Genomic DNA, 72,089 nt, shown 5'->3' with positions numbered 1-72,089 from the left:
ACTCGACTCTCGACTTTTGACATGCGACTCTCGACATGCGACCCTCGACACTCGACTCGCGACACGCGACCCTCGACTCTCGACTCTCGACACTCGACACTCGACTCGGGACACGCGAAGCTCGACATGCGACATGCGACACTCGACATGCGACATGCGAGCGTCGACGCTCAACACTCAACACTCGACGCTCGTCATTCGACATGTGACATTCGATACCCGACAAACGACACTCGAAATGCGACCATAGACACTCGACATGCGACACTCGACACTCGACGCTCGACACTCGACATGCGACACTCGACAGACATAGGGGACTGGAACCACAACTTGTGTTAACTGATGGAAAACTGGACTTTCGAACAGAAGGAAATTTTGTCGACAAAACATTTAATATGAGAGAATGTATGACAATGTATATTTAGATATTTGTTTTAATTTTGTTCTGAATTCAGCCAGCATCTTAAACTTAAAACCAGGCTTCATAATAGTGTCAACAGAATCTGGCCCCCCAAAATAATATTCTGCTGAATAATGTTCGCGTCTAGAAGCACTTCTTTCTCTACGCGTGTTCAGGTGTGTTATAAAAATTATTTTTGGTTTCTAGGCAATACGTGGGACAAGGATGACAAGTCTGGCCTGTTCTGCCTCGGATGTGGTCCTCAGGAAGAGTTCTACAACTGTGCTGACATTGAGATTCTCCCTAAAGGAAAGAAATCCAAGTGGACGAAGGAACAGAACATGAAGCCATCCACCACCCAGGCGCCCGAAGAAAAGAAAATCAAGATCAATGTTCAAGTGGAATCCAAACACGACATGGACAAGAAAAACCTTATCAACAAAATCGCCCACAAGACGGCTGAGGCAGCCACGGCGAAGAAACCCGCAGTCAAGAAGCAGAGCAACTCCATAGCAACCAACCCCACCAGCCGACGGAAGATGAAGCCAAAACACCCCCAGGATGTGAAGTACAACTGGAGGGCATCCACGCCTTGGCTGATGCAGCGAAGGAACATGGCGGGCAGGCGGAGGCTGGGGATGAGGAGGAAGCAGCTGTCCCAGAAGATGAAGAGTCACAACAACCTCAGCAAGGGAAGACAGCAACAGCCTCATCCACCCAAGGTTGAAAATGAACCAAATGTTAAACAGGCCAAAGCTAAGCCAACAACCAAGACTGTTGAGGTTAAGCATCCAGTGTCCAGAAAGCCTGTCAGACAGACTGCCCCTGCCACACCTAAAACCACACCCCCTCGACCCAAGTCAACACCTAAGCCTAAACCTAAAACTCAGCCCCGCAGAACTGTCACCCAGGCACCAAGGGCGAAGGTCCTTAGGGGACCGTCAAAATCATGGCTTATCAGTTCCAATAAGCGCCAACAAAGTCCATTCAGAAAACCAACACGGCCAGTCAAGCAGACAATTCGACCAATCAAACACACAATACGACCAGTCAAACAGACACCAAAACCAATCAGACAGACACCTAGACCTGTCAAACAAACGGTCAGACCATTAGTAAAGCAAACAGTTTTGGAAATCCCAAGATCCCCTGTGCAGAATGGACGATTAATTCCGAAGGGTGTAACTTCAACAAAGATGACCACACACAACTGCGTGACTGAGAAACCACAAACTAAAGCAGTGAAGAAGACGATGAGGACACCACCACCTCGCCAGGACGATACACAACCTGTCCACAACAACCCTCGTCAGTCTGACAAACAGGAGTACAGCCAGCGTAGCAGCAACTTGGGCCACCAGCGAGTCATCTCCTTCCAACCTGTGCCTCAGCAGCCTTTGGTCAACCACAGACAGACACTGCCCAGTCATCAATCCCAGGGCGCCTATGGCAACAACCAGATGTCTACCATGTGGTGGAACCAGTATCAGAGACCCGTCAACTACTTCTGGGACCGTCCCGCCGTCACTCCGCTTCTGAAGTGCCGTGCCACTATCACGCTAGGTGGTGGGATGGACGAGTGGTGCACCGCTAACTGTAACGCCAACTTCTGCCCCGGGGGAATGTGCATGTGCCAGCCGGACGAGCCCTCGTACCCTGCCTTCTCCATGTTCCCAGGCCAGACACAATCCTGGACCAACACGTACAGACCACGACTCAATGAATACACCCAGGCACGGGCATCGCAGAGTCTGAGTCCCTTCGCACCAAGACAGCAGACAGTTCCACACTCCATCCGTACCCAGTCACAGCCTCAGCAGCACAGCCAGCAACACAGCCAGCAACACAGCCAACAACACAGCCAACAACGTACCCAACAACACAGCCAACAACACAGCCAACAACGTACCCAACAACACAGCCAACAACACAACCAACAACACAGCCAACAACGTACCCAACAACGTCCTCAACAACGTCCTCAACAACGTACTCGCCAGCAGCTTCACAGACAGCAACCTCGACGACAGCCACAAATGCGAAGCCAGTCTCCCAAACAGCCCTCAAGATCCATCTTCTCCCCTCCCCGCGAGCGGACGCCCTCCCACTCCACGCCTTCGCGCCCCTCCCAGAACGTGTGGGCCCAGAAGGGCAAGTACTTCTGCAGGGCCACAGGCAGGTATGCTGGACTCAAGCGCTTTGACGACTGGTGCAGTACGAACTGCATGAATGTGATATGTCCTCTCCTTATATGCGAGTGCAACTCATTATAGTGCACGTTGGTCATTGACACGAAAGACAATACAATGAGACGTCACACTTGTAACTCTATAGACATTATAGACAATACAAGGCGGGTGTCACAATTGTCTCCTGTACGTTTAGTGCTCGTCAGTCCTTGAAGAACTGCATGTTATAGACACGACAAGGAGGGTGTCGAACTTGTCGTTTGTACTTCTAGTGGTCGTCAGTCCTTGAAGAACTGCATGTTATAGACAATACAAGGCGGGTGTCACAATTGTCTCCTGTACATTTAGTGGTCGTCAGTTCTTGAAGAACTGCATGTTATAGACAACACAAGGAGGGTGTCACACTTGTCGTTTGTACTTGTAGTGGTCGCCAGTCCTTGAAGAACTGCATGTTATAGACAACACAAGGAGGGTGTCACACGTGTCTTTATACTCTGCATCCACGAACACTGGCCTCTAAGACGTCAGTGAATGCAGCATTGCTCAGTGACCTTGATCTGCTTGAAGCATCTGGATGAGGAAGTTCTGTGTGACAATAACCGTGATATGATGAGTGGTGGGTGTATCTCCACTGACAGTGTGGGAACTGGTGTATGGGACTCTATGAGACATACACAAGATGCAGTGAAAGGACCTAGTGATATAGATACAGACGAACACTGTTTTGGTGACACTTCTGCCTTCGACGCTAGAACCATCTAGCCACGGCAGTGATGTATCTAGCCATGGTAGTGACGTATCGAGCCAATGTAGTGGCATGTGGCCAGCAGACCAATGGCGTCACAGCTCATGTATGCTTCTCGCACACTAACCAGTATTGATTGTGTGAGTGAGTGAGTGAGGGATATTTCAGACGATTTGCTTACATGAGCAAAGATGCAGATAGTCTTCATTTAAGTGGTTCGCTATTCGGGTAAACTGTTGGATGGGGAGGGTCTGATTGAAGTGAGACAATCCATCAAGTGGCGTTGCATGTAAGATGGCAAACTGTTGTTTGATGTGGATCTTTAAAGAACGCCCTTTAAGTTGATCATTCAAAGGAGACAGTCCATCAAGTGACGTGAGCATGTAAGATGGCAAACTTTTGCTTGATGTGGATCCTGAATGGCCTGCTCTTTGACTTGTGTATTTAAGGGAGATAACCCATCAAATGAGCATGTATGATGGTATACGTGTATTTTTTATATGTGGCTTACACTCTGTATATATGTAATTAGACTGGTAGTGAAGGGGTTCTTTTTTATATAAAAATAAACATCTATTACTAAATTTGCAATTTGTTGTTTTTGTTGCAAGCCATTGTCCTAGCAAATGTAGAATGACCCAGGAATGAATGAACAGGTCACACATGGAAGACTCGCTGCCTGGTTGTTCTCTGTGTGTTTGTGCTGGTAGTAAGTGCTAGTAGTATGTGCTGGTAGTATGTGCCATCAACACCATGGTTTGGTTCCCTTTGATAATTCGTTACGTGCTTGCCTTATTGGCCCCTGCAACACTTATGTGGCATTTCGTGCTGCAATAGTCAATCATAATCACGTCTTGAAGTCAAATAATAATCACATAATTTAAAATGTTCTAACCACTTTTTATAACTGGTATTTAGTCCATGTGTTTCAGCTTAACAGGTCCTTCTCTGTCTACTTGGTCATCTGTAGACCAAAACACGACGATGCAGCGAAATAGAACTATATTCATCAAATATTGTGCACAAAAACATAAACATGTGTGATTATCTATATAGCCTTGCTTCATGGTCCCGTACAAAGTCCAGCATTCCTTCAGTAATAATCAAACCATAATAACAAGACAAGAATAATCATATATAATATTTCCTAAAAAACGGTGATTCATGGACGCATGCTCATGATATTGTCGGCATTGCACAGTCGACTCTGCTGTAGGTAGAGGTAGCTTTTTATTAATAACTGGTGTTTTTCTCTTGTATCATCGTCAGCTGTTCTCCAAAATAGAAAAAATATAGTAAAAAAAACAACTTATATTCAACAAATATTTGGTACAAAAGCACAGGGGCGGTCGGGTAGCCCAGCGGTTAAAGCGTTCGCTGGTCATGCCGAAGACCCGGTTCGATTCCCGACATGGGTACAATGTGTGAAACCCATTTCAGGTGTCCCCCGCCGTGATATTCCTTGAATATTGGAAAAGCTGTGTAAAACCTCACTCGCTCGCTCACTCACTCACTCACTCACTCACTCACTCACTCACTCACTCACTCACTCACTCACTCACTCACGCACTCACTCACTCACTCACTCACTCACTCACGCACTCACGCACTCACTCACTCACTCACTCACTCACGCACGCACGCACGCACGCACGCACGCACGCACGCACGCACGCACTCACTCACTCACTCACTCACTCACTCACTCTCTCACTCTCTCTCTCTCACTCACTCACTCACTCACTCACTCACTCTCTCACTCTCTCTCTCTCACTCACTCACTCACTCACTCACTCACTCACTTGTTAGTACTCAAGCAAAAATAATCACAACATTTTCTGATCTCTGATCTTGGTGTGCCTCATGTTGAACAGCATCATACCCCTAAGGAGATATGTTTTGTAACCATTCCTTCAGTAAGGGGCGTGACTAATGCCTTCGACACTCTTAGGAGTCCCTATTCCCGAGGCAAGGGAGCTAACTGACTTAACGTCCTATTTCCACCCTTGCCGAACAAGATTGGAATTATGGAGTTTCATTTTGGCTCGACTAACGAGTCACTGCATAGTCCAATCAAAATCGCGTTAATTGCCGTGCAGGATATGCAAAACATGTGCACTTCACGAATAAAGTGTACTTACAGTGTAGATTTTGTTTATCGACTAGATCATCTTGACTGGGCCTTGCAGTTTTGTTTGAAGCAATTGCAAGTGGTACGAGAGATGGAATCTGATTGGTCAGTAGGAGGGTCATAAAAGGGACGTAACTCGTAATAGCCACTGGTGACGCTACGATCGGCACAGAAAATCCTGCCAAGTTCGGCAAAAGTGGAAACAGGACTTTTGCAGTCGGTTAACTCCCTTGTTAGTACTCAAAACTAACAGTATCATTACTATCTATTAAATAGGCATTAACTTGGTCTCTACCAACACCGCGGTCTAGTGGACACAGTGTTTGTCAGGAGAGCGGACGGTCGTTGGCTCCGTTACATCACACCACCATTACATCACACCTCCGTTACATCGCACCTCCGTTACATCGCATCTCCGTTACATCACACCTACGTTACATCACACCTACGTTACATCACACCTCCGTTACATCAGTCCCCCGTTACATCACACCTCCGTTACATCGCACCTACGTTACATCGCACCTCCGTTACATCGCACCTCCGTTACATCACACCTCCGTTACATCAGTCCCCCGTTACATCACACCTCCGTTACATCGCACCTACGTTACATCGCACCTCCGTTACATCGCACCTCCGTTACATCAGACCCCCGTTACATCACACCTCCATTACATCACACCTCCGTTACATCACACCTACGTTACATCGCACCTCCGTTACATCACACCTACGTTACATCACACCTCCGTTACATCGCACCTCCGTTACATCACACCTCCGTTACATCACACCTCCGTTACATCGCACCTCCGTTACATCACACCTCCGTTACATCACACCTCCGTTACATCACACCTCCATTACATCAGACCCCCGTTACATCACACCTCCGTTACATCACACCTCCGTTACATCACACCTACGTTACATCACCCCTCCGTTACATCAAACCCCCGTTACATCGCACCTCCGTTACATCACACCACCGTTACATCACACCTACGTTACATCCCACCTCCGTTACATCACACCTCCGTTACGTCGCACCTCCGTTACATCGCACCTCCGTTACATCGCACCTCCGTTACATCACACCTCCGTTACATCGCAGCTCCGTTACATCACACCTCCGTTACATCACACCTCCGTTACATCACACATCCGTTACATCAGACCCCCGTTACATCACACCTCCGTTACATCACACCTCCGTTACATCACACCTACGTTACATCACCCCTCCGTTACATCAAACCCCCGTTACATCGCACCTCCGTTACATCACACCCCCGTTACATCACACCTACGTTACATCACACCTCCGTTACATCGCACCTCCGTTACATCGCACCTCCGTTACATCGCACCTCCGTTACATAGCACCTCCGTTACATCGCATCTCCGTTACATCACACCTCCATTACATCACACCTCCGTTACATCACATCCCCGTTACATCGCACCTCCGTTACATCACATCCCCGTTACATCACATCCCCGTTACATCACACCTCCGTTACATCGCACCTCCGTTACATCACACCTACGTTACATCACACCTCCGTTACATCACACCTCCGTAACATCAGACCCCCGTTACATCACACCTCCGTTACATCACACCTCCGTTACATCAAACCCCCGTTACATCGCACCTCCGTTACATCGCACCTCCGTTACATCACACCTCCGTTACATCACACCTCCGTTACATCAAACCCCCGTTACATCGCACCTCCGTTACATCACACCTCCGTTACATCGCACCTCCGTTACATCGCACCTCCGTTACATCGCACCTCCGTTACATCACACCTCCGTTACATCAGACTCCCTTTACATCACACCTCCGTTACATCACACCTCCGTTACATCAGACCCCCGTTACATCACATCTCCGTTACATCACACCCCCGTTACATCACACCTCCGTTACATCAGACCCCCGTTACATCACATCTCCGTTACATCACACCTCCGTTACATCACACCTCCATTACATCACACCTACGTTACATCGCACCTCCGTTACATCGCACCTCCGTTACATCACACCTCCGTGACATCACACCTCCGTTACATCACACCTACGTTACATCACACCTACGTTACATCACACCTCCGATACATCAGACCCCCGTTACATCACATCTCCGTTACATCAGACCCCCTTTAAATCAGACCCCCGTTACATCACATCTCCGTTACATCAGACCCCCTTTAAATGACACCCCCGTTACATCATACCTCCGTTACATCATACATCCGTTACATCATACATCCGTTACATCACACCTCCGTTACATCACACCTCCGTTACATCGCACCTCCGTTACATCACACCTCCGTTACATCACACCTCCGTTACATCAGACCCCCGTTACATCACACCTCCGTTACATCACATCCCCGTTACATCGCACCTCCGTTACATCGCACCTCCGTTACATCACACCTCCGTTACATCGCACCTCCGTTACTTCACACCTCCGTTACATCACACCTCCGTTACATCGCAGCTCCGTTACATCACACCTCCGTTACATCACACCTCCGTTACATCACACATCCGTTACATCAGACCCCCGTTACATCACACCTCCGTTACATCACACCTCCGTTACATCACACCTACGTTACATCACACCTCCGTTACATCACACCTCCGTAACATCAGACCCCCGTTACATCACACCTCCGTTACATCACACCTCCGTTACATCAAACCCTCGTTACATCGCACCTCCGTTACATCGCACCTCCGTTACATCACACCTCCGTTACATCACACCTCCGTTACATCAAACCCCCGTTACATCGCACCTCCGTTACATCACACCTCCGTTACATCGCACCTCCGTTACATCGCACCTCCGTTACATCGCACCTCCGTTACATCACACCTCCGTTACATCAGACTCCCTTTACATCACACCTCCGTTACATCACACCTCCGTTACATCGCACCTCCGTTACATCACACCTCCGTTACATCAGACCCCCGTTACATCACATCTCCGTTACATCACACCCCCGTTACATCACACCTCCGTTACATCAGACCCCCGTTACATCACATCTCCGTTACATCACACCTCCGTTACATCACACCTCCATTATATCACACCTACGTTACATCGCACCTCCGTTACATCGCACCTCCGTTACATCACACCTCCGTTACATCACACCTCCGTTACATCACACCTACGTTACATCACACCTACGTTACATCACACCTCCGATACATCAGACCCCCGTTACATCACATCTCCGTTACATCAGACCCCCTTTAAATCAGACCCCCGTTACATCACATCTCCGTTACATCAGACCCCCTTTAAATGACACCCCCGTTACATCATACCTCCGTTACATCATACATCCGTTACATCATGCCCCCGTTACATCATACCTACGTTACATCACACCTACGTTACATCACACCTCCGTTACATCACACTTCCGTTACATCACACCTCCGTTACATCGCACCTCCGTTACATCACACCTCCGTTACATCGCAACTCCATTACATCACACCTCCGTTACATCACACCTCCGTTACATCGCAACTCCATTACATCACACCTCCGTTACATCAAACCTCCGTTACATCGCACCTCCGTTACATCGCACCTCCGTTACATCGCACCTCCGTTACATCACACCTCCGTTACATCACACCTCCGTTACATCAAACCCCCGTTACATCAAACCCCCGTTACATCACACCTCCGTTACATCGCACCTCCGTTACATCACACCTACGTTACATCACACCTCCGTTACATCACACCTCCGTTACATCACACCTCCGTTACATCAAACCCCCGTTACATCACACCTACGTTACATCACACCTACGTTACATCACACCTCCGTTACATCACACCTACGTTACATCACACCTCCGTTACATCACACCTCCGTTACATCGCACCTCCGTTACATCGCACCTCCGTTACATCACACCTACGTTACATCACACCCCCGTTACATCGCATCTCCGTTACATCACACCTATGTTACATCGCACCTCCGTAACATTGCACCTCCGTTACATCGCTCCTCCGTTTCATCGCACCTCCGTTACATCACACCTACGTTACATCACACCCCCGTTACATCACACCTCCGTTACATCACACCTACGTTACATCACACCTCCGTTACATCACACCTCCGTTACATCACATCTCCGTTACATCACACCTCCGTTACATCACACCTCCATTATATCACACCTACGTTACATCGCACCTCCGTTACATCACACCTCCGTTACATCACACCTCCGTTACATCGCACCTCCGTTACATCACACCTCCGTTACATCGCACCTCCGTTACATCACACCTCCGTTACATCAGACCCCCGTTACATCACATCTCCGTTACATCACACCCCCGTTACATCACACCTCCGTTACATCAGACCCCCGTTACATCACATCTCCGTTACATCACACCTCCGTTACATCACACCTCCATTATATCACACCTACGTTACATCGCACCTCCGTTACATCGCACCTCCGTTACATCACACCTCCGTTACATCACACCTCCGTTACATCACACCTACGTTACATCACACCTACGTTACATCACACCTCCGATACATCAGACCCCCGTTACATCACATCTCCGTTACATCAGACCCCCTTTAAATCAGACCCCCGTTACATCACATCTCCGTTACATCAGACCCCCTTTAAATGACACCCCCGTTACATCATACCTCCGTTACATCATACATCCGTTACATCATGCCCCCGTTACATCATACCTACGTTACATCACACCTACGTTACATCACACCTCCGTTACATCACACTTCCGTTACATCACACCTCCGTTACATCGCACCTCCGTTACATCACACCTCCGTTACATCGCAACTCCATTACATCACACCTCCGTTACATCACACCTCCGTTACATCGCAACTCCATTACATCACACCTCCGTTACATCAAACCTCCGTTACATCGCACCTCCGTTACATCGCACCTCCGTTACATCGCACCTCCGTTACATCACACCTCCGTTACATCACACCTCCGTTACATCAAACCCCCGTTACATCAAACCCCCGTTACATCACACCTCCGTTACATCGCACCTCCGTTACATCACACCTACGTTACATCACACCTCCGTTACATCACACCTCCGTTACATCACACCTCCGTTACATCAAACCCCCGTTACATCACACCTACGTTACATCACACCTACGTTACATCACACCTCCGTTACATCACACCTACGTTACATCACACCTCCGTTACATCACACCTCCGTTACATCGCACCTCCGTTACATCGCACCTCCGTTACATCACACCTACGTTACATCACACCCCCGTTACATCGCATCTCCGTTACATCACACCTATGTTACATCGCACCTCCGTAACATTGCACCTCCGTTACATCGCTCCTCCGTTTCATCGCACCTCCGTTACATCACACCTACGTTACATCACACCCCCGTTACATCACACCTCCGTTACATCACACCTACGTTACATCACACCTCCGTTACATCACACCTCCGTTACATCACACCTACGTTACATCACACCTCCGTTACATCGCACCTCCGTTACATCACACCTATGTTACATCACACCTCCGTTACATCACTACTCCGTTACATCAAGCCCCCGTTACATCACACCTCCGTTACATCACACCTCCGTTACATCGCACCTCCGTTACATCACACCTATGTTACATCACACCTCCGTTACATCACACCTCCATTACATCACACCTCCGTTACATCACACCTCCGTTACATCGCACCTCCGTTACATCACACCTATGTTACATCGCACCTCCGTTACATCACACCTCCGTTACATCACACCTCCGTTACATCACACCTCCGTTACATCAGACCCCCGTTACATCACACCTCCGTTACATCACACCTCCGTTACATCACACCTCCGTTACATCACACCTCCGTTACATCACACCTACGTTACATCACACCTCCGTTACATCGCACCTCCGTTACATCGCACCTCCGTTACATCGCACCTCCGTTACATCACACCTCCGTTACATCACACCTCCGTTACATCAAACCCCCGTTACATCAAACCCCCGTTACATCACACCTCCGTTACATCGCACCTCCGTTACATCACACCTCCGTTACATCACACCTGCGTTACATCACACCTCCGTTACATCAGACTCCCTTTACATCACACCTCCGTTACATCACACCTCCGTTACATCACACCTATGTTACATCGCACCTCCGTTACATCACACCTCCGTTACATCACACCTCCGTTACATCACACCTCCGTTACATCAGACCCCCGTTACATCACACCTCCGTTACATCACACCTCCGTTACATCACACCTCTGTTACATCACACCTCCGTTACATCACACCTCCTTTACATCACACCCCCGTTACATCACACCTCCGTTACATCGCACCTCCGTTACATCGCACCTCCGTTACATCGCACCTCCGTTACATCACACCTGCGTTACATCACACCTCCGTTACATCAGACTCCCTTTACATCACACCTCCGTTACATCACACCTCCGTTACATCACACCTCCGTTACATCACACCTCCGTTACATCACACCCCCGTTACATCACACCTACGTTACATCACACCTCCGTTACATCAAACCCCCGTTACATCGCACCTCCGTTACATCACACCCCCGTTACATCGCACCTCCGTTACATCACACCTCCGTTACATCACACCCCCGTTACATCACACCTCCGTTACATCGCACCTCCGTTACATCGCACCTCCGTTACATCACACCTCCGTAAAATCACCCCCCCGTTACATCACACCCCCGTTACATCACACCTCCGTTACATCACACCTCCGTAAAATCATACCTCCGTTACATCATCACACCTCCGTTAAATCACACCTCCGTAAAATCATCCACCCACCCCAGCTACATCACACCTCCGTTACATCACACCTCCGTAAAATCACACCTCCGTTACATCACACCCCCTTTCCATCACACCTCCGTTACATCGCACCTCCGTTACATCACACCCCCGTTACATCACACTTCCGTTACTTCGCACCCCGTTACATCACAACTTCGTTACATCACATCCCCGTTACATCAAACCCCCGTTACATCACACCTCCGTTACATCGCATCCCCGTTACATCATACCTCTGTTACATCACACCCCCGTTACATCGCACCCCCGTTACATTACACCTTCGTTACATCACATCCCCGTTACATCACACCCCCGTTACATCGCACCCCCGTTACATCACAGCGCCGTTACATCACAGCCCCGTTACATCACACCTCCGTTACATCACACCTCCGTTACATCAAACCCCCGTTACATCACACCCCCGTTACATCACACCTCCGTTCATCACGCCCCCGTTACATCACACCTCCGTTACATCACCAACCCACCCCCGTTACATCACACACCCGTTACATCACACCTCCGTAAAATCACACCCCCGTTACATCACACCCCCGTTACATCACACCTCCGTTACATCACACCTCCGTAAAATCATACCTCCGTTACATCATCACACCTCCGTTACATCACACCTCCGTAAAATCATCCACCCACCCCCGCTACATCACACCTCCGTTACATCACACCTCTGTAAAATCACCCCACCCCCCCGTTACATCACACCTCCGTTACATCACACCTCAGTTACATCACACCCCCGTTACATCACACCCCCTTTACATCACAGCTCCTTTACATCACACCCCCGTTACATCACACTCCCGTTACATCACAACACCGTAAAATCACCCCCCCCCCCCCCCCCCCCCCCACCCCCCGTTACATCACACCCCCATTACATCAGACCCCCGTTACATCAGACCCCCGTTACATGACACGGAGCAAATATCTTCACAACAACGATGAAACACGAACCAAGGCAGACACGAACCTGTTGGACAGTTTATTGAAGACAAACTACAACATGAAAAAGTATAAAATATGTTGAAACAAATGCTACATAACGAGAGTAAAATGAGAACCATAAACAAATAAACTAAAATAATACATGACATTACATTGTAGACATGGCAAAGCATGCTACTGCGGGGGCGAGAAGGATGTCATGATGAAGTTATGATGATGTCATGTTAATGTCATGATAATGTCCTGATGATGTCCTGATGATGTCCTGATGATGTGATGATGTGATGATGATGTTATGTCATGATAAGGTTATGATGATGTGATGATGATGTCATGGTGTCATGATGATGTCGTCATGTCACGGTGATGTTATGATGTCATGATGATGTGATAATATCATGATGATGTCATGACGATGTCATGTCATGATGATGTCATGATGATGTAATGATGAGGTTATGATGGTGTTATGATGATGATGTGACACAACTCTAAATATGTTTACCATATACACATCTATAAAGACCGACAGGGCCAACATGGAGTCGGTCATATCACAGGGGGGTATTCACCAGACCCGTATTCCAGCCCCTGCAGGGAATATAGGGCTTGTCAATGCATTTGGAATTGACAATGGATGTCAGCCCGGTTGGATAGAAATTAGAGTTATGTCCCTTGGTGCGTCGTCTGCTTGGCTAGCCTTCTGGTGACAAGTTCCTCCAAACAAGGTGAACCTGATTTTTCGGACACACGCTGAATGTAGAGATGTTTTATGAATGGATACATTCTACAAGTGGATGTAATGGTATATGATAAAAAGGTTTTATTATATTACCCGACACGCCCGTATCCCACCGCCACCTATATCTGGCGGGCTGACATTGGGGTGTCAGGTTGTCATGGGGTGTCGGGCTGACATTGGGGTGTCTGGATGACATTGGGGTGTCGGGCTGACATTGGGGTGTCGGGTTGTCATAGGGTGTCGGGTTGTCATGGGGTGTCGGGCTGACATTGGGGTGTCGGGTTGTCATAGGGTGTCGGGTTGTCCTAAGGTGACGGGTTGTCCTGGGGTGTCGGGTTGTCCTGGGGTGTCGGGTTGTCATGGGGTGTCGGGTTGTCCTGGGGTGTCGGGTTGTCATAGGGTGTCGGGTTGTCATAGGGTGTCGGGTTGACATGGGGTGTCGGGCTGACATTGGGGTGTTGGGTTGTCATAGGGTATCGGGTTGTCCTAAGGTGTCGGGTTGTCCCAGGGTGTCGGGTTGTCCTGGGTTGTCAAAGGGTGCCGGGTTATCATAGGGTATCGGGTTGTCCTAAGATGTCGGGTTGTCCTGGGGTGTCGGGTTGTCCTGGGGTGTCGGGTTGTCCTGGGGCTGCGGGTTTTCATAGGGTGTCGGGTTGACATGGGGTGTCTGGTTGTCATAGGGTGTCGGGTTGTCATGGGTTGTCGGGTTGTCATAGGGTGCCGGGTTGTCCTGGGGTGTCGGGTCGTCATGGGGTGTCGGGTTGACATGGGGGTGTCTGGTTGTCATAGGGTGTCGGGTTGTCATGGGTTGTCGGGTTGCCATAGGGTGTCGGGTTGACATGGGATGTTGGGTTGTCATGGGGTGTCGGGTTGACATGGGGTGTCTGGGTGTCATAGGGTGTCGGGTTGTCATGGGTTGTCGGGTTGTCCTAGGGTGTCGGGTTGACATGGGGTGTCGGGTTGTCATGGGGTGTCGGGTTGACATGGGGGTGTCTGGTTGTCATAGGATGTTGGGTTGTCATAGGTTGTCGGGTTGTCATAGGGTGTCGGGTTGTAATAGGGTGTCGGGTTGTCATAGGATGTCGGGTTGACATGGGGGTGTCGGGTTGTCATAGGGTGTCGGGTTGTCATGGGCTGTCGGGCCGACATTTGGGTGTCGGGTTGCCATGGGGTATCGGGCTGACATTGGGGTGTCGGGTTGTCATGGGGTGTCGGGCTGTCATGGGGTGTTGAGTTGTCATGGGGTATCGGGCTGACATCGAGGTGTCGGGCTGACATTTGGGTGCCGGGTTGGCCTGGGGTGTCGGGTTGTCATAGGGTACCGGGTTGTCATGGGCTTTAGGGTTGTCATGGGGTGTTGAGTTGTCATGGGGTGTCGGGTTGTCATAGGGTGTCGGGTTGTCATGAGCTGTCGGGCCGACATTGGGGTGTCGGGTTGCCATGGGGTATCGGGCTGACATTGGGGTGTCGGGTATTCATGGGGTGTCGGGCTGTCATGGGGTGTCGGGCTGTCATGAGGTGTCAGGTTGTCATGAGTAGTCGGGCTGTCGTAGGGTGTCTGGTTGTCATGAGGTGTCGGGCTGTCATGGGATGTCGGGCTGACATTGGGGTGTCGGGTTGTCATGGGGTGTCTGGTTGTCATGGGATGTGGGGCTGTCATGGGGTGTCGGGTTGTCATGGGGTGTCGGGTTGTCATGGGGTGTCTGGTTGTCATGTGGTATCGGGATGTCATGGGGTGTCGGGGTGTCATGGGGTGTTTGGTTGTCATGGGGTATGATAGAAAAGCTGCTGTACAACAACCCCTAACTATTGTGACTTTTCTTAAATTACCACACTGCAGAGTGTAGTCTTCATGTCACTCGTATAGCACAGGATGAAACGCTACAACAGACCCCACTAATAATATGTCGGTTTGCTAGCATGCGCATTGAGAGAAGGAATCTGTTGCTGTTGTAAAGTTGGAAATGTTCATTGAGCCTTACAACACTGAGCATCATGAAATTTCAATACATAAATACACTTCAAAAACCTTCCAAAACATATTCAACTGTACATATAGGCCGAACCAGAGGTACATGTCTTTGTCCCAGCCTGATGAGACCGCCTACGTGGTCTAGTGGTAGAGCGTCCGCCCGGAGAGCGGAAGGTCCGGGGTTCGGCCGCATATCAAAAGACGTCAAAAGATGGTACTTGTTGTTACCTGTCTGGCGCTCGGCATTAAGGGGCTAAAACAAGGACTGGTCGGCTCGGAGTCAGTATACTGTGTCTGAGTGGGGTATTCATGTTAAAACTGCGGCATGGTATCTCAGTGAGCTAGCACTATAAATAGGCATCAGTTAGGACTAGTACAAGCAGCCACACAAACGAACACACATACATGCACGTCGCTGTAGGGGTGCAATAATCTTGGACGCGACGTTAAACCCAACCCTCACCTCACCCATCTTGATGTCGTCTAAAGTCTGGCTGCCCTACATGAAAGTTTGTAGTTGTTCCCCCACACAAGACCTCATACAATATAACCATTAAGTGTAAGCATCACAGTTGTTGCACTACAAATATTGTTTGATAAAAGAACTTGACATAAATAACATATCAATACCGTCACATATAACGTCAGTACGTAATTTGAGGAAGAAGTCTTCCAACTTATGCACCGGTACTATACACTTTTCACTTGACTTTAAAACATGAAAGACATGTCCATTCCTCCTTTGTACATGATTCCATATCACCATTAAAATCCACACAAAGAGAGACATGTTGCTTGGGACATTTGTTACTAAACTTGGTGGGGGCACGGGTGGCCCAGTCGTCTAAGACGCCGCGAGTTGCGTCTCTTGGGCACGCCAGAAACCTAGGATTGTGGGTTCGTACCCGGTTCGCCCCGATTATGTTTCTTGGTTTGTCAGCACCGTACCCGTGCTCGTGGGTTTCACCGAAGTTGTAAACGTCTGAGATTCGCATCACTTCGGGCTTTCCTCCCACATTAAGCTGACACGCCGTGATATAACTGTAATACTGTTAAAATCGGCGTTAAACCCAACGCACTCACTCACTGCTAAACCTGGTGACCATAGTTGCATCTTAATGTTCAGAGGTTGTCAGCATCATACCCGTGTCTAAGACATTCATCTCTTCGAGCTTCCCGCCCACATTAACCTGACATGCCTAGATATAACTGGCATACTGTTGAACCCAGCTCACTGACTCACTCACTCCTCAGAGGTTCAGGACCATTTCTCAAAAATGAAAAACGAAATACTCTCCACAAGACTGTTTGACAAGGGGGATGACTTCAACTTCCCAAGTGTCACCTTTCCTTGGATATTGAACATTGACCTGATTTCCCAAGGGGCAAACATGAATACCTTGCACCTGTTCGGGTGCTCGAGCTGTTGCAGTTGAGCTTTGCATTGTGTGCACTGGTTACAAGCTTAGAAGGAGGTTGGTCAGTGTATGACACAATTGGAATGGTCATTGTCCTATCATGCAACAGATGCCCCAGCAGCTTCAGTTAAGGAAGTGTTTTATCAACATTGTCCAGCCAAGATGTGGCTGCTATGGCAGCAGATATACAACATACCTATTGCCTTATTAGCTTCAATCAAGGAAATGTTTTATCATTTATCCCGCCGAGGTGTGGTCAATATGTAGGTATATCGATCAAGAAGTAGTCTCATGGCGTGACTGATTGCACATTTGCCTCGTACCCTGTTATTATCGGCTAAACTCAGCTACTGAGATCACTAGTCTTGTCTTCTACATACAAAGTAAGTACATACAAAGTAGTACTCGCTGATTTCAAATCCTTATCTATTCGATACTTCGTATTTTGTACACTGTTTATTCCTTCACTTAAGGATGACTGATCGGTGTGCCAGCCAATCGTTTGGCATAGATCTCACCATATACCTCTGACAGCAAGATCAGGGGCTTATATTTGTCAACAGTCGTGGTGTCCCCGGACTGAACATGTACATAGTCACGAAGGAATTGGAGATGACAATGCTCCAAGGTGAAGGATGGGTTGATATCAAACAAGGCAGAAGCACAGGCATTATATACCGTTTGGTGTGAAAATCCTGTGATGTCTCCTTTGGTGAAAAACGTACCACGGAATCTTCTGACAGCCATGACAACTGATGTTCGCGTTTTTATTGGAACAACACCTTTCGCTGTCTTCAAGAGATCTTCAAGGATTGAGTTCTCAGATCTTTCTAACTCACGCAAATTCAACTTATCTGAACACAGGAACATTAGAACAAGCGCAGCCGGCTGCTCATTCATGCATTGAAGAATTGAGACAAGTTCCTCTCTTAAGTAATGGAAAGGATCCCGGAAGAAATCTTCACAATGGCGTTGAAAATTCAGGTATTCAACAAATAGTTTGCATGTTTGAGGAAATCCAAGAGAGGACTGATCAAACTTACAGATTGTATCTACATCAAATGATGTTTGATCATGTTTACAATGATTCATGAAGATGGCCTTCTTCTCCTCTACTGTGTATTGGCAGGATGACGTATATGTCAAGTCAAAACTTGAAGAGCCTTTGAAGAAAAAGGTGTCCAGTTCCCCAAGTTGTGGTATTCTGCTTTTAGCATCGTGGATGTTTGTTGTGAAAATGGCGTACACCCTTGTTTTTTTTCTGGCAGATGATCGCTTACCGCTTTTCGTTTCAGACCTGGATGAGAATTTTACAAAATATTGTTGGAGTTCCTGGAGAAGGTCTCGAAGGTGAGATACATCTTTCAAGTCTTGTGTCCTGAATATGTCGTGAAATATGAAACACACATCCTTTCCAAGACCAATGTGTTCAGACAGCTTGAATCTGCAAACGTCAGCAACATACATCAGTTGAAATCCCAGTTCTTGATAATGTGCCCCCAACATGACAGCAATGGATTTCTTTCCGCCCCCTGCCGCACCACTCATTGTCACGTGTCCGCACTTCTCCAGCATGTCCTTCACTATCCAGTAGATGGAGGTCTTCACGAAGGACTTCTTCGTTTCTGCAATCTCATTGTCCAGTAATTCTACCAGGTAAATCAGAGGATTTAAATTATGATAATGCACTTCCCAACCAATACATGTCACTAATAGCACTGCTCCCTTACTCTCATGTAGCACACGCCAAGCATTTTCTTATCCTTGCATTGGCAACACATATTTAATGTTATTACTTTGGTGCTGTTGTTTGATTACATGTGTTAGCGAATGTATGTTCTTTGCCCCTGGACTGGATTATGTGTTATAAATGCAAATATACTCGACACATTTAGAGCCAAAGGCTCTGTAGCTCACCTGATTTATAAAGGAATAATTGCATGGCACTTATTTGCAATGTATAGAAGAAAACGCAGTGCAACATATTCTAGGAAAAATGACAATGACATTTAATTTTAGAAAGATTAGTAATTGCCATTATAGTTATCTTTGTTTATTGTTCCAGTGTTGCACCATGTTTTATTCCATAGTTACCTTTGTTTATTGTTCCAGTGTTGCACCATGTTTTATTCCATAGTTACCTTTGCTTATTGTTCCAGTGTTGCACCATGTTTTATTCCATAGTCACCTTTGTTTATTGTTCCAGTGTTGCACCATGTTTTATTCCATAGTCACCTTTGTTTATTGTTCCAGTGTTGCACCATGTTTTATTCCATAGTTACCTTTGTTTATTGTTCCAGTGTTGCACCATGTTTTATTCCATAGTTACCTTTGTTTATTGTTCCAGTGTTGCACCATGTTTTATTCCATAGTTACCTTTGCTTATTGTTCCAGTGTTGCACCATGTTTTATTCCATAGTCACCTTTGTTTATTGTTCCAGTGTTGCACCATGTTTTATTCCATAGTTACCTTTGTTTATTGTTCCAGTGTTGCACCATGTTATATTCCATAGTTACCTTTGTTTATTGTTCCAGTGTTGCACCATGTTTTATTCCATAGTTACCTTTGCTTATGGTTCCAGTGCTGCACCATGTTTTATTCCATAGTTACCTTTGCTTATGGTTCCAGTGTTGCACCATGTTTTATTCCATAGTTACCTTTGTTTATTGTTCCAGTGTTGCACCATGTTTTATTCCATAGTTACCTTTGCTTATTGTTCCAGTGTTGCACCATGGTTTATTCCATAGTTACCTTTGTTTATTGTTCCAGTGTTGCACCATGTTTTATTCCATAGTTACCTTTGTTTATTGTTCCAGTGTTGCACCATGTTATATTCCATAGTTACCTTTGCTTATTGTTCCAGTGTTGCACCATGTTTTATTCCATAGTTACCTTTGCTTATGGTTCCAGTGTTGCACCCTCCCTTTGATTCCATAGTTACCTTTGCTTATGGTTCCAGTGTTGCACCCTCCCTTTGATTCTATAGTTACCTTTGCTTATGGTTCCAGTGTTGCACCATGTTTTATTCCATAGTTACCTTTGCTTATGGTTCCAGTGTTGCACCCTCCCTTTGATTCCATTTTTCCCTTGATTGATTCCTTTACTCCCAATTCTGATGAAAAAAGTAAATGAAAAAAAAAAAATTATTAGCATCGTTGGTGATACATAATTTGTAAAGTTGTAAAGTAAGACATATCATTTGAACATTTTCAATCATCTTAGTTATTTAATATAAAATATCAACTCCACAGAACAACCAGTCTTGTCTAGCCGACAAAACAGTTTCCAGTGGGCACAAAAGAAAATTAGAAAACTGTATGAATGAATCAATGAAAATTGGTTTAAAGTCATGCTGTTGTGTCCAATAGGTTAGGTGAGGTGAGGTCAAGTGAATGCGGATTGACGTCACGTTGTTGCGTCAAATAGGTATGGTGGGGTAAAGTGAGTATAACGTCAGGTTGTTGTGTCAAATAGGTGTGGTGGGGTAAAGTGAGTATAACGTCAGGTTGTTGCGTCAAATAGGTGTGGTGGGGTAAAGTGAGTATAACGTCACGTTGTTGCGTCAAATAGGTATGGTGGGGTAAAGTGAGTATAACGTCACGTTGTTGCGTCAAATAGGTATGGTGGGGTAAAGTGAGTATAACGTCAGGTTGTTGTGTCAAATAGGTGTGGTGGGGTAAAGTGAGTATAACGTCACGTTGTTGCGTCAAATAGGTGTGGTGGGGTAAAGTGAGTATAACGTCACGTTGTTGCGTCAAATAGGTATGGTGGGGTAAAGTGAGTATAACGTCACGTTGTTGCGTCAAATAGGTATGGTGGGGTAAAGTGAGTATAACGTCAGGTTGTTGTGTCAAATAGGTGTGGTGGGGTAAAGTGAGTATAACGTCACGTTGTTGCGTCAAATAGGTATGGTGGGGTAAAGTGAGTATAACGTCAGGTTGTTGTGTCAAATAGGTATGGTGGGGTAAAGTGAGTATAACGTCACGTTGTTGTGTCAAATAGGTATGGTGGGGTAAAGTGAGTATAACGTCAGGTTGTTGCGTCAAATAGGTATGGTGGGGTAAAGTGAGTATAACGTCACGTTGTTACGTCAAATAGGTATGGTGGGGTAAAGTGAGTATAACGTCAGGTTGTTGTGTCAAATAGGTGTGGTGGGGTAAAGTGAGTATAACGTCACGTTGTTGCGTCAAATAGGTGTGGTTGGGTAAAGTGAGTATAACGTCACGTTGTTACGTCAAATAGGTATGGTGGGGTAAAGTGAGTATAACGTCAGGTTGTTGTGTCAAATAGGTATGGTGGGGTAAAGTGAGTATAACGTCAGGTTGTTGCGTCAAATAGGTGTGGTGGGGTAAAGTGAGTATAACGTCAGGTTGTTGTGTCAAATAGGTGTGGTGGGGTAAAGTGAGTATAACGTCAGGTTGTTGTGTCAAATAGGTATGGTGGGGTAAAGTGAGTATAACGTCACGTTGTTGTGTCAAATAGATATGGTGGGGTAAAGTGAGTATAACGTCAGGTTGTTGTGTCAAATAGGTATGGTGGGGTAAAGTGAGTATAACGTCAGGTTGTTGCGTCAAATAGGTGTGGTGGGGTAAAGTGAGTATAACGTCACGTTGTTGCGTCAAATAGGTATGGTGGGGTAAAGTGAGTATAACGTCACGTTGTTGCGTCAAATAGGTGTGGTGGGGTAAAGTGAGTATAACGTCAGGTTGTTGCATCAAATAGGTATGGTGGGGTAAAGTGAGTATAACGTCACGTTGTTGCGTCAAATAGGTGTGGTGGGGTAAAGTGAGTATAACGTCAGGTTGTTGCATCAAATAGGTATGGTGGGGTAAAGTGAGTATAACGTCAGGTTGTTGTGTCAAATAGGTATGGTTGGGTAAAGTGAGTATAACGTCAGGTTGTTGTGTCAAATAGGTGTGGTTGGGTAAAGTGAGTATAACGTCAGGTTGTTGAATCGAATAGGTGTGGTGGGGTAAAGTGAGTATAACGTCAGGTTGTTGCATCAAATAGGTGTGGTTGGGTAAAGTGAGTATAACGTCAGGTTGTTGCATCAAATAGGTGTGGTGGGGTAAAGTGAGTATAACGTCAGGTTGTTGCATCAAATAGGTGTGGTTGGGTAAAGTGAGTATAACGTCAGGTTGTTGCATCAAATAGGTGTGGTTGGGTAACGTGAGTATAACGTCAGGTTGTTGAGTCAAATAGGTCAGGTGAGGTGAATGAGGTTTAACGTCTCGTTGTCTCAGGTGAGGTGAGGTGAATGAGGTTTAACGTCTCGTTGTCTCAGGTGAAGTGAGGTGAATGAGGTTTAACGTCTCGTTGTCTCAGGTGAGGTGAGGTGAATGAGGTTTAACGTCTCGTTGTCTCAGGTGAGGTGAGGTGAATGAGGTTTAACGTCTCGTTGTCTCAGGTGAGGTGAGGTGGATCAGATTTAAAGTCACATGGTGTCAAATAGGTGTAGGTGAGGTGAATGAGGTTTAACGTCTCGTTGTCTCAGGTGAAGTGAGGTGAATGAGGTTTAACGTCTCGTTGTCTCAGGTGAAGTGAGGTGAATGAGGTTTTACGTCTCGTTGTCTCAGGTGAGGTGAGGTGAATGAGGTTTAACGTCTCGTTGTCTCAGGTGAGGTGAGGTGAATGAGGTTTAACGTCTCGTTGTCTCAGGTGAGGTGAGGTGGATCAGATTTAAAGTCACATGGTGTCAAATGGGTGTAGGTGAGGTGAATGAGGTTTAACGTCTCGTTGTCTCAGGTGAAGTGAGGTGAATGAGGTTTAACGTCTCGTTGTCTCAGGTGAAGTGAGGTGAATGAGGTTTAACGTCTCGTTGTCTCAGGTGAGGTGAGGTGAATGAGGTTTAACGTCTCGTTGTCTCAGGTGAGGTGAGGTGAATGAGGTTTAACGTCTCGTTGTCTCAGGTGAGGTGAGGTGAATGAGGTTTAACGTCTCGTTGTCTCAGGTGAGGTGAGGTGAATGAGGTTTAACGTCTCGTTGTCTCAGGTGAAGTGAGGTGAATGAGGTTTAACGTCTCGTTTTTTCAAATAGATGAGTTGAGGTGAGATGAATGAGGTTTAACGTAACGTTTTTGTGTAAAATGAAGTACATTTTTTAACTTTCACATTAATGGATTGTAGTAATTGACTTTATATAGAAAAAGCAGATATATACACATCAGCCAATCTTTCCTCTAGGGCCTCGGTGTAGAGATCCGACAAGTAAACACGTGGCTCGTACTTGCTGACGACGGTTGTGTCCCCTTGTCCACCTTGTACATACTCATCGAGGAATTGTGCACGGCAGTGCTTCAGGACAAAGGAAGGGTTGATATCAAACAGGGCACAAGCACACGCATTATATACGGTACGATGTGAAAACCCTGTAATGTCTCCTTTGGTGAAAAAAGTACCCCGGAATTGTCTGATTGCCATGGCAACTGCTGTCCTGGATGATATGTGTACTACATCCTCCACTGATGCGAAGATAGCCTCCAGCACTTGGTTGTCAGACTGACTTTCTACTTGGTGAATGTTGAGGTCATCGTCACTCAGAAACATCACAATCAGGGCAGCAGCCTTGTCATTAAGGCCTTGAAGAATTGTCAGAAGTTCTTCCCTAAGATAACGGAAAGGCGCCTGAAAAAAGCGTTCCGAATATTTTTGAAAGTTTTGAAATTCGAAAAAAAGTTTGCACGTTTGAGGAAAGCCTAGGAAAGTTTGTTCAAATTGACAAATCTTGTCCACGTCTAATGCTATTTGACGATTTTTACAATGCTGGAGAAATATTTCCTTCTTCTCTTCAACTGTGTATGACATGTCTGTCAAGTCAAGGAATGAAGGTCCTTTGAAGAAGATGTTTTCTTGTTCCTCAAGTTGGGATATTCCAGTTTTGACATTATGCATGTTTGTGGTAATAATAGCATAAACCTTGTACCTAAGTCGCTCGCCTGTTTCACGTTCATCCATGTCTTCACCCTGACATTGTCGGAGGTCCCGCAGCATGTCCCGGAGCTGGGAAACGTCCTGTGAGAAGTCTAGCGTCCTCAATATGTCATGAAATATAAAACACACATCCTTCTCAAGGCCAATGTATTCAGACAGCTTGAATCTGCAAACGTCAACAACATGAACCAGTTGAAATCCCTGTTCTTGATAATGTGCCCCCAACATGACAGCAATGGATCTCTTCCCTCCACCTGCCGCTCCACTCATTGTCACGTGCCCGCACTTCTCCAGCATGTCCTTCACTGTCCAGAAGATGGAGGTCTCCAGGAAGACCTCTTTAGTTTTGGCTATTTCTCGGTCCAATGCATCTGTTGAATAATATTATCATTTAGACAGTTAAATTTCATATTTCATATGATGAGTGTCAGCATGAAGTACTTACTGTAATTATGGCATGGAGATTACCTATAATGTATCAGTTATAACCTCCTGAATGATTTCGTATTTGCGAATGACACAAAGGTCCTCTCTGGGTATGGTAATTGCGACAGCATTGTTTCCATCATGTGATATGAGACATTAAGAAAGGAGTTTAATTTGAGAATGTATGACCACAAAGGCTACATATTAATGCCTACAGACACGCAGTGACTGAAGGGATGGCAATACATTGTTCATTTGATCAAAACTACGATGGCATCACCGAAAAATGATTTGTTGTAGGTCGATAACAATTCCTAAAGTTACTGAAGTGATATTTCGTGTTTACAGACTGTACATTAAAATGTGGTTGCATACAGTTAAATTGCATATTTCATATAACGGGTCATCATGAGGTACTGTAACGGATTTTTTGAGAGCTGACATGAAATATGCAAGTTATGATGATAAACGATTCCGAATATTGCTGATGACACAAAGGTCTTGTATTTGTACTTGGAATAGATATGTTTCCATCCTTCAAAAGGATAAATTGAAATTGAGTTAACTGAAGGCAGTAATACCTTCAGACAAGCCACACAGAGACGTGCGTTTGATACAAACAAACAACCGGGGAAACACAAAAAAGTGTTTGTTTATAGGTCGTAAACAATTCCAAAACTAACAGAAGTGATATTTAATACTGGCTGACTTTACGATGAAATGCGGTTGGATATATGAAAAACAACCCCTACCTTTGCCCATGACTCCAGTGTTGCCAGAGCTTCCTCTTGGCCCTTGGTCTACAGAGTCAGGATGTGGAACTTCACTTGTTTCTGTGTCAAGAAATAAAAGTAAAATGTGTTTATGGCCAGGAATTTTAAATGAAATCATCCTTACTCTGCTGTTTACGATTCAATCTGCACATCAGAGGACTAGACGAACATGGGGTGAGTGAGTGTTGTTTATGATTCAACCTACAGCAGGTGACTGGGCACATCAGAGGACTAGACGAACAAGGAGTGAGTGAGTGTTGTTTATGATTCAACCTACAGCAGGTGACTGGACACATCAGAGGACTAGACGAACAAGGGGTGAGTGAGTTTTGTTTATGATTCAACCTACAGCAGGTGACTGGGCACATCAGAGGACTAGACGAACAAGGGGTGAGTGAGTGTTGTTTATGATTCAACCTACAGCAGGTGACTGGACACATCAGAGGACAAGACGAACAAGGGGTGAGTGAGTGTTGTTTATGATTCAACCTACAGCAGGTGACTGGACACATCAGAGGACTAGACGAACAAGGGGTGAGTGAGTGTTGTTTATGATTCAACCTACAGCAGGTGACTGGGCACATCAGAGGACTAGACGAACAAGGAGTGAGTGAGTGGTGTTTATGATTCAACCTACAGCAGTTGACTGGGCACATCAGAGGACTAGACGAACAAGGGGTGAGTGAGTGTTGTTTATGATTCAACCTACAGCAGGTGACTGGGCACATCAGAGGACTAGACGAACAAGGGGTGAGTGAGTTTTGTTTATGATTCAACCTACAGCAGGTGACTGGACACATCAGAGGACTAGACGAACAAGGGGTGAGTGAGTGTTGTTTTATGATTCAACCTACAGCAGGTGACTGGGCACATCAGAGGACTAGACGAACAAGGGGTGAGTGAGTGTTGTTTATGATTCAACCTACAGCAGGTGACTGGGCACATCAGAGGACTAGACGAACAAGGGGTGAGTGAGTGTTGTTTATGATTCAACCTACAGCAGGTGACTGGACACATCAGAGGACTAGACGAACAAGGAGTGAGTGAGTGTTGTTTATGATTCAACCTACAGCAGGGGACTGGACACATCAGAGGACAAGACGAACAAGGGGTGAGTGAGTGTTGTTTATGATTCAACCTACAGCAGGTGACTGGGCACATCAGAGGGCTAGACGAACAAGGGGTGAGTGAGTGTTGTTTTATGATTCAACCTACAGCAGGGGACTGGGGACATCGGAGGACATGGCGAACAAGGGGTGAGTGAGTGTTGTTTTATGATTCAACCTACAGCAGGTGACTGGGCACATCAGAGGACAAGACGAACAAGGGGTGAGTGAGTGTTGTTTTATGATTCAACCTACAGCAGGGGACTGGGGACATCGGAGGACATGGCGAACAAGGGGTGAGTGAGTGTTGTTTTATGATTCAACCTACAGCAGGGGACTGGGGACATCGGAGGACATGGCGAACAAGGGGTGAGTGAGTGTTGTTTTATGATTCAACCTACAGCAGGTGACTGGGCACATCAGAGGACAAGACGAACAAGGGGTGAGTGAGTGTTGTTTTATGATTCAACCTACAGCAGGGGACTGGGGACATCGGAGGACATGGCGAACAAGGGGTGAGTGAGTGTTGTTTTATGATTCAACCTACAGCAGGGGACTGGGGACATCGGAGGACAAGACGAACAAGGAGTGAGTGAGTGTTGTTTTATGATTCAACCTACAGCAGGGGACTGGGGACATCGGAGGACATGGCGAACAAGGGGTGAGTGAGTGTTGTTTTATGATTCAACCTACAGCAGGGGACTGGGGACATCGGAGGACATGGCGAACAAGGGGTGAGTGAGTGTTGTTAATGATTCAACCTACAGCAGGTGACTGGACACATCAGAGGACTAGACGAACAAGGGGTGAGTGAGTGTTGTTTATGATTCAACCTACAGCAGGTGACTGGCCACATCAGAGGACTAGACGAACAAGGAGTGAGTGAGTGGTGTTTATGATTCAACCTACAGCAGGTGACTGGGCACATCAGAGGACTAGACGAACAAGGAGTGAGTTTTGATTCATACATTTTCCATAAATATCACAGAAACGTGCTCAATCACTGTGTCCATATGGTGAATCGAACGCTTTAAACACAGGCTACCCCATCGCTCCTTAAGAACAAGACATCATCAAATTGTTTATATATCTCATTTACGGAAAAGCCACCATTAATTGGCTAGTGGCTATAAAATAGAGGATTCATCACGAGTGTTTTTTAATATGGGAAATATCAACCGAGTCTTAGTTAATCGGTATTTGCCGAGCCTTTGGCGAGGCAAATACCGATAAACGGGACGAGGTTGATATTTCCCATATTAAAAAACACGAGTGATGAATTCTATTTATCATTTTCACATTTTTGCTTCCAAATTAAGGAATATTTGCATTAAACATTAACATCAGCAACTTGTCGAAATCTTACGTATAGATCGTGCGTGGTGATACATGTTTTCCATAGCCATGTAAACCAAAATAAACAATTCGCTGAGAAAAAGAGTTCCTCGGATTATTTTAAACAAAATACTTGAACAGACTTTTGCAGAATAATTGAATAACTTTAATAACCGTAACAACAACGATTCTGTGTAATCTGATTATATCTCTTGTGTAACTTCACTTATAATATATAGTTTCAAATCAAACCGCTCGCTCTTCCGGTTATCTAATTTGCATATCTAATTTGCATACTCATGTCATTGGGGTATGACATACATGTGTTTATGTCATAAGCTTATGTCATGGATAAATGCTTAAGTTAAATGATAATACCATCTACTTACCGCCTTTTTTAAACGGGCTATCAATCAACGCCACTACAAAGAAAAGAAGTTTGATTGATAAAAGAACTAACATCAAAATACAAATAATGCCCCACATTGTTCGAGCGCTGCACAATGCATTCAGAGATATCCAATTGACACAAACTACAATCTAGCCATCTGACACGTTTACTTTCAAGTTGGATTTTAATAATAGTAATAACTGGCACATCAATGCAAACCGATTTCTGACATTAAGTCTTGCTTGGAGCCTGGTAACATGCATAGCTTCGTATATGAAGAAAGCAATCATATTCAACGTAACCGAGTTAAACTAGTAACTACAACTAAAATGGATAATACTCACTTTCTTCTCGACAACTAAAACAAAAAAAGCAAGATAGATTGACATGATACCTTAGATGGTTAGATATGGTTATTACGATATATTACAACACATCTCCAGGTGAAATTCTAAGTTTTTGGAAAAGCATTTTACTTATTTCATTTTATATATATATATATCAGATTTTTGTTTTAAGATATTAGGTATTTGCTAATGGCTTAATGCACAATGAGTTCACGATACGTGGCAAAAACATTTCCACAATCATTAGACATCTCTGCTAAAAGAGCTTTCTGTCGTACGATTCTGTCCAAATCCAAAGCCTGAGTTTATCACGGTCAATAAGTACTGATACTTAATGATACCAGGCTTCACAACCGTCACAAACACACGCAAAGCAAAGGTAAATATTCGTGGGAACGTATGGTAAAAGTCAAAATAAGTATTTGCATCGGACATCATTTGGACACTCAAATGTGTATATGTCCTTACTAAAGTCTTATGTAACAAGACAAATAAAGAAACATCATTTGTAAACAATTGGCATCAAATCTGGCGCTACTGTCAGCTCGTGTCAAAGATTTGCTCATATCGAATAATCAAACTGAACCACCATTAAAAACCCAGAAATCAACATTTATTACATATTTTAGTCATACAAGTTAAAGTTGTTATTCAGTAAAATTTAAACATTTTAAACAAAATTCAGCCGTACTGTGTTACTTCAACCTCACTGCTCCACACTCCTTACTATTATTATTATTATTATTATTATTATTATTATTTACGGATTAAAATTAAAAATGAAGCAAAGAGGGTTTGGGTGATCCTGGCACAGTCAGGCTGGTTAGGCTCATCATCAGCTCAGGGCCCTTGCCCCCTCTACACGCAGCCCAGACAGGGAATGGGACTTCTCCTAGGAAGCGCTGCCTAGTCCAACCCACCCAGAGCATTTCGGGGAATGTGAAGACTCCCCAACACTGCAGCCTTCTGTATTACCCAGATTGTCAGGAGGGCTGTATATTTCTGGTAGCAAACCCGTGTACTCTCCCAATGTCAGTCAACAGATTGGGAGGTACCAAACCTAAGGCACCGGGAACAATTGGGAGTCGGACAACTTGTTGCTTGGGATGCAAGCGTAAAATTTCGAAAGCGAGGCCTGCATATTTGCCATGGTTTTTTTCTGAATCTTGTCAATCACCTAGTGTCAAAAGGGACAGAAAATTCAATGATGTAAATGATTTCATTGGATTTATCAAAAAGGTTCCTTGGCCTGGATACGTCTGAGGCTGTATACCGGCCTATTCCAAAGATTTTTGTATTCATCATTTTCCATGACGCCCTCTACATATTCCGGGTCATACCATGGATGGACCTCTGTGTCAAAAGCACAAGCATGGCAGAGTTGGCGAAGACCGTAGTTTACCGTATTTCAGGTATCAAGGCGTCAGCTTCAAGCTGGGGAAAGCCCAAAGTGATAGAAATCGTTCCCAGTTACGTCCTTGGTGAAGCCAAAGTAGAGTAAACTACGGTTGTAACGAACTCATAGGGAACCACTAATTTTAGTTCGTAATAACTGCAGTTCGTTATAAGCATATATACAACATATACAACAAATGGCCCGGACTAAAAAATAATTTCGTTATATCGGTCACTTCGTTAAAAGCATATTCGTTATAAACGTAGTTTACTGTTCATGGGTATAGTTCTCACAAACCACGGCTAATCATAAGATCAGCCTGGAATTCGGGTAAAAATATATACAACATATCATTGAAAAATAAATTCAGAAGTACACAACAATAATTAAATTTTCGTTGTGTTCATTGAAATTCCTGCATTTTGATTAGCTGAATTGGTCAGGTGTTATTGCATTTATTCCCAATGAATGTAATATATTAAGCCACGCCCATCGAGGCGCACTACTTTTATTACTGAGGAATGTCGGGGAATGCCCTTTCGAGGGAATTCCCTTTCTACTCACATGCATCGTCATGTATATGACATTTAGCGACATTCATGAATATTCATTGTCCAAACTATCCTTTGTAACCAAAGGCAGAGAGTGAATGAAACAGCAAACGTGCAGGCTCGCTCGCCTGTTTTTTTTCCCGCTCGACACAGTTTAACTTTCATGTCGTCAGGTTTCATGTCTAGCTAGCATTTCTCCAACTGTGTTTTACCGTAATTAGGCAAGTTATGTTTGAATCTGGCGGTAACTGACAATGTCTTTTGAATCGGCCGCCTTCACTCGGACATATTTCTTCCAGTTCCTTACACAGTCTGACTGTTGCAGTTCTTATCGCCTCTTGCCTTAATTGACAGGTCCTATGAACATTGTTTTGACCCTACTCTCCGTTGATTGGCTACTGACTGTGTAGGCGTGTCAAGTTATTCGCATAAATTAAACAATCACCTGATTCATGTCACGCCACAGTATGTATTCATACACCTGGAATGTTTATCAATCTCGTATTTTTTGTCTGCTGTGATATATACATCTGTTTTTTGTTACACTAGTGTAGATAAAACATGGTTTACGTTGTCAAATTTAATTATAAGCATTGACTGTGGGTTTTTTCTCGGTTCATTGAGTAATGAATCCCAAAACCGGAAGACAATACACGGTTCATTAAGTAATGAATCCCAAAACCGGAAGACAATACACGGTTCATTGAGTAATGAATCCCCAAACCGGAAGACAATACACAGTTCATTAAGTAATGAATCCCAAAACCGGAAGACAATACACGGTTCATTAAGTAATGAATCCCAAAACCGGAAGACAATACACAGTTCATTAAGTAATGAATCCCAAAACCGGAAGACAATACACAGTTCATTAAGTAATGAATCCCAAAACCGGAAGACAATACACAGTTCATTGAGTAATGAATCCCAAAACCAGAAGACAATACACAGTTCATTAAGTAATGAATCCCAAAACCGGAAGACAATACACGGTTCATTAAGTAATGAATCCCAAAACCGGAAGACAATACACGGTTCATTAAGTAATGAATCCCAAAACCGGAAGACAATACACAGTTCATTAAGTAATGAATCCCAAAACCGGAAGACAATACACAGTTCATTAAGTAATGAATCCCAAAACCGGAAGACAATACACGGTTCATTAAGTAATGAATCCCAAAACCGGAAGACAATACACAGTTCATTAAGTAATGAATCCCAAAACCGGAAGACAATACACGGTTCATTGAGTAATGAATCCCAAAACCGGAAGACAATACACAGTTCATTGAGTAATGAATCCCAAAACCGGAAGACAATACACAGTCAATGCTTGATTATATTAACTAGTATGGAAATGAGTATAAGTCGTCTGTACCTTTCATTTAAGTTCGTCCGGTGTCGGTTCCGACGATGTCTACAAAGAAAATTATACTCATCAGAATCCTGAGTGACAACACAACAATACTATAAAAAATACAGGGAAAAGTCCATCGCCAACACGCCCCTTACACCACAAGGGATTATCATGTCAACCAAACAATGTATATGTCATAGATGATGTTCGTTGTTCTGGTTGCTCTGCATCGTACTAATTAAAAGGGGCGGTCGGGTCGATTCCCGACATGGGTACAATGTGTGAAGCCCATTACTGGTGTCCCCCACCGTGATATTGCTGGAATATTGCTAAAAGCGGCGTAAAACCATACTCACTCACTAATCAAAACACAAAAGTGAGTGAGTGAGTTGGGTTTAACGCCACTTTTAAGAGTATTCCAGTGATATCACGGCGTGTCAGCTTGTGGGAGGAGAGCCTGAAGTGATGCAGGTCTCAGGAGTCTCAGCGATAGTGTAGAGAGAGCCCCGCGAACGGGATATCGCTGTGAGGAACTTGGTATCTGGCGCAAGCTCCTTACAGCGATAGTACGTTCCCGGAGCTCTCTATACAGTCGCTGCCACCAGTCAAAACTCCCCACTGTGAATAGGTGGCCACAACCATGCTTGGAGTTGAACTCGCAACCGAATGACCGTTAAGTTTACAAACAAGTGACGACTGTCGTGACGCCGAATACACTTATCGCTGCTAAGTTACTTTCTTCGTTTGTCAATTTGAATTTCTGTTTCATTAAAACTATCATGTTATTGATATAGTAAGAATGTAAGGGAGAAGTTAGTTGATTTTCCGTTAGTCTGCAATCTCGAAACAACCTGATTATCAAAACAATAAAGTAAATCCATCTGGAAAACATGGTCAGTCGTAAACCTTTTCAAATTGAAATATGATGGCATTCCCAAAGACATAAACAAAAGTATTAACGTTACTACATGTGGGGTTAGAGGGCAAATTTCAAGATTCTTGAAATGGCCGCGCCCACACTGGTGGAAGCGATGTTACCGAGAGTGTAGCGAAGGTGTCACGCGCTGGGAAGGAGCTTGTTTCTGGCGTACCCAAGGGACGTAACTCTGTACCGGAAACTGCGGCCCCTAACCCTCACTGGGCCACCCGTGCCCCCTATTCCAGTTTACATGATACTTCTGTTACCAGTGTTGACATCTTCTCTACTCCTTATCAAATACTTATACAGTGTTAACATATTCTTTACTAGATGCACTTTTGACGCAAATAGAAGAATTCGTAATAATTAAAATCAAGAAAAAAAACTGCTAAGGTGAAGACAGTTTACCTCAAGAAGAAATAACCGGCTACAGCGGCTACTACTAAAATGATGAGGACGGCGAGGGGGACCAGGATACTGACCAACCCGCTGTCTTGGTCATCGGAGTCGCTGTCAGATGGCCCAATTTCTTTATATGAAATAAAACAATATGTTCATCAATAGATGCCTGAAGGACGTGAAATACCTCAGCGGACTTTCAAACAGAAAACTACTTCTTGCATGGCATTCGTCACCACTCGCCCTTTTCCGTAACCTGCATGACTCGTCCCCTATCGATGAATGTTATGTGCGAAAATACGACAAACCGATCAGAATGCGCATAGGACTTCAAGTACTTCGGCCGAAGAATCCCTCAGTAATATGTTTTGAATTTACGAATGTCTTGCATTAAAAAATATACCCAAAGCACAGTTTAATGTGTTCAGTCATACTGTATAATACTGTAAGTCACGATGTGTCCCCAAGAGCAACTGGAACGTATATGATATTGGGGGCAAATATACGTGAATCATTACGCAACGAGTTGACAATTCTTTTAGCTATGCCCGTTTGCGCTTAAACGAAACCCAGACGCGACAATGGCCACGAGGGAGTCGCTATTCGGCTTGTTCCGGAATAACACGAGTTGGTCACGAATGCTTGCATGGTTTTTGACGTGTGGGTTTTTAAAACACAACCAATGTCAAGGGGCAGGCTATACACATCTGCAGTTTCACTAAAATATCAAATGATATAGAACGTCAGCGCCAGAGAAAAACAAGTCTCGATTATCCGTAGAACAGATTCCAAAGGCAAAATAGCCGTGATATTGAAAGATCACCGAAACGTCGACAACGTTGTGATGCCATTCCAGATGATGACGATAGGAATATCACTGGAATCATTTGTAACAGTGAAGGCAAACATGATTAATCTGAAACATTGTTTCCGAAGAATAATTCACATCTTGGACTATGAAGTGTTTTAAGATAGTGTTTGTATTTGAACACACTGGTAGCAACGCTCGTGTACTTGTGATGACTAAGGCAGCTGCCAATCGTTCTTTGCATTAAACAACAGCCGACTTGTGGATGATGATGATGATGATGATGATGATATTTGTGATTTAACTCAGCAATATTCAAGCTATATGACGGCGGTCTGTAAATAATCAAGTCTGGACCAGACAATCCAGTGATTGACATCATGAGCATCGATCCAAGCAATTGGGATACGATGACATGCATCAACCAAGTCTGGGAGTCTGACCACCCGATCCCGTTAGTCGCCTCTTATGACAAGCATAGTCGTCTTTTAGGGCAAGCATGGGTTGCTGAAGACCTATTCTACCCCGGATCTTCACGGTCCCGAGTTGTGGAAGCTTACCTTTAGTGACATTACAGTAGTCTCCCGTGTTGGTGTGATTGTCTTTACAACCCAGGTGGCACTGTCCATTCAGGCGAATACAGACGTCATTGAGGCAGTTCTGGCTGCAGCGTGTCTCACACCTGTCACCGTACCATCCCGCGATACATCCCTCCGAGCATCGGCCTGTCTGCTGGTGACAGTGACGAAGTTGTCTGTCGACGTTGGTGTGGCAGTTGAGGGGGCAGGTGAGGTTGCAGTGTTCGCCATACGTCCCCCAATCACAGGGCGTGGCTCCACGGACAGACAGCACTGCAAAGACCACATGTTCAGTGAGTGAGTGAGTAGGGTTTTACGCCGCTTTTAGCAATATTCCAGCAACATCAAGGCGGGGGACACCAGAAATGGGCTTCACACATTTTACCCATGTCGGGAATTGAACCCGGGTCTTCGGCGTGACGAGCGAACGCTCTAACCACTGGGCTCCCCGACCGCCCCTCATGTTCAGTGTTGCTTTGACAAAGAAACATTTCCAACAAGACCTAGGATATGCTTATGGAGCAAGGGAGGGTTAGTGACGTCACAGAGTATGATATGGTAAAACAAAATTACAAAGCTCATACATTAGGTAATCGTATTACAGTAAACTACGGTTAAATCGAACTCAAAAGGACCACTAATTTTAGTTCGCAATTACCGTAGTTCGGTATAAGCATATATACATATATAACATATATACAACACATGGCCGCGACCAAAACATGTTATTTATATCGGTCAGTTCGTTATAAGCGTGTTTCGTTATAAACGTAGTTTACTGTACATGGTTATTGTACTGTTATGATTCATTCTACGGGATTGTACCTACCCTTGGTCGTTTGCTCACATCATATGTGTTGATCAGTTGGAAATAACGTACGTTCATGGACCGGGAAACTCATGTGTAGTGTATGTTGTATATTGTGTGTTGTACTTCTATGTTGTATAGGGGCGGTGGAGGAGCCTTGTGGTTGAAGCGTTGGCTCGTCACGCCGAAGACCCGGGTTCGATTCCCCACATATGCATGTGTACAATGTGTGAAGCCCATTTTTTGGTGTCCCCAGCCATGATATTGCTGGAATACTGCTAAAAGCAGCGTAAAACCATACTCACTAACTCACTCTATGTTTTATATTGTGTGTTGTACGTTGTACGTTGCATATTGTATATTGTACTTCTATGTTTTATATTGTGTGTTGTATGTTGTACATTGTTGTTCTATGTTGTATATTGTGTGTTGTACGTTGTACGTTGCATATTGTATATTGTACTTCTATGTTTTATATTGTGTGTTGTACGTTGTACGTTGCATATTGTACTTCTATGTTGTATATTTTGTGTTGTATGTTGTACATTGTAGTTCTATGTTGTATATTCTGTGTTGTACGTTGCATATTGTATATTGTACTTCTATGTTTTATATTGTGTGTTGTACGTTGTACGTTGCATATTGTATATTGTACTTCTATGTTGTATATTACGTGTTGTATGTTGTGTTGCATTTGTGTTTCTCTGTTGTATATTATGTGTTGTTCGTTGTACGTTGCATATTGTATATTGTACTTATGTGTTGTATGTTGTGTGTTGTATATTGTGTTGCATTTGTGTTTCTATGTTGTATATTGTGTTGCATTTGTGTTTCTATGTTGTATATTATGTGTTGTATATTGTGTTGCATTTGTGTTTATATGTTGTATATTATGTGTTGTATATTGTGTTGCATTTGTGTTTCCCTGTTGTATATTGTGTGTTGTACGTTGTACGTTGCATATTGTATATAGTACCTCTGTGTTGTATGTATATATTGTTTGTAGTATGTTGTATATTGTACTTCTATGTTGTATATTGTGTGTTGTACATTGTATGCATAGTGCATATTGTACATCTTTGTTGTATATTGTGTGTTGTATGTGATATGTTGGATGTTGTACATCTATGTTGTATATTGTGTGTTGTATGTTGTATGTTGTATATTGTACATCTATGTTGTATATTGTGTGTTGTATGTTATATGTTGTATATTGTACTTCTATGTTGTATATTGTGTGTTGTATGTTGTATGTTGTATATTGTACATCTATGTTGTATATTGTGTGTTGTATGTTATATGTTGTATATTGTACATCTATGTTATATATTGTGTGTTGTATGTGATATGTTGTATATTGTACTTCTATGTTGTATGTTGTGTGTTGTATGTTATATGTTGCATATTGTACTTCTATGTTGTATATTGTGTGTTGTATGTTAAATGTTGTATATTGTACATCTATGTTGTATATTGTGTGTTGTATTTTTATATGTTGTATATTGTACATCTATGTTGTATATTGTGTGTTGTATGTGATATGTTGTATATTTTACTTCTATGTTGTATATTGTGTGTTGTATGTTATATGTTGTATATTGTACTTCTATGTTGTATATTGTGTGTTGTATGTTATATGTTGTATATTGTACATCTATGTTGTATATTGTGTGTTGTATGTTATATGTTGTATATTGTACTTCTATGTTGTATATTGTGTGTTGTATGTTATATGTTGTATATTGTACTTCTATGTTGTATATTGTGTGTTGTATTTTGCATATTGTAGTTCTATGTTGTATATTGTGTGTTGTAAGTTGTACGTTGCACATTGTATATTGTACTTCTAAGTTGTATATTGTACTTATATGTTGTATATTGTACTTATATGTTGTATATTCTGTGTTGTATGTTGTACATTATACTTCTGTGTTGTATATTGTGTGTTGTACGTTGTACGTTGTATATTGTACTTCTATGTTGTATATTGTGTGCTGTACGTTGTACGTTGTATATTGTACTTCTATGTTGTATATTCTGTGTTGTATGTTGTACGTTGCATATTGTATATTGTACTTCTATGTTGTATATTATGTGTTGTATGTTGTGTTGCATTTGTGTTTCTCTGTTGTATATTATGTGTTGTATATTGTGTTGCATTTGTGTTTCTCTGTTGTATATTGTATGTTGTACATTGTAGTTCTATGTTGCATATTGTATATAGTACCTCTGTGTTGTATGTTGTATATTGTTTGTAGTATGTTGTATATTGTACTTCTATGTTGTATGTTGTGTTGTACATTGTATGCATATTGCATATTGTACATCTGTGTTGAAAATTGTGTGTTGTACGTTGCACGTTGTATATTGTATATCGTATGCTGTATGTTGTAAATTGTGTGTTTTACGTTGTATGTTGTTTATTGTGTGTTGTACGTTATGCGTTATATGTTGTGTTGTACATCTATGTTGTATACTGTGTGTTGTATGTTGTATGTTGTATATTGTACTTCTAAGTTGTATATTGTGTGTTGTATGTTATATGTTGTATATTGTACTTCTATGTTGTATAATGTGTGTTGTATTTTGCATATTGTAGTTCTATGTTGTATATTGTGTGTTGTACGTTGTACGTTGCATATTGTATATTGTACTTCTATGTTTTATATTGTGTGTTGTACGTTGTACGTTGCATATTGTATATTGTACTTCTATGTTGTATATTATGTGTTGTATGTTGTGTTGCATTTGTGTTTCTCTGTTGTATATTATGTGTTGTATATTGTGTTGCATTTGTGTTTCTCTGTTGTATATTGTGTGTTGTACGTTGTACGTTGCATATTGTATATAGTACCTCTGTGTTGTATGTTGTATATTGTTTGTAGTATGTTGTATATTGTACTTCTATGTTGTATATTGTGTGTTGTACATTGTATGCATATTGCATATTGTACATCTGTGTTGAAAATTGTGTGTTGTACGTTGCACGTTGTATATTGTATATCGTATGCTGTATGTTGTAAATTGTGTGTTTTACGTTGTATGTTGTTTATTGTGTGTTGTACGTTATGCGTTATATGTTGTGTTGTACATCTATGTTGTATATTGTGTTGTTTATCGCATGTTGTGTGTTGTGTGCTGTATGTTGTATGTTGTATGTTGTATATTGTAAATGGTATTTTGTATATTGTACACACGATATATTGCTTATTGTATATTATTGTACGTTGTCTGGTGTATGTGGAGCATAGGCAATGAGCAACACGATACACGCTTTTGTTTTGGTACTCACTTGATGTAAACAGGAAAAACCCAAACATCTCCTTCATGATGCGTCTGCCGTTACTATGGTTACTGCGGAGACTGTGAAAGAGAAAGTGAAACATACATTTGTTTACATATTTCACATAGAAAGCGAAACTGACACTGATCAAAAGTAAATAATGAATAAAATAAACCAAATATGCTTACATTTCTTGTATCAAACAAAATTGACCTACACAGTTTGTGTGATAACAGAGCTTCCACGGGTCTTCTACAAGCCATGCTTTTCGTAAGAGGCGACTGATGGGATCGGATGGTCAAGCTCGCCTGTCATGTTGATAGATGTCATTGCGTCCTATTTTTTTAGATCGGTGTTTATGTCGTCAGTCAATGGATTGTCTGGTCCAGACTCGATTATTTACAGACCGCCGTCAGATAGCTGGAATATTGCCGCGTTAAACAACGAACAAACAAATCTCAGCATAATTAAAGCAGTGTTCTAATGTGTTTGTCTGTATTGCTATATCGCACCAGAGGTTTGCCGCCCCCAGGGTCCCATTCCATTCAGTTGTTTGTTGTTTTGCGTACCCCCCCCCCCCCCCCCCCACACACACACACACACACACGTACCCATTTTACCATCGCTATATTACATGAGATGAATATACAGCCTTCAGGGTATATATTCCCCATTTAAATGTATATTCACCCCCTTTTATGATGTGTCGATATTTGACGCTTATTTCGCGACGTCTGGAAAATCCCAGTCTGCGCGTCGGGATTTCCTGCTTGCTGTATAGTGAGCAACTCCTTTGTTCCTGGTGCAGATAGGGACACAATGTTGCTTCAACGTGACTCTGAATTACTAAGGATATAAACGTTTGTATATCGCTGTGGTAAATATGTTACGCACTTATAGTCGTTTCTTAAAAGAAACACATTTACTGGCTGTTTTGTAATCGACTGTCGGGTACGGAACATATAGATCTATACAAAGACAGAAAGCAGGCATAGGCAGACGTAACAAGACACAAGCAGACAAAAACTAACATATGCAGACAAAGGCAAGACATACGCAGACAAAGGCAGACATAGACAGATAAAGGAAGACATAGACAGATAAAGGAAGACATAGACAGATAAAGGAAGACATAGACAGATAAAGGCAGACATAGACAGACAAAGGCAGACATAGACACATAAAGGAAGACATAGACAGATAAAGGAAGACATAGACAGACAAAGGAAGACATAGACAGACAAAGGAAGACATAGACAGACAAAGGAAGACATAGACAGATAAAGGAAGACATAGACAGATAAAGGAAGACATAGACAGATAAAGGAAGACATAAACAGATAAAGGCAGACATAGACAGACAAAGGAAGACATAGACAGACAAAGGCAGACATAGACAGACAAAGGCAGACATAGACAGATAAAGGCAGACATAGACAGACAAAGGCAGACATAGACAGATAAAGGAAGACATAGACAGACAAAGGAAGACATAGACAGACAAAGGCAAGACATACGCAGACAAAGGAAGACATAGACAGACAAAGGCAGACATGGACAGACAAAGAAAGACATAGCCAGACCGAAAAATATATAGACAGACACAGGAAGACATAGACAGACAAAGAAAGACATAGACAGACAAAGGAAGACATAGACAGACAAAGGAAGACATAGACAGACACAGGAAGACATAGACAGACAAAGAAAGACATAGACAGACAAAGGAAGACATAGACAGACAAAGGAATTCATAGACAGACAAATAAATTCATAGACAGACAAAGGAAGACATAGACAGACAAATAAATTCATAGACAGACAAATAAATTCATAGACAGACAAAGGAAGACATAGACAGACACATAAATTCATAGACAGACAAAGGAAGACATAGACAGACAAAGGAAGACATAGACAGACAAAGAAAGACATAGACAGACAAAGAAAGACATAGCCAGACCGAAAAATATATAGACAGACAAAGGAAGACATAGACAGACAAATAAATACATAGACAGACAAAGGAAGACATAGACAGACAAAGAAAGACATAGCCAGACCGAAAAATATATAGACAGACAAAGGAAGACATAGACAGACAAATAAATACATAGACAGACAAAGGAAGACATAGACAGACAAAGGAAGACATAGACAGACAAATAAATTCATAGACAGACAAAGGAAGACATAGACAGACAAATAAATACATAGACAGACAAAGGAAGACATAGACAGACAAAGGAAGACATAGACAGACAAATAAATTCATAGACAGACAAAGGAAGACATAGACAGACAAATAAATTCATAGACAGACAAATAAATTCATAGACAGACAAAGGAAGACATAGACAGACAAAGGAAGACATAGACAGACAAATGAATTCAGAGACAGACAAATAAATTCATAGACAGACAAAGGAAGACATAGACAGACAAATAAATTCATAGACAGACAAATAAATTCATAGACAGACAAAGGAAGACATAGACAGACAAATAAATTCATAGACAGACAAAGGCAGACATAGACAGATAAAGGAAGACATAGACAGACAAAGGAAGACATAGACAGACAAAGGAAGACATAGACAGACAAAGCCAGACATAGACAGATAAAGGAAGACATAGACAGACAAAGGCAGACATGGACAGATAAAGGAAGACATAGACAGACAAAGGAAGACATAGACAGACAAAGGCAAGACATACGCAGACAAAGGAAGATATAGACAGACAAAGGCAGACATGGACAGATAAAGACTTTATAGACAGACGAAGTTTGGCATACGCAGACAAAGGAAGAACTACGCAGACAGACGCATACATGGACAGACAGATGAATTCATAGACAGACAAAGGAAGACATAGACAGACAGATGAATTCATAGACAGACAAAGGAAGACATAGACAGACAGATGAATTCATAGACAGACAAAGGAAGACATAGACAGACAGATGAATTCATAGACAGACAAAGGAAGACATAGACAGACAGATGAATTCATAGACAGACAAAGGAAGACATAGACAGACAGATGAATTCATAGACAGACAAAGGAAGACATAGACAGACAGATGAATTCATAGACAGACAAAGGAAGACATAGACAGACAAAGGAAGACATAGACAGACAAAGAAAGACATTGACAGACAAAGGAAGACATAGACAGACAAAGGAAGACATAGCCAGACCGAAAAATATATAGACAGACAAAGGAAGACATAGACAGACAAAGAAAGACATAGACAGACAAAGGAAGACATAGACATACAAAGGAAGACATAGACAGACAAAGGAAGACATAGACAGACAAAGAAAGACATAGACAGACAAAGGAAGACATAGACAGACAAAGGAATTCATAGACAGACAAATAAATTCATAGACAGACAAAGAAAGACATAGACAGACAAATAAATTCATAGACAGACAAATAAATTCACAGACAGACAAAGGAAGAGATAGACAGACACATAAATTCATAGACAGACAAAGGAAGACATAGACAGACAAAGGAAGACATAGACAGACAAAGAAAGACATAGACAGACAAAGAAAGACATAGCCAGACCGAAAAATATATAGACAGACAAAGGAAGACATAGACAGACAAAGAAATACATAGATAGACAAAGGAAGACATAGACAGACAAAGGAAGACATAGACAGACAAATAAATTCATAGACAGACAAAGGAAGACATAGACAGTCAAAGGAAGACATAGACAGACAAAGAAAGACATAGACAGACAAAGAAAGACATAGCCAGACCGAAAAATATATAGACAGACAAAGAAAGACATAGACAGACAAAGAAAGACATAGCCAGACCGAAAAATATATAGACAGACAAAGGAAGACATAGACAGACAAAGAAATACATAGACAGACAAAGGAAAACATAGACAGACAAAGGAAGACATAGACAGACAAATAAATTCATAGACAGACAAAGGAAGATATAGACAGACAAATAAATTCATAGACAGACAAATAAATTCATAGACAGACAAAGGCAGACATAGACAGATAAAGGAAGACATAGACAGACAAAGGAAGACATAGACAGACAAAGGCAGACATAGACAGATAAAGGCAGACATAGACAGATAAAGGAAGACATAGACAGACAAAGGAAGACATAGACAGACAAAGGCAGACATAGACAGACAAAGGCAGACATAGACAGATAAAGGCAGACATAGACAGACAAAGAAAGACATAGCCAGACCGAAAAATATATAGACAGACAAAGGAAGACATAGACAGACAAAGAAAGACATAGACAGACAAAGGAAGACATAGACAGACAAAGGAAGACATAGACAGACAAAGAAAGACATAGACAGACAAAGGAAGACATAGACAGAAAAAGAAAGACATAGCCAGACCGAAAAATATATAGACAGACAAAGGAAGACATAGACAGACAAATAAATACATAGACAGACAAAGGAAGACATAGACAGACAAAGAAAGACATAGCCAGACCGAAAAATATATAGACAGACAAAGGAAGACATAGACAGACAAATAAATACATAGACAGACAAAGGAAGACATAGACAGACAAAGGAAGACATAGACAGACAAATAAATTCATAGACAGACAAAGGAAGACATAGACAGACAAATAAATACATAGACAGACAAAGGAAGACATAGACAGACAAAGGAAGACATAGACAGACAAATAAATTCATAGACAGACAAAGGAAGACATAGACAGACAAATAAATTCATAGACAGACAAATAAATTCATAGACAGATAAAGGAAGACATAGACAGACAAAGGAAGACATAGACAGACAAATGAATTCAGAGACAGACAAATAAATTCATAGACAGACAAAGGAAGACATAGACAGACAAATAAATTCATAGACAGACAAATAAATTCATAGACAGACAAAGGAAGACATAGACAGACAAATAAATTCATAGACAGACAAAGGCAGACATAGACAGATAAAGGAAGACATAGACAGACAAAGGAAGACATAGACAGACAAAGGAAGACATAGACAGACAAAGCCAGACATAGACAGATAAAGGAAGACATAGACAGACAAAGGCAGACATGGACAGATAAAGGAAGACATAGACAGACAAAGGAAGACATAGACAGACAAAGGCAAGACATACGCAGACAAAGGAAGATATAGACAGACAAAGGCAGACATGGACAGATAAAGACTTTATAGACAGACGAAGTTTGGCATACGCAGACAAAGGAAGAACTACGCAGACAGACGCATACATGGACAGACAGATGAATTCATAGACAGACAAAGGAAGACATAGACAGACAGATGAATTCATAGACAGACAAAGGAAGACATAGACAGACAGATGAATTCATAGACAGACAAAGGAAGACATAGACAGACAGATGAATTCATAGACAGACAAAGGAAGACATAGACAGACAGATGAATTCATAGACAGACAAAGGAAGACATAGACAGACAGATGAATTCATAGACAGACAAAGGAAGACATAGACAGACAGATGAATTCATAGACAGACAAAGGAAGACATAGACAGACAAAGGAAGACATAGACAGACAAAGAAAGACATTGACAGACAAAGGAAGACATAGACAGACAAAGGAAGACATAGACAGACAAAGAAAGACATAGCCAGACCGAAAAATATATAGACAGACAAAGGAAGACATAGACAGACAAAGAAAGACATAGACAGACAAAGGAAGACATAGACAGACAAAGGAAGACATAGACAGACAAAGGAAGACATAGACAGACAAAGAAAGACATAGACAGACAAAGGAAGACATAGACAGACAAAGGAATTCATAGACAGACAAATAAATTCATAGACAGACAAAGAAAGACATAGACAGACAAATAAATTCATAGACAGACAAATAAATTCACAGACAGACAAAGGAAGAGATAGACAGACACATAAATTCATAGACAGACAAAGGAAGACATAGACAGACAAAGGAAGACATAGACAGACAAAGAAAGACATAGACAGACAAAGAAAGACATAGCCAGACCGAAAAATATATAGACAGACAAAGGAAGACATAGACAGACAAAGAAATACATAGATAGACAAAGGAAGACATAGACAGACAAAGGAAGACATAGACAGACAAATAAATTCATAGACAGACAAAGGAAGACATAGACAGTCAAAGGAAGACATAGACAGACAAAGAAAGACATAGACAGACAAAGAAAGACATAGCCAGACCGAAAAATATATAGACAGACAAAGAAAGACATAGACAGACAAAGAAAGACATAGCCAGACCGAAAAATATATAGACAGACAAAGGAAGACATAGACAGACAAAGAAATACATAGACAGACAAAGGAAAACATAGACAGACAAAGGAAGACATAGACAGACAAATAAATTCATAGACAGACAAAGGAAGATATAGACAGACAAATAAATTCATAGACAGACAAATAAATTCATAGACAGACAAAGGCAGACATAGACAGATAAAGGAAGACATAGACAGACAAAGGAAGACATAGACAGACAAAGGCAGACATAGACAGATAAAGAAAGACATAGACAGATAAAGGAAGACATAGACAGACAAAGGAAGACATAGACAGACAAAGGCAGACATAGACAGACAAAGGCAGACATAGACAGATAAAGGCAGACATAGACAGACAAAGAAAGACATAGCCAGACCGAAAAATATATAGACAGACAAAGGAAGACATAGACAGACAGATGAATTCATAGACAGACAAAGGAAGATATAGACAGACAAAGGCAGACATGGACAGATAAAGACTTTATAGACAGACGAAGTTTGGCATACGCAGACAAAGGAAGAACTACGCAGACAGACGCATACATGGACAGACAGATGAATTCATAGACAGACAAAGGAAGACATAGACAGACAGATGAATTCATAGACAGACAAAGGAAGACATAGACAGACAGATGAATTCATAGACAGACAAAGGAAGACATAGACAGACAGATGAATTCATAGACAGACAAAGGAAGACATAGACAGACAGATGAATTCATAGACAGACAAAGGAAGACATAGACAGACAGATGAATTCATAGACAGACAAAGGAAGACATAGACAGACAGATGAATTCATAGACAGACAAAGGAAGACATAGACAGACAAAGGAAGACATAGACAGACAAAGAAAGACATTGACAGACAAAGGAAGACATAGACAGACAAAGGAAGACATAGACAGACAAAGAAAGACATAGCCAGACCGAAAAATATATAGACAGACAAAGGAAGACATAGACAGACAAAGAAAGACATAGACAGACAAAGGAAGACATAGACATACAAAGGAAGACATAGACAGACAAAGGAAGACATAGACAGACAAAGAAAGACATAGACAGACAAAGGAAGACATAGACAGACAAAGGAATTCATAGACAGACAAATAAATTCATAGACAGACAAAGAAAGACATAGACAGACAAATAAATTCATAGACAGACAAATAAATTCACAGACAGACAAAGGAAGAGATAGACAGACACATAAATTCATAGACAGACAAAGGAAGACATAGACAGACAAAGGAAGACATAGACAGACAAAGAAAGACATAGACAGACAAAGAAAGACATAGCCAGACCGAAAAATATATAGACAGACAAAGGAAGACATAGACAGACAAAGAAATACATAGATAGACAAAGGAAGACATAGACAGACAAAGGAAGACATAGACAGACAAATAAATTCATAGACAGACAAAGGAAGACATAGACAGTCAAAGGAAGACATAGACAGACAAAGAAAGACATAGACAGACAAAGAAAGACATAGCCAGACCGAAAAATATATAGACAGACAAAGAAAGACATAGACAGACAAAGAAAGACATAGCCAGACCGAAAAATATATAGACAGACAAAGGAAGACATAGACAGACAAAGAAATACATAGACAGACAAAGGAAAACATAGACAGACAAAGGAAGACATAGACAGACAAATAAATTCATAGACAGACAAAGGAAGATATAGACAGACAAATAAATTCATAGACAGACAAATAAATTCATAGACAGACAAAGGCAGACATAGACAGATAAAGGAAGACATAGACAGACAAAGGAAGACATAGACAGACAAAGGCAGACATAGACAGATAAAGACAGACATAGACAGATAAAGGAAGACATAGACAGACAAAGGAAGACATAGACAGACAAAGGCAGACATAGACAGACAAAGGCAGACATAGACAGATAAAGGCAGACATAGACAGACAAAGAAAGACATAGCCAGACCGAAAAATATATAGACAGACAAAGGAAGACATAGACAGACAAAGAAAGACATAGACAGACAAAGGAAGACATAGACAGACAAAGGAAGACATAGACAGACAAAGAAAGACATAGACAGACAAAGGAAGACATAGACAGACAAAGGAATTCATAGACAGACAAATAAATTCATAGACAGACAAAGGAAGACATAGACAGACAAATAAATTCATAGACAGACAAATAAATTCATAGACAGACAAAGGAAGACATAGACAGACACATAAATTCATAGACAGACAAAGGAAGACATAGACAGACAAAGGAAGACATAGACAGACAAAGAAAGACATAGACAGACAAAGAAAGACATAGCCAGACCGAAAAATATATAGACAGACAAAGGAAGACATAGACAGACAAAGAAAGACATAGACAGACAAAGGAAGACATAGACAGACAAAGGAATTCATAGACAGACAAATAAATTCATAGACAGACAAAGGAAGACATAGACAGACAAATAAATTCATAGACAGACAAATAAATTCACAGACAGACAAAGGAAGACATAGACAGACACATAAATTCATAGACAGACAAAGTAAGACATAGACAGACAAAGGAAGACATAGACAGACAAAGGAAGACATAGACAGACAAAGAAAGACATAGCCAGACCGAAAAATATATAGACAGACAAAGGAAGACATAGACAGACAAAGAAATACATAGACAGACAAAGGAAGACATAGACAGACAAAGGAAGACATAGACAGACGAATAAATTCATAGACAGACAAAGGAAGACATAGACAGACAAAGAAAGACATAGACAGACAAAGAAAGACATAGACAGACAAAGAAAGACATAGCCAGACCGAAAAATATATAGACAGACGAAGGAAGACATAGACAGACAAAGAAATACATAGACAGACAAAGGAAGACATAGACAGACAAAGGAAGACATAGACAGACAAATAAATTCATAGACAGACAAAGGAAGATATAGACAGACAAATAAATTCATAGACAGACAAATAAATTCATAGACAGACAAAGGCAGACATAGACAGATAAAGGAAGACATAGACAGACAAAGGAAGACATAGACAGACAAAGGCAGACATAGACAGATAAAGGCAGACATAGACAGATAAAGGAAGACATAGACAGACAAAGGAAGACATAGACAGACAAATAAATTCATAGACAGACAAATAAATTCATAGACAGACAAAGGAAGACATAGACAGACAAATAAATTCATAGACAGACAAATAAATTCATAGACAGACAAAGGAAGACATAGACAGACAAATAAATTCATAGACAGACAAAGGCAGACATAGACAGATAAAGGAAGACATAGACAGACAAAGGAAGACATAGACAGACAAAGGCAGACATAAACAGACAAAGGCAGACATAGACAGATAAAGGCAGACATAGACAGACAAAGGCAGACATAGACAGATAAAGGAAGACATAGACAGACAAAGGAAGACATAGACAGACAAAGGCAAGACATACGCAGACAAAGGAAGACATAGACAGACAAAGGCAGACATGGACAGATAAAGACTTTATAGACAGACGAAGTTTGGCATACGCAGACAAAGGAAGAACTACGCAGACAGACGCATACATGGACAGACAGATGAATTCATAGACAGACAAAGGAAGACATAGACAGACAGATGAATTCATAGACAGACAAAGGAAGACATAGACAGACAGATGAATTCATAGACAGACAAAGGAAGACATAGACAGACACATAAATTCATAGACAGAAAAAGGAAGACATAGACAGACAAAGGAAGACATAGACAGACAAAGAAAGACATAGACAGACAAAGAAAGACATAGCCAGACCGAAAAATATATAGACAGACAAAGGAAGACATAGACAGACAAAGAAATACATAGACAGACAAAGGAAGACATAGACAGACAGATGAATTCATAGACAGACAAAGGAAGACATAGACAGACAGATGAATTCATAGACAGACAAAGGAAGACATAGACAGACAGATGAATTCATAGACAGACAAAGGAAGACATAGACAGACAGATGAATTCATAGACAGACAAAGGAAGACATAGACAGACAAAGGAAGACATAGACAGACAAAGAAAGACATTGACAGACAAAGGAAGACATAGACAGACAAAGGAAGACATAGACAGACAAAGAAAGACATAGCCAGACCGAAAAATATATAGACAGACAAAGGAAGACATAGACAGACAAAGAAAGACATAGACAGACAAAGGAAGACATAGACAGACAAAGGAAGACATAGACAGACAAAGGAAGACATAGACAGACAAAGAAAGACATAGACAGACAAAGGAAGACATAGACAGACAAAGGAATTCATAGACAGACAAATAAATTCATAGACAGACAAAGAAAGACATAGACAGACAAATAAATTCATAGACAGACAAATAAATTCACAGACAGACAAAGGAAGAGATAGACAGACACATAAATTCATAGACAGACAAAGGAAGACATAGACAGACAAAGGAAGACATAGACAGACAAAGAAAGACATAGACAGACAAAGAAAGACATAGCCAGACCGAAAAATATATAGACAGACAAAGGAAGACATAGACAGACAAAGAAATACATAGATAGACAAAGGAAGACATAGACAGACAAAGGAAGACATAGACAGACAAATAAATTCATAGACAGACAAAGGAAGACATAGACAGTCAAAGGAAGACATAGACAGACAAAGAAAGACATAGACAGACAAAGAAAGACATAGCCAGACCGAAAAATATATAGACAGACAAAGAAAGACATAGACAGACAAAGAAAGACATAGCCAGACCGAAAAATATATAGACAGACAAAGGAAGACATAGACAGACAAAGAAATACTTAGACAGACAAAGGAAAACATAGACAAACAAAGGAAGACATAGACAGACAAATAAATTCATAGACAGACAAAGGAAGATATAGACAGACAAATAAATTCATAGACAGACAAATAAATTCATAGACAGACAAAGGCAGACATAGACAGATAAAGGAAGACATAGACAGACAAAGGAAGACATAGACAGACAAAGGCAGACATAGACAGATAAAGGCAGACATAGACAGATAAAGGAAGACATAGACAGACAAAGGAAGACATAGACAGACAAAGGCAGACATAGACAGACAAAGGCAGACATAGACAGATAAAGGCAGACATAGACAGACAAAGAAAGACATAGCCAGACCGAAAAATATATAGACAGACAAAGGAAGACATAGACAGACAAAGAAAGACATAGACAGACAAAGGAAGACATAGACAGACAAAGGAAGACATAGACAGACAAAGAAAGACATAGACAGACAAAGGAAGACATAGACAGACAAAGGAATTCATAGACAGACAAAGGAATTCATAGACAGACAAAGGAAGACATAGACAGACAAATAAATTCATAGACAGACAAATAAATTCATAGACAGACAAAGGAAGACATAGACAGACACATAAATTCATAGACAGACAAAGGAAGACATAGACAGACAAAGGAAGACATAGACAGACAAAGAAAGACATAGACAGACAAAGAAAGACATAGCCAGACCGAAAAATATATAGACAGACAAAGGAAGACATAGACAGACAAAGAAATACATAGACAGACAAAGGAAGACATAGACAGACAAAGGAATTCATAGACAGACAAATAAATTCATAGACAGACAAAGGAAGACATAGACAGACAAATAAATTCATAGACAGACAAATAAATTCACAGACAGACAAAGGAAGACATAGACAGACACATAAATTCATAGACAGACAAAGTAAGACATAGACAGACAAAGGAAGACATAGACAGACAAAGGAAGACATAGACAGACAAAGAAAGACATAGCCAGACCGAAAAATATATAGACAGACAAAGGAAGACATAGACAGACAAAGAAATACATAGACAGACAAAGGAAGACATAGACAGACAAAGGAAGACATAGACAGACGAATAAATTCATAGACAGACAAAGGAAGACATAGACAGACAAAGAAAGACATAGACAGACAAAGAAAGACATAGACAGACAAAGAAAGACATAGCCAGACCGAAAAATATATAGACAGACGAAGGAAGACATAGACAGACAAAGAAATACATAGACAGACAAAGGAAGACATAGACAGACAAAGGAAGACATAGACAGACAAATAAATTCATAGACAGACAAAGGAAGATATAGACAGACAAATAAATTCATAGACAGACAAATAAATTCATAGACAGACAAAGGCAGACATAGACAGATAAAGGAAGACATAGACAGACAAAGGAAGACATAGACAGACAAAGGCAGACATAGACAGATAAAGGCAGACATAGACAGATAAAGGAAGACATAGACAGACAAAGGAAGACATATACAGACAAATAAATTCATAGACAGACAAATAAATTCATAGACAGACAAAGGAAGACATAGACAGACAAATAAATTCATAGACAGACAAATAAATTCACAGACAGACAAAGGAAGACATAGACAGACAAATAAATTCATAGACAGACAAAGGCAGACATAGACAGATAAAGGAAGACATAGACAGACAAAGGAAGACATAGACAGACAAAGGCAGACATAAACAGACAAAGGCAGACATAGACAGATAAAGGCAGACATAGACAGACAAAGGCAGACATAGACAGATAAAGGAAGACATAGACAGACAAAGGAAGACATAGACAGACAAAGGCAAGACATACGCAGACAAAGGAAGACATAGACAGACAAAGGCAGACATGGACAGATAAAGACTTTATAGACAGACGAAGTTTGGCATACGCAGACAAAGGAAGAACTACGCAGACAGACGCATACATGGACAGACAGATGAATTCATAGACAGACAAAGGAAGACATAGACAGACAGATGAATTCATAGACAGACAAAGGAAGACATAGACAGACAGATGAATTCATAGACAGACAAAGGAAGACATAGACAGACACATAAATTCATAGACAGACAAAGGAAGACATAGACAGACAAAGGAAGACATAGACAGACAAAGAAAGACATAGACAGACAAAGAAAGACATAGCCAGACCGAAAAATATATAGACAGACAAAGGAAGACATAGACAGACAAAGAAATACATAGACAGACAAAGGAAGACATAGACAGACAAAGGAATTCATAGACAGACAAATAAATTCATAGACAGACAAAGGAAGACATAGACAGACAAATAAATTCATAGACAGACAAATAAATTCACAGACAGACAAAGGAAGACATAGACAGACACATAAATTCATAGACAGACAAAGTAAGACATAGACAGACAAAGGAAGACATAGACAGACAAAGAAAGACATAGCCAGACCGAAAAATATATAGACAGACAAAGGAAGACATAGACAGACAAAGAAATACATAGACAGACAAAGGAAGACATAGACAGACAAAGGGAGACATAGACAGACGAATAAATTCATAGACAGACAAAGGAAGACATAGACAGACAAAGAAAGACATAGACAGACAAAGAAAGACATAGACAGACAAAGAAAGACATAGCCAGACCGAAAAATATATAGACAGACGAAGGAAGACATAGACAGACAAAGAAATACATAGACAGACAAAGGAAGACATAGACAGACAAAGGAAGACATAGACAGACAAATAAATTCATAGACAGACAAAGGAAGATATAGACAGACAAATAAATTCATAGACAGACAAATAAATTCATAGACAGACAAAGGCAGACATAGACAGATAAAGGAAGACATAGACAGACAAAGGAAGACATAGACAGACAAAGGCAGACATAGACAGATAAAGGCAGACATAGACAGATAAAGGAAGACATAGACAGACAAAGGAAGACATAGACAGACAAATAAATTCATAGACAGACAAATAAATTCATAGACAGACAAAGGAAGACATAGACAGACAAATAAATTCATAGACAGACAAATAAATTCATAGACAGACAAAGGAAGACATAGACAGACAAATAAATTCATAGACAGACAAAGGCAGACATAGACAGATAAAGGAAGACATAGACAGACAAAGGAAGACATAGACAGACAAAGGCAGACATAAACAGACAAAGGCAGACATAGACAGATAAAGGCAGACATAGACAGACAAAGGCAGACATAGACAGATAAAGGAAGACATAGACAGACAAAGGAAGACATAGACAGACAAAGGCAAGACATACGCAGACAAAGGAAGACATAGACAGACAAAGGCAGACATGGACAGATAAAGACTTTATAGACAGACGAAGTTTGGCATACGCAGACAAAGGAAGAACTACGCAGACAGACGCATACATGGACAGACAGATGAATTCATAGACAGACAAAGGAAGACATTGACAGACAGATGAATTCATAGACAGACAAAGGAAGACATAGACAGACAGATGAATTCATAGACAGACAAAGGAAGACATAGACAGACAGATGAATTCATAGACAGACAAAGGAAGACATAGACAGACAGATGAATTCATAGACATACAAAGGAAGACATAGACAGACAGATGAATTCATAGACAGACAAAGGAAGACATAGACAGACAAAGGAAGACATAGACAGACAAAGGAAGTGATTGACAGACAAAGGAAGGCATAGACAGACAAAGGAAGACATAGACAGACAACGAAAGACATAGCCAGACCGAAAAATATATAGACAGACAAAGGAAGACATAGACAGACAAAGAAAGACATAGACAGACAAAGGAAGACATAGACAGACAAAGGAAGACATAGACAGACAAAGGAAGACATAGACAGACAAAGAAATTCATAGACAGACAAAGGAAGACATAGACAGACAAAGGAATTCATAGACAGACAAATAAATTCATAGACAGACAAAGGAAGACATAGACAGACAGATGAATTCATAGACAGACAAAGGAAGATATAGACAGACAAAGGAAGACATAGACAGACAAAGGAAGACATTGACAGACAAAGGAAGACATAGACAGACAAAGGAAGACATAGACAGACAAAGAAAGACATAGACAGACAAAGAAAGACATAGCCAGACCGAAAAATATATAGACAGACAAAGGAAGACATAGACAGACAAAGAAATACATAGACAGACCGAAAAATATATAGACGGACAAATGAATTCATAGACAGACAAATAAATTCATAGACAGACAAAGGAAGACATAGACAGACAAATAAATTCATAGACAGACAAATAAATTCATAGACAGACAAAGGAAGACATAGACAGACAAATAAATTCATAGACAGACAAAGGAAGACATAGACAGACAAAGGAAGACATAGACAGACAAAGAAAGACATAGACAGACAAAGGAAGACATAGCCAGACCAAAAAATATATAGACAGACAAAGGAAGACATAGACAGACAAAGAAATACATAGACAGACAAAGGAAGACATAGACAGACAAAGAAATACATAGACAGACAAAGGAAGACATAGACAGACAAAGGAAGACATAGACAGACAAATAAATTCATAGACAGACAAAGGAAGACATAGACAGACAAAGGAATTCATAGACAGACAAATAAATTCATAGACAGACAAAGGAAGACATAGACAGACAAATAAATTCATAGACAGACAAATAAATTCATAGACAGACAAAGAAATACATAGACAGACAAAGGAAGACATAGACAGACAAAGGAATTCATAGACAGACAGATGAATTCATAGACAGACAAAGGAAGACATAGACAGACAAAGGCAAGACATACGCAGACAAAGGAAGATATAGACAGACAAAGGCAGACATGGACAGATAAAGACTTTATAGACAGACGAAGTTTGGCATACGCAGACAAAGGAAGAACTACGCAGACAGACGCATACATGGACAGACAGATGAATTCATAGACAGACAAAGGAAGACATAGACAGACAGATGAATTCATAGACAGACAAAGGAAGACATAGACAGACAGATGAATTCATAGACAGACAAAGGAAGACATAGACAGACAGATGAATTCATAGACAGACAAAGGAAGACATAGACAGACAGATGAATTCATAGACAGACAAAGGAAGACATAGACAGACAGATGAATTGTTAGACAGACAAAGGAAGACATAGACAGACAGATGAATTCATAGACAGACAAAGGAAGACATAGACAGACAAAGGAAGACATAGAGAGACAAAGAAAGACATTGACAGACAAAGGAAGACATAGACAGACAAAGGAAGACATAGACAGACAAAGAAAGACATAGCCAGACCGAAAAATATATAGACAGACAAAGGAAGACATAGACAGACAAAGAAAGACATAGACAGACAAAGGAAGACATAGACAGACAAAGGAAGACATAGACAGACAAAGGAAGACATAGACAGACAAAGAAAGACATAGACAGACAAAGGAAGACATAGACAGACAAAGGAATTCATAGACAGACAAATAAATTCATAGACAGACAAAGAAAGACATAGACAGACAAATAAATTCATAGACAGACAAATAAATTCAAAGACAGACAAAGGAAGAGATAGACAGACACATAAATTCATAGACAGACAAAGGAAGACATAGACAGACAAAGGAAGACATAGACAGACAAAGAAAGACATAGACAGACAAAGAAAGACATAGCCAGACCGAAAAATATATAGACAGACAAAGGAAGACATAGACAGACAAAGAAATACATAGACAGACAAAGGAAGACATAGACAGACAAAGAAAGACATAGACAGACAAATAAATTCATAGACAGACAAAGGAAGACATAGACAGTCAAAGGAAGACATAGACAGACAAAGAAAGACATAGACAGACAAAGAAAGACATAGCCAGACCGAAAAATATATAGACAGACAAAGAAAGACATAGACAGACAAAGAAAGACATAGCCAGACCGAAAAATATATAGACAGACAAAGGAAGACATAGACAGACAAAGAAATACTTAGACAGACAAAGGAAGACATAGACAGACAAAGGAAGACATAGACAGACAAATAAATTCATAGACAGACAAAGGAAGATATAGACAGACAAATAAATTCATAGACAGACAAATAAATTCATAGACAGACAAAGGCAGACATAGACAGATAAAGGAAGACATAGACAGACAAAGGAAGACATAGACAGACAAAGGCAGACATAGACAGATAAAGGCAGACATAGACAGATAAAGGAAGACATAGACAGACAAAGGAAGACATAGACAGACAAAGGCAGACATAGACAGACAAAGGCAGACATAGACAGATAAAGGCAGACATAGACAGACAAAGAAAGACATAGCCAGACCGAAAAATATATAGACAGACAAAGGAAGACATAGACAGACAAAGAAAGACATAGACAGACAAAGGAAGACATAGACAGACAAAGGCAGACATAGACAGACAAAGGAAGACATAGACAGACAAAGAAAGACATAGACAGACAAAGGAAGACATAGACAGACAAAGGAATTCATAGACAGACAAATAAATTCATAGACAGACAAAGGAAGACATAGACAGACAAATAAATTCATAGACAGACAAATAAATTCATAGACAGACAAATAAATTCATAGACAGACAAAGGAAGACATAGACAGACAGATAAATTCATAGACAGACAAAGGAAGACATAGACAGACAAAGGAAGACATAGACAGACAAAGAAAGACATAGACAGACAAAGAAAGACATAGCCAGACCGAAAAATATATAGACAGACAAAGGAAGACATAGACAGAGAAAGAAATACATAGACAGACAAAGGAAGACATAGACAGACAAAGGAATTCATAGACAGACAAATAAATTCATAGACAGACAAAGGAAGACATAGACAGACAAATAAATTCATAGACAGACAAATAAATTCACAGACAGACAAAGGAAGACATAGACAGACACATAAATTCATAGACAGACAAAGTAAGACATAGCCAGACAAAGGAAGACATAGACAGACAAAGGAAGACATAGACAGACAAAGAAAGACATAGCCAGACCGAAAAATATATAGACAGACAAAGGAAGACATAGACAGACAAAGAAATACATAGACAGACAAAGGAAGACATAGACAGACAAAGGAAGACATAGACAGACGAATAAATTCATAGACAGACAAAGGAAGACATAGACAGACAAAGAAAGACATAGACAGACAAAGAAAGACATAGACAGACAAAGAAAGACATAGCCAGACCGAAAAATATATAGACAGACGAAGGAAGACATAGACAGACAAAGAAATACATAGACAGACAAAGGAAGACATAGACAGACAAAGGAAGACATAGACAGACAAATAAATTCATAGACAGACAAAGGAAGATATAGACAGACAAATAAATTCATAGACAGACAAATAAATTCATAGACAGACAAAGGCAGACATAGACAGATAAAGGAAGACATAGACAGACAAAGGAAGACATAGACAGACAAAGGAAGACATAGACAGATAAAGGCAGACATAGACAGATAAAGGAAGACATAGACAGACAAAGGAAGACATAGACAGACAAATAAATTCATAGACAGACAAATAAATTCATAGACAGACAAAGGAAGACATAGACAGACAAATAAATTCATAGACAGACAAATAAATTCATAGACAGACAAAGGAAGACATAGACAGACAAATAAATTCATAGACTTACAAAGGCAGACATAGACAGATAAAGGAAGACATAGACAGACAAAGGAAGACATAGACAGACAAAGGCAGACATAAACAGACAAAGGCAGACATAGACAGATAAAGGCAGACATAGACAGACAAAGGCAGACATAGACAGATAAAGAAAGACATAGCCAGACCGAAAAATATATAGACAGACAAAGGAAGACATAGACAGAGAAAGAAATACATAGACAGACAAAGGAAGACATAGACAGACAAAGGAATTCATAGACAGACAAATAAATTCATAGACAGACAAAGGAAGACATAGACAGACAAATAAATTCATAGACAGACAAATAAATTCACAGACAGACAAAGGAAGACATAGACAGACACATAAATTCATAGACAGACAAAGTAAGACATAGCCAGACAAAGGAAGACATAGACAGACAAAGGAAGACATAGACAGACAAAGAAAGACATAGCCAGACCGAAAAATATATAGACAGACAAAGGAAGACATAGACAGACAAAGAAATACATAGACAGACAAAGGAAGACATAGACAGACAAAGGAAGACATAGACAGACGAATAAATTCATAGACAGACAAAGGAAGACATAGACAGACAAAGAAAGACATAGACAGACAAAGAAAGACATAGACAGACAAAGAAAGACATAGCCAGACCGAAAAATATATAGACAGACGAAGGAAGACATAGACAGACAAAGAAATACATAGACAGACAAAGGAAGACATAGACAGACAAAGGAAGACATAGACAGACAAATAAATTCATAGACAGACAAAGGAAGATATAGACAGACAAATAAATTCATAGACAGACAAATAAATTCATAGACAGACAAAGGCAGACATAGACAGATAAAGGAAGACATAGACAGACAAAGGAAGACATAGACAGACAAAGGAAGACATAGACAGATAAAGGCAGACATAGACAGATAAAGGAAGACATAGACAGACAAAGGAAGACATAGACAGACAAATAAATTCATAGACAGACAAATAAATTCATAGACAGACAAAGGAAGACATAGACAGACAAATAAATTCATAGACAGACAAATAAATTCATAGACAGACAAAGGAAGACATAGACAGACAAATAAATTCATAGACTTACAAAGGCAGACATAGACAGATAAAGGAAGACATAGACAGACAAAGGAAGACATAGACAGACAAAGGCAGACATAAACAGACAAAGGCAGACATAGACAGATAAAGGCAGACATAGACAGACAAAGGCAGACATAGACAGATAAAGGAAGACATAGACAGACAAAGGAAGACATAGACAGACAAAGGCAAGACATACGCAGACAAAGGAAGACATAGACAGACAAAGGCAGACATGGACAGATAAAGACTTTATAGACAGACGAAGTTTGCCATACGCAGACAAAGGAAGAACTTCGCAGACAGACGCATACATGGACAGACAGATGAATTCATAGACAGACAAAGGAAGACATAGACAGACAGATGAATTCATAGACAGACAAAGGAAGACATAGAAAGACAGATGAATTCATAGACAGACAAAGGAAGACATAGACAGACAGATGAATTCATAGACAGACAAAGGAAGACATAGACAGACAGATGAATTCATAGACATACAAAGGAAGACATAGACAGACAGATGAATTCATAGACAGACAAAGGAAGACATAGACAGACAAAGGAAGACATAGACAGACAAAGGAAGACATTGACAGACAAAGGAAGGCATAGACAGATAAAGGAAGACATAGACAGACAACGAAAGACATAGCCAGACCGAAACATATATAGACAGACAAAGGAAGACATAGACAGACAAAGAAAGACATAGACAGACAAAGGAAGACATAGACAGACAAAGGAAGACATAGACAGACAAAGGAAGACATAGACAGACAAAGAAATTCATAGACAGACAAAGGAAGACATAGACAGACAAAGGAATTCATAGACAGACAAATAAATTCATAGACAGACAAAGGAAGACATAGACAGACAGATGAATTCATAGACAGACAAAGGAAGATATAGACAGACAAAGGAAGACATAGACAGACAAAGGAAGACATTGACAGACAAAGGAAGACATAGACAGACAAAGGAAGACATAGACAGACAAAGAAAGACATAGCCAGACCGAAAAATATATAGACAGACAAAGGAAGACATAGACAGACAAAGAAAGACATAGACAGACAAAGAAAGACATAGCCAGACCGAAAAATATATAGACAGACAAAGGAAGACATAGACAGACAAAGAAATACATAGACAGACCGAAAAATATATAGACGGACAAATGAATTCATAGACAGACAAATAAATTCATAGACAGACAAAGGAAGACATAGACAGACAAATAAATTCATAGACAGACAAATAAATTCATAGACAGACAAAGGAAGACATAGACAGACAAATAAATTCATAGACAGACAAAGGAAGACATAGACAGACAAAGGAAGACATAGACAGACAAAGAAAGACATAGACAGACAAAGGAAGACATAGCCAGACCAAAAAATATATAGACAGACAAAGGAAGACATAGACAGACAAAGAAATACATAGACAGACAAAGGAAGACATAGACAGACAAAGGAAGACATAGACAGACAAATAAATTCATAGACAGACAAAGGAAGACATAGACAGACAAAGGAATTCATAGACAGACAAATAAATTCATAGACAGACAAAGGAAGACATAGACAGACAAATAAATTCATAGACAGACAAATAAATTCATAGACAGACAAAGAAATACATAGACAGACAAAGGAAGACATAGACAGACAAAGGAATTCATAGACAGACAGATGAATTCATAGACAGACAAAGGAAGACATAGACAGACAAATGAATTTATAGATAGACAAATAAATTCATAGACAGACAAAGGAAGACATAGACAGACAAATAAATTCATAGACAGACAAATAAATTCATAGACAGACAAAGGAAGACATAGACAGACAAATAAATTCATAGACAGACAAAGGAAGACAGGAAGACATTGACAGACAAAGGAAGACATAGACAGACAAAGAAAGACATAGACAGACAAAGAAAGACATAGCCAGACAAAGGAATTCATAGACAGACAAATAAATTCATAGACAGACAAAGGAAGACATAGACAGACAAATAAATTCATAGACAGATAAAGGAAGACATAGACAGACAAAGGAAGACATAGACAGACAAATAAATTCATAGACAGACAAATAAATTCATAGACAGATAAAGGAAGACATTGACAGACAAAGGAAGACATAGACAGACAAATAAATTCATAGACAGACAAAGGAAGACATAGACAGACAAAGGAAGACATAGACAGACAAAGAAAGACATATACAGACAAAGAAAGACATAGCCAGACCGAAAAATATATAGACAGACAAAGGAAGACATAGACAGACAAAAAAATACATAGACAGACAAAGGAAGACATAGACAGACAAAGGAAGACATAGATAGACAAATAAATTCATAGACAGACAAATACATTCATAGACAGACAAAGGAAGACATAGACAGACAAATAAATTCATAGACAGACAAAGGAAGACATAGACAGACAAAGGAAGACATAGACAGACAAAGAAAGACATAGACAGACAAAGAAAGACATAGCCAGACCGAAAAATATATAGACAGACAAAGGAAGACATAGACAGACAAAGAAATACATAGACAGACTAAGTAAGACATGGACAGACAAAGGAAGACATAGACAGACAAATAAATTCATAGACAGACAAAGGAAGACATAGACAGACAAAGGAAGACATAGACAGACAAAGAAAGACATAGACAGACAAAGAAAGACATAGCCAGACCGAAAAATATATAGACAGACAAAGGAAGACATAGACAGATAAAGAAATACATAGACAGACCGAAAAATATATAGACAGACAAAGGAAGACATAGACAGACAAATAAATTCATAGACAGACAAATAAATTCATAGACAGACAAAGGAAGACATAGACAGACAAATAAATTCATAGACAGACAAAGGAAGACATAGACAGACAAAGGAAGACATAGACAGACAACGAAAGACATAGACAGACAAAGAAAGACATAGCCAGGCCGAAAAATATATAGACAGACAAAGGAAGACATAGACAGACAAAGGAAGACATAGACAGACAAATAAATTCATAGACAGACAAAGGAAGACATAGATAGACAAAGGAAGACATAGACAGACAAAGAAAGACATAGACAGACAAAGAAAGACATAGCCAGACCGAAAAATATAAAGACAGACAAAGGAAGACATAGACAGACAAAGAAATACATAGACAGACCGAAAAATATATAGACAGACAAAGGAAGACATAGACAGACAAAGAAAGACATAGACAGACAAAGGAAGACATAGACAGACAAAGGAAGACATACGCAGACATAGACAGACAAAGGGCCCTGGGTTGTGTCTGGGGTATGTGCAGGGCTATGTCCTGGGTTGGAGTTGGGCTGGGGTTGTGCCTGGGGTTTTGTGCTGGGCTATGTCCTGGGTTGGAGTTTTGCTGGGATTGTGCCTGGGGTTTGTGCAGGGCTATGTCCTGGGTTGGAGTTGGGCTGGGGTTGTGTCTGGGGTTTGTGCAGGGCTATGTCCTGGGTTGGAGTTGGGCTGGGGTTGTGCCTGGGGTTTGTGCAGGGCTATGTCCTGGGTTGGAGTTGGGCTGGGGTTGTGTTTGGGGTTTGTGCAGGGCTATGTCCTGGATTGGAGTTGGTTTGGGGTTGTGTCTGGGGTTTGTACAGGGCTGTGTCCTTGGTTCGAGCTGGGCTGGGATTGTGCCTGGGGTTTGTGCAGGGCTATGTCCTGGGTTGGAGTTGGGCTGGGGTTGTGCCTGGGGTTTGTGCAGGGCTATGTCCTGGGTTGGAGTTGGGCTGGGGTTGTGTTTGGGGTTTGTGCAGGGCTATGTCCTGGGTTGGAGTTGGTTTGGGGTTGTGCCTGGGGTTTGTGCAGGGCTATGTCCTGGGTTGGAGTTGGGCTGGGATTGTGCCTGGGGTTTGTGAAGGGCTATGTCCTGGGTTGGAGTTGGGCTTGGGTTGTGCCTGGGGTTTGTGCAGGGCTATGTCCTGGGTTGGAGTTGGGCTGGGGTTGTGCCTGGGGTTTGTGCAGGGCTATGTCCTGGGTTGCAGTTGGTTTGGGGTTGTGTCTGGGGTTTGTACAGGGCTGTGTCCTTGGTTCGAGTTTGGCTGGAATCGTGTCTGGGGTTTGCGCAGGGCTATGTCCTGGGTTGGAGTTGGGCTGGGGTTGTGTCTGGGGTTTGTGCAGGGCTATGTCCTGGGTTGGGGTTGTGTCTGGGGTTGTGTCTGTGGCTGGAGCAGGAACTGTGTTCGGGACAAGTTGTGCCTTTAGTTGAGACTGGGAAGATAGCAGCGAGGTACCGCCTGGGTACTGTGAACATCTGCGCCTTCATATTCCGTGTCATTAACAACGTATTGCTGAGTAAAGTCAGGGTGACCCCATTGTGGCAGAAAACCCGGTTAAGGATATTAAACAATCTCCGATTATATTCAACTGTGTGAACCGATGGACATTGCATTAAATATACAGCAATAAGGAACATATTCACTTTGTTACTTACAAACCTGTTAACTGCTTGCCACAAAAGTGGGAAGTTTATTTGACAACAACAAGAGCCAATGCCTGACTAAACATTGTCTATAAATAGGACATTTCTACAGCTCATGTAGGAAGCCTCTTCCCCCCCCCCCCCCCCCCCCCCCCCTCCCTCTTCTCCCCTCCCCTCTCCTCTCCCCATCCGGGCGGAGGAATGCTACACTCATGAAGGAAACGCCTGCTACAGCCCGCCATCAATTAGATATAACGGCCTCAGCGCTATATGATATGCTTGTTTCTGTTTCAAGGCAAATGCCAATCGGCGAATGCGAAACTAGCAATGCTCGTCGGTGTGTGTAGAAGGCTTCGCTTCATATGTCTTTGTGATGAATGTATAGGGTTCTGTACACTATGTCGGCTGCGTCGTCCATATGCAAGAGCATTTAGATTTAACCTTTGGAGGCAAGGAAATAGCTAAAATATGTCCGTGTAATGTCACAAGCTGTTTTAATACTCTAAATAGTAATATCGTACTCTCGGTTTACCTCATGAATCAGCGATTGAGTTCTATGAATGCTTTGCAAAAAAAAGCCTGTCGGGGTATTTTTTCTTTTTCTTGGGGTTGGAAATAAAATTTCAAATCTAGCCATCATTGATCATGATACTTCGCCCCGACTCTGTTGTGATGATACTGGTGAAATAGACAGAAACAAACTCAGAACGTTTATGTAATTTAAACTATTTTGGAAAGTTCAGTTAATGTATCAATGTAGTGTTTTGGCAAACTTGAGATTAAGTACACTCCCACTTGAAACAGAACTTGTTCGCGTTTCACGCCCAGCAGCTCCCCCTAAGATCGTATTTGTAAAATTTAAAACTGTAATCATTTAAATGTGGGAGGATGAAGTTCTACAAAAAGACTTTGTGCATTCTATTCTGACTCAAGATTTTCTTTGTTGGCGCCAGCCTCTAATCTTGACCTGTTATGTTCTAATTTGTCTTCAATTGACCAGACTATCTTCAAAACGCAGAAATATCTGCTTCTTCCTCCTTGCACCTGCTGTTACTTGAATGTGTTACTGTAGAAAATTCACCCCACAACATAATGTTCCCTTAACTGTGCAATGTTTGATATCATGTACTTTTGTTGTACCTCTGTCTTGAGTGAGTGAGTGAGTGAGTGAGTGAGTGAGTGGGTGGGTGGGTGGGTAGGTGAGTGAGTGAGTGAGTGAGTGAGTGAGTGAGTGAGTGAGTGAATGAGTGAGTGAGTGAGTGTGTGAATGTGTGAGTGAGTGAGTGAGTGAGTGAGTGAGTGAGTGAGAATGTAACGTCGCATCGGCATTATTTCAGGCATATTGTGACTGTTTTATATACACCATATACTTGCATCTTAGTGTCGCACAGGCCGGACAATGTTCATTAATAAATGTGATGTGACACGGTAGTAAAATAATCTTCTTCCTCTTCTATATAATAGACATAATTTTCATTGATCATTATGCGAAATGTGTGTACATGTTAAATTGATATGACTGGCGAAATATGTGTACATGTTGTATTGATATGATTAACATTTCTTGCTCTCGGTGTATGTATACGATGGCAGCATTCAGTCTCCGTGTAATTAATAATATAAATAAACAAACTCGTCCTCTTCTGCGAGTTTGTTCGTTATTATTATGCAGTTACGCTATCTGTTGTTATGTCAACTTTAACGGGTTTTTTTATAGTATGTACCCCCTGAATGCCACAGCGACACATTTGTCCCTCCTCTTCAACCCACACTCGGAAATCAAATAAAATTCAACATACATCACACAAACTAATACACATCACAGTTTTAAATTCCCCCTTCTGTCAATCATTTACTGTCATTTTAGGCAAAGCAAAATTATTGAAAATAACTTCTGAAAACTAGGTACATCGTAAATCTCGCCAAATCACAATTCACGGCGTTATTTACTGTGTGTTTTGAAATCTATATGTCGGATATTTACTTGAATAATTAAAGTATAAAAAAATGCACGGTGCTGATAAGCCTAGAATCATTTTGGAATGTTTTGGAAAATACGCACACACGAACGCCGAAGTGTACGTTCCGCCATATTGGATTATGTTTACAAAATGCCGGTTATGAGACGCCTATTCGATCAGGCATCTTTCAAACTCAGCAGCTATACATGCATCCCCGAATTCCTAATACATTTCTGAAACAAAGACAAATAGTCTTTGTCACCAATGCAAATTATCTAGATTAAATCATGCGAAATAAAATGGGTGGGGAAACGAACGCTGTGCTCGAAAAACTCTACTTGCTGAAATGTAAACAAAGCAAAATTCAGATTTTACACAGTGTGACATTTTAGAGGTACTTTCGTCTAATTGTTGCATACACTGGCTCGATCACGCGTTTGAAAATATTCCTGGGAATATTATGGAATTTCAAATATATACATAACAATAATGTGGCGAATTCAACAGAAACCGTAAAAGTTTCCGTCCTGTTTTGACGCCTGCATTTCTGACTAATGTCTCTTTGTCACATTGGAAAACATGGTATAAAATAACAGTACGCAGATTGTCAGAATGTTTCCGATTAATTACGTGACACGTTTAGGTATATACGATCCCTCAAGTAACGAAAATCCTCCTCTGGAAATCCCGCGTACTGTTGTCATTGAACGCGCCATTTCGTAAAAGTCGGTCACCGGTAGTGATATCATACGGAAGTAAGCATTGCTGTACATATTTGGTAAATTCTTTGAGGTGTAAACGTTTAAGTCGGCATTCAGCGTATTCTTTCTTTTCGTCTAGTTTGCATTATCATCATCACCTTGATAGTCCTCAGATATGGCGGAAACCTTTTTGTGTAGGGTCACATTATTTATAAGTAGTAAGCAGTACATAGGATGACGTCACTTATGACAGTGGTGTTATGTATTAATGCGCTACTGCGATCATGAGAATAGACAAAATGCATTGATTCGATGCTAAAAAGGTGCGATTATAGGGTGTGTAAGAAACAGATTACTGCACTCGTGCCTGTCAGATACCATTGATCTTACAACTCGTTGTTACAAAGCGTATCTAACTCGCTTTCGCTCGTTTGAAACGTTTTGAAACACCTCGTTGTAAGATCAATGGTATCTGACAGAGGCTCGTGTAGTAATCTCTGTGTAATGTATTGTTTCGGTCATCTGGGCGGCATTATTGACGTCATTTGAATCTTGTTGTGGCGTGAGGTCAGAATGACGTCATACTAGAAACGACGTCATAGCTGAAGATGTCCTTGTAGGTAAACACTAAAAATCGTCTCTGTATGTAGACATCTTCTTCGGTAATAAATAGAATATAGAACGCTCGCCTTCGGGAAATACCGGAATTTAGACGCTCGTTTCGTAAACATAGCATGACATGAACACCCATATAGAATCCTCTATATATTTACCACAGCTGGTAAGATCCGGTAGAAATGAAATCATTATCATTCTTTATTTATTATGCCTAATGACAAAAGAAAGCTTTTGTTAAACAATGTTTAAAAATATTGATCACACCTCCATGTGAGAATCATGAGGTCTGATTGGTTTGCGTGATCAATAAACAAATACTACATTTCCCTCTAGGAGGGAAATACATTTCTGAGCGGGAGAAAAAATCCCTTATAACCCGCCACGAAGAAGACAGGCTGCACGTGGATTTCTGAGCGGCAGAATAAATCCTTCATACCCCGCTTCGGAGCATAAGGCCGCATGCTTTTTCCGAGTCAATGAAAGTCACGTGACAAAGCATGTGACAAGTAAACCTCAGCTCAATCGAACAGCTTTTTCTTTTGAATTTGGGTGAATTCTTTCACAATGACCATACCTCGCAACCATCATCACTATTCACACACACACCCTATTCCGTACCACCGCTACTCCCAGCCCAGTGGGAGAGTGTCCGCCTAGAGGGAGGAAGGTCCGTGGTTCGATCATCGGCCGCTGCATACCAAAGGCTTTTAAAGATGGTACTTGTTGTTATTCTGTCTGGCGCTTGATATTAAGGGGCTAAAACAAGGACTGGTGGGGCTCGGAGACAGGATACTGTGTTTGAGTGGGGTATTCATGTTAAACTGTGGCATGTTATCTCAGTGGGCTAAGCCTATAAAATCTGCATCAGTCCGGACAAGTACAAGCAGACAGACAGACACACGCACGCACGCACGCACGCACGCACGCACGCATGCACGGACGCACGCACACACACCTGCATGCACGTCGCGATATAAGTGCAATAATCTTGTACGCGACATTAAATCCCACCTCACCTCACCTCACCTCACCTCACCTCACCTCACCTCACCTCACCTCACCTTTAAGGACAGTCCTTATACATATGCATTGATCTTTTTATCACGCACCAGCATTTTTTTTCAACCCTAATCGCCTCCCTCGCACCTATTAATCACGAAATGGTTAAAGATAATTTGCTGGTTCTTACAAACTTTCTATCTTGAACTGTTGTTAACTTGTCATCCCTGATAGGCCAAACAGCCATATCATATTGCCACCGGAAGTGTACAACCACTTACGCTCACAACGACCGTCAATTGAAGGCAAGTTAGAACATAACAGGTCAAATAAAGAGGCTGGCGCTCACAAAGAAAATCTTGAGTCAGAATAGAATACACAAGTCGTTTTGTAGAACTTCATCCTCCCACATCCTCTCACCTCACCTCGCCTCGCCTCGCCTCGCCTCGCCTCACCTCACCTCACCTCACCTCACCTCACCTCACCAAGGAGCTTGCACAATGTATGTCATGCCGACAAACCACACACCACTCTACATTATTCCCACTCGCTGTCAACCCTGACGATCAATACTCGTGCAGTCAGGTCGCCGTGACCTATTCAATTCAAATGTAACAGTAACGCAACACACATGATCAAGCTGTGCCAGCGCTGTGCTATTTCACCTCCTTAAAACTCAGTATTTCAGTGGGAGCCCGACACTTACCTAAGTCAGCGTAAACAGCCGTTCCGATTTAAGTTGCTGCCACCATTTTGTTTCACACTGAATATCCAATTCAGCCTTCCTGTCTCACAATCCGTCTTCACTCTCACATATATGTTTTGGTGCTCAGCGAGGTAGGTCTTTGACAGTGCGGTACATGCAACCACCTAACGCTTCAACCACCGATCCATGAACTGTACGACATAACGGAACCATGATCAGAGTTGCCGTGCATCAGGTCGTCTATAAATATCGCCAGCAGTCGGATGTGCATAAGATGAGTTGTCCCTGGCGTCCCGGGTTTTTCCCCGGTGTTATTTCTAAACTGTGGTTCTAGAAATCTACAGTGACATCATGGGTATTTTGTTCAAGTCATCGTATCCCAACTGCGTAGATCGATACTCGTGTCAACCACTGGATATTTGGGTACAGATTCGATAAAATACAGACCCCCTTCATATGGCTGTGTGCGGCGTTAAACAACAAACATCTACGCACTAATTCACTTACTCACTCACTGATGAACTATTCGTTCGTGTATGCGGTGTGGGTGCGGTGTTAAACAACAAATATTTACGCACTCACTCACTCTTTCACCTGACCGCCTCCGTGGTCTAGTGGTAGAGTGTCCGCCCGGAGAGCTGAAGGTCCGGGATTCGATCCCCGGCCGCGTCATACCAAAAGACGTTAAAATATGGTACTTGTTGTTACCCTGTCTGGCGCTCGGCATTAAGGGGCTAAAACAATGACTGGTCGCCTCGGAGTCAGTATACTGTGTCTGAGTGGGATATTCATGTATACTGTGTCTGAGTGGGATATTCATGTATACTGTGTCTGAGTGGGATATTCATGTTAAACTGCGGCATGGTATCTCAGTGGGCTAGCACTATAAATCGTCATGAGTCAGGACTAGTACGATCAGCCACACGCACACACACGTGCTTGCACGTCGCTATATAAATGCAATAATCTTGAACGCGACGTTTAACCCAATTTTAACCTCACCTCACTCACTCACTGATGAACTATTTGTTCGTGTATACAGGAGTTTTTTGCACGGTTTTTACGGGGATAAAAAAACAACTACTCAGTCATTTGAGTTCTGTACAAGTTTTACTGAATACAAATTTTACTGAATATAAGTGTTATGTACAGAGAGGAAAGCATTTGACATAATTTAACATAGGAGCGTCCTGTCCGGGTGCAGCCATGAGAACCAGATAGGGCGGTGGGGTAGCCTAGTGGTGAAAGCGTTCGCTGGTCACGCCAAAGACCCTTTTTCGATTCCCAACGTGGGTACAATGTGTGAAGCCCAGTTCTGGTGTCCCCACAGTGATATTGCCAGAATATTGCAAAAAGCGGAGTAAAACTATACCCACTCACTCACTAAACCAGGGGATGTATTACAGCTTGGAAAGTAAATATCAGCGAGTAAAGTGAAAGTAAAGTAAATCTGAGATGGTTTCCGCCGAATCTGTGGTAAACCCAGTGCTGATTATAGACCTATTGGGACTCCTTCACTTTGGTGGATACAGGACATATAATGTGATGAGTCATTTGGCAAGGACATGTTCAGAAATTTAGTGTTGAAAGAACCTAACGTATTAAGTTATTAAGCTATCAAAGAGAGTATATTAAGGAAAGGTTAAAATAGTCAATGGCTACCATAGAGGGTCTATTTAAACAAGGTTAAATCAGTCAATGGCTATCAAAGATGATCTATTGAAATGAGTTAAATCAGTCAATGGCTATCAGACACAGGTTATTTACATTAGTTCAAGAAGTCAATGGCTATCAGAATGGATCTATTTAAACAAGGTTAAATCAGTCAATGGAGATCAAATATGGTATATTTGCAAAAGGTTAAATAAGTCAATTGATATCAAAGTGGGTCTATTTAAACAAGGTTAAATCAGTCAATGGCTATCGAAGATGGTCTATTTGAATAAGGTTAAATCAGCCAATAGCTATCAAGGAGGGTCTATTTGAATAAGGTTAAATCAGCCAATAGCTATCAAAGAGGGTCAATTTAAATAAAGTTAAATCAGTCAGTGGCTACCAAAATGGGTTTATTTAAACAAGGTTAAATCAGTAAATGGTTATCAAAGATTGCATATTTACAAAATGTTAAAACTGTCAATGGCAATCAAAGAGGATATATTTGAATAAGGATTAATCAGTAAATGGCTATCAAGGAGAGTCTATTTAAAGAAAATTAAATCAGTCAATTTCTATCAAAGAGGCTCTATTTAAATAAGGTTAAATCAGTCAATGGCTATCAGGCACAGGCTATTGAAATGAGTTAAATCAGTTAATGGCTATCAGAAAGGGTCTATTTAAAAAGGTTAAATCAGTCAATGGCTACCAAAGAGGGTCTATATTAAACAAGGTTAAATCAGTCAATGGTTATCAAAGATTGTATATTTACAAAATGTTAAAACCGTCAATGGCTATTAAAGATGGTCTATTTAAATGAGGTTTATCAGTCAATGGTTATCGAGGAGGGTTATTTAAATAAATTAAATCAGTCATTTTCTATTAAAGAGGCTCTATTTAAAAAAAGTTAAACCAGAGGGCTTTAAAAGAGGGTGTATTTAAACAAGATTAAATAAGTCAATGGCTACCAAAGAGGATCTATTTAAACAAGGTTAAATCAGTCAATGGCTATCGAAGATTGTATTTATATAAAAGGTTAAATGAGTTATGGCTATCAAAGTGCATCTATTTAAAGAAGGTTAAACCAGTCAATGACTACCAAAGATGGCCTATTTAAATAAGGTTAAATCAGTCAATGGCTATCAGACACAGGCTATTTACATGAGTTAAATCAGTCAATGGCTATTAGACACAGGCTATTTACATGAGTTCAAGAAGTCGATGGCTATCAGAAAGGATCTATTTAAACAAGGTTAAATCAGTCAATGGCTATCGAAGATGGTCTATTTGAATAAGGTTAAATCAGTCAATGGCTATCGAAGATGGTCTATTTGAATAAGGTTAAATCAGCCAATAGCTATCAAGGAGGGTGTATTTAAATAATATTAAATCAGTCAATGTCTATCAAAGAGGGTCAATTTAAATAGAGTTAAATCAGTCAGTGGCTACCAAAACGGGTCTTTTTAAACAAGGTTAAATCAGTTAATAGTTATCAAAGATTGCATATTTACGAAAGGTTAAAACCATCAATGGCTATCAAAGAGGGTATATTTAAATAAGGATTAATCAGTAAATGGCTATCAAGGAGGGCTATTTAAAGAAGATTAAATCAGTCAATTTCTATCAAAGAGGCTCTATTTAAACAATGTTAAATCAGTCAATGGCTACGATAGAGGGTCTATTTAAACAAGGTTAAATCAGTCAATGGCTATCAAAGATGATCTATTTAAATAAGGTAAAATCAGTAAATGGCCATCAAAGATGGTCTATTTAAATAAGGTTAAATCAATCAATGGTTATCAAAGATTGCATATTTACAAAATGTTAAAACCGTCAATGGCTATCAAAGAGGGTATATTTAAATAAGGATTATTCAGTCAATGGTCATCAAGGAGGGTTATTTAAA

At 41.2% G+C, this 72,089-nt stretch overlaps 2 protein-coding genes across 4 annotated transcripts in view; one reads left to right on the top strand and one right to left on the bottom strand.

Annotated features, from left to right (window-relative positions):
* LOC124122187 (RNA polymerase II degradation factor 1-like) overlaps positions 1-3,915 on the top strand; it is a 16,197-nt gene extending 12,282 nt beyond the window's left edge. Inside the window, exon 3 of the mRNA XM_046485307.2 lies at positions 611-3,915. Coding sequence (XP_046341263.2) covers positions 611-2,676 — 2,066 coding nt within the window. The 3' untranslated portion in view covers positions 2,677-3,915. The remainder of the gene's footprint in view (positions 1-610) is intronic.
* A 13,181-nt stretch (positions 3,916-17,096) lies between these two features.
* On the bottom strand, positions 17,097-68,792 carry LOC124127908. 3 transcript variants are annotated; one of them, XM_046491301.2, is made up of 11 exons: positions 68,531-68,792; positions 38,967-39,037; positions 34,849-35,139; positions 33,490-33,610; positions 32,184-32,222; positions 28,853-28,866; positions 28,507-28,539; positions 25,656-25,736; positions 23,708-24,848; positions 20,586-20,660; positions 17,097-19,196 (listed from the first exon to the last, which is right to left on the bottom strand). In XM_046491301.2, exons 2-11 carry the CDS (start codon positions 39,001-39,003, stop codon positions 19,181-19,183), a joined length of 1,848 nt encoding a protein of 615 aa, XP_046347257.1. In that variant the 5' UTR covers positions 39,004-39,037; positions 68,531-68,792; the 3' UTR covers positions 17,097-19,180. The 3 variants fall into 3 exon arrangements, with proteins under 3 accessions (XP_046347257.1, XP_046347258.1, XP_046347259.1); XM_046491302.2 differs by having other exon boundaries at positions 23,774-24,848; XM_046491303.2 differs by having other exon boundaries at positions 24,470-24,848.
* Positions 68,793-72,089: the final 3,297 nt, after the last annotated feature.

This window comes from Haliotis rufescens, unplaced genomic scaffold (assembly GCF_023055435.1).
Source record: "Haliotis rufescens isolate VD_foot unplaced genomic scaffold, xgHalRufe1.0.p SCAF_14, whole genome shotgun sequence".
In the NCBI taxonomy this organism is placed as follows: domain Eukaryota; kingdom Metazoa; phylum Mollusca; class Gastropoda; order Lepetellida; family Haliotidae; genus Haliotis; species Haliotis rufescens.
Note: the sequence above shows the minus strand (reverse complement) of the source record. Positions and strands in the feature narration are given on the sequence as shown.

What these genes read in the sequence shown, in the direction of transcription:
- LOC124127908 (XM_046491301.2), bottom strand. Translation starts at nt 39,003, where the DNA reads ATGAAGGAGATGTTTGGGTTTTTCCTGTTTACATCAA. An exon ending in CTACTGTAATGTCACTAAAG is followed by an intron (nt 33,611 to 34,848) that starts GTAAGCTTCCAC and finishes TTTCATATAAAG; the next exon opens with AAATTGGGCCATCTGACAGC. An exon ending in GAGGAAAGATTGGCTGATGT is followed by an intron (nt 20,661 to 23,707) that starts GTATATATCTGC and finishes TTTTTTCATCAG; the next exon opens with AATTGGGAGTAAAGGAATCA.